The 61503-nt window shown below is 36.3% G+C and overlaps 3 protein-coding genes and 1 pseudogene across 3 annotated transcripts; 3 read left to right on the forward strand and 1 right to left on the reverse strand.

Moving 5' to 3' along the window:
* The first annotated feature begins 21623 nt into the window (after nucleotides 1-21623).
* LOC101042408 (olfactory receptor 4S2) lies at nucleotides 21624-22550 on the forward strand. The gene has a single exon (XM_003920436.4). It carries the CDS (start codon nucleotides 21624-21626, stop codon nucleotides 22548-22550), a length of 927 nt encoding a protein of 308 aa, XP_003920485.3.
* A 7683-nt stretch (nucleotides 22551-30233) lies between these two features.
* LOC101042716 (olfactory receptor 4C16-like) lies at nucleotides 30234-31164 on the reverse strand. Its single transcript, XM_010337492.2, is given in 2 exon segments — nucleotides 30234-30725; nucleotides 30727-31164. Coding segments are annotated over 2 exon segments (930 nt in total).
* Nucleotides 31165-41708: 10544 nt separating this feature from the next.
* On the forward strand, nucleotides 41709-46255 carry OR4C6 (olfactory receptor family 4 subfamily C member 6). Its single transcript, XM_003920084.4, has 2 exons — nucleotides 41709-41756; nucleotides 45285-46255. The coding sequence occupies exon 2, from the start codon at nucleotides 45326-45328 to the stop codon at nucleotides 46253-46255; it is 930 nt and encodes a 309-aa protein (XP_003920133.2). The 5' UTR covers nucleotides 41709-41756; nucleotides 45285-45325.
* Nucleotides 46256-53661: 7406 nt separating this feature from the next.
* LOC104651178 (olfactory receptor 5D13-like) lies at nucleotides 53662-55246 on the forward strand (annotated as a pseudogene).
* The last annotated feature ends 6257 nt before the right edge of the window (nucleotides 55247-61503 follow it).

Consider the following 61503-nt stretch of genomic DNA (forward strand, 5'->3'; position numbering starts at 1 on the left):
GCAACAAAGATCAAAAGAGACAAAGAAGGACATTACATAATGGTAAAAGGATCACTGCAACAAGAAGAGCTAACGATCCTAAATATATATGCACCCAATACAGGAGCACCCAGATACATAAGGCAAGTTCTTAATGACTTACAAAGAGACTTAGACTCCCACACAATAATAGTGGGAGACTTTAACACCCCATTGTCAATATTAGACAGATCAACCAGACAGAAAATCAACAAGGATATCCAGGACCTGAACACAGACCTGGAATGAGCAAACCTAATAGACATTTACAGAACTCTCCACCCCAAATCCACAGAATATACATTCTTCTCAGCACCACATCACACCTACTCTAAAATTGACCACATAATTGGCAATAAATCACTCCTCAGCAAATGCAAAAGAACAGAAATCATAACAAACAGTCTCTCAGACCACAGTGCAATCGAGTTAGAACTCAGAATGCAAAAACTAACTCAGAACCGCACAGCTTCATGGAAACTGAACAACTTGCTCTTGAATGTTGACTGGATAAACAATGAAATGAAGGCAGAAATAAAGATGTTCTTCGAAACCAACGAGAACGAAGACACAACATACCAGAATCTCTGGGACACATTTAAAGCAGTCTCTAGAGGAAAATATATAGCAATGAGTGCCCACATGAGAAGAAAGGAGAGATCTAAAATTGACACCCTATCATCAAAATTGAAAGAGCTAGAGGAGCAAGATCAAAGAAACTCAAAACCTAGAAGAAGACAGGAAATAACTAAGATCAGAGCAGAACTGAAGGAAATAGAGACACAAAAAACTCTTCAAAAAATCAATAAATCCAGGAGCTGGTTTTTTGAAAAGATCAACAAAATAGACAGACCACTAGCCAGATTAATAAAAAAGAAAAGAGAGAATAACCAAATTGATGCAATAAAAAACGATAAAGGGGATATCACCACAGATTCCACAGAAATCCAAACCATCATCAGAGATTATTACAAACAACTCTATGCACATAAACTAGTAAACCTGGAAGAAATGGATAAATTCCTGGACACCTGCAACCTCCCAAGCCTAAACCTGGAAGAAGCCGAAACCCTGAATAGACCAATAACATGGTCTGAAGTCGAGGCAGCAATAAAGAGCCTACCACCCCAAAAAAGCCCAGGTCCAGATGGGTTCACAGCTGAATTCTACCAGACATACAAGGAGGAGCTGATACCATTCCTTCTGAAACTATTCCAGACAATCCAAAAAGAGGGAATCCTTCCCAAATCATTTTACGAGACAAACATCATCCTGATACCAAAACCCGGCAGAGACTCAACAAGAAAAGAAAATTTCAGGCCAATATCCATGATGAACATAGATGCAAAAATCTTCAATAAAATACTGGCAAACCGATTGCAACAGCATATCAAAAAGCTCATCCACCATGATCAAGTAGGATTCATCCCGGGGATGCAAGGCTGGTTCAACATACGCAAGTCCATAAACGTAATTCACCACATAAACAGAACCAAAGACAAAAACCACATGATTATCTCGATTGATGCAGAGAAGGCTTTTGACAAAATTCAACAACCCTTTATGCTAAAAACCCTCAATAAACTAGGTATTGACGGAACGTATCTCAAAACAATAAAAGCTATTTACGACAAACCAACAGCCAATATCATACTGAATGGGCAAAAACTGGAAGCATTCCCTTTGAAATCTGGCACTAGACAAGGATGCCCTCTCTCACCACTCCTATTCAATATAGTACTGGAAGTTCTAGCCAGAGCAATCAGGCAAGAAAAAGAAATAAAGGGTATCCAAATTGGAAAGGAGGAAATCAAATTGTCTCTATTTGCAGATGACATGATTGTATATCTGGAAGACCCCATCATCTCAGCCCAAAATCTCCTGAAACTGATAAACAACTTCAGCAAAGTCTCAGGATACAAAATCAACGTGCAAAAATCACAAGCATTCCTATACACCAGTAATAGACTTCAAGAGAGCCAAATCAAGAACGAACTGCCATTCACAATTGCTACAAAGAGAATAAAGTACCTAGGAATACAACTAACAAGGAACGTAAAGGACCTCTTCAAGGAGAACTACAAGCCATTGCTCAACGAAATAAGAGAGGATACAAACAGATGGAGAAACATTCCATGTTCATGGTTAGGAAGAATCAACATCGTGAAAATGGCCATACTGCCCAAAGTAATTTACAGATTCAACGCTATTCCCATCAAGCTACCAATGACCTTCTTCACAGAACTGGAAAAAAACACCTTAAACTTCATATGGAACCAAAAGAGAGCCTGCATAGCCAAGTCAATTCTAAGCAAAAAGAACAAAGCGGGAGGCATCACACTACCGAACTTCAAACTATACTACAAGGCTACAGTAATCAAAACAGCATGGTACTGGTACCAAAACAGAGATATAGACCAATGGAACAGAACAGAGGCCTCACAGGAAATACAACACACCCACAACCATCTGATCTTCGACAAACCTGACAAAAACAAGCAATGGGGAAAGGACTCCCTGTTTAATAAATGGTGTTGGGAAAACTGGCTAGCCATGTGCAGAAAGCAGAAACAGGACCCCTTCCTAACACCTTACACCAAAATTAACTCCAGATGGATTAAAGACTTAAACATCAGACCTAATACCATAAAAACCTTAGAAGAAAATCTAGGCAAAACCATTCAGGACATAGGTGTAGGCAAGGACTTCATGACCAAAACGCCAAAAGCAATGGCAACAAAAGCCAAAATAGACAAATGGGACCTAATCAAACTCCACAGCTTCTGCACGGCAAAAGAAACAGTCAGTAGAGTGAATCGGCAACCAACAGAATGGGAAAAAATTTTTGCAGTCTACCCATCTGACAAGGGGCTGATATCCAGAATTTACAAAGAACTAAAGCAGATCTACAAGAAAAAAACAAACAAGCCCATTCAAAAATGGGCAAAGGATATGAACAGATACTTTACAAAAGAAGACATACAGGAGGCCAACAAACATATGAAAAAATGCTCATCATCACTGGTCATCAGAGAAATGCAAATCAAAACCACATTGAGATACCATCTCACACCAGTTAGAATGGCGATCATTAAAAAATCGGGAAACAACAGATGCTGGAGAGGATGTGGAGAAATAGGAACACTTTTACACTGTTGGTGGGAATGTAAATTAATTCAACCATTGTGGAAGACAGTGTGGCGATTCCTCAAGGACCTAAAAATAGAAATTCCATTTGACCCAGCAATCCCATTACTGGGTATATACCCAAAGGATTATAAATCATTCTACTACAAGGACACGTGCACACGAATGTTCATTGCAGCACTGTTTACAATAGCAAAGACCTGGAACCAACCCAAATGCCCAACGATGATAGACTGGATAGGGAAAATGTGGTACATATACACCATGGAATATTATGCAGCCATCAAAAACGATGAGTTCACGTCCTTTATAGGGACATGGATGAACCTGGAAACCATCATTCTCAGCAAACTGACACAAGAGCAGAAAATCAAACACCGTATATTCTCGCTCATAGGCGGGTGTTGAACAATGAGAACACATGGACACAGGGAGGGGAGCACTACACACTGGGGTCTGTTGGGGGGAAATGCGGGAGGGGCGGGGGGTGGGGAGGTGGGAAGAGATAGCATGGGGAGAAATGACAGATACAGGTGAGGGGACGGAAGGCAGCAAAGCACACTGCCATGTGTGTACCTATGCAACAATCTTGCATGTTCATCACATGTACCCCAAAACCTAAAATGCAATTAAAAAAAAAAAAAAAAAAAAAAAAAAAAAAGAAAATACAGGTAACCTGAAAAAAAAAAAAAAAAAAAAAAGAATACAAAAAAAAAAAAAAAAAAATCCTAGATACAAGCCCTTTGTTGATTATAAGTGGCAAATATCTTCTCATATTCTATGGTTTACCTTTGTCCTCTTTTAGTTATATCTTTTTTTTTTAAGGCAGGGTCTCACTCTGTTGCCCAGGTTGGAGTAAAGTGATGCAAGCATGAATCGCTGCAGCCTCAACCTCTCCATGCTCAAGAGATCCTTCTACCTCAGCCTCCTGAGTAACTGGGACCAAAGGCATTTGCTGCCACACTTGGCTAATTTTTGTATTTTTTGCAGAGAGAGTGTTTCACCACATTGCCCAGGCTGGTCTCAAACTCCTGGGCTCATGCAATTCACCCACCTCAGCCTTCCAAACTGCTGGGATTATAGGTGTAAGCCACCACAACTGGCCTAGTTACATCTTTTAATGAACAGATGTTCTTCCTTGTAACATAGATAAATTAACCTTTTTATGATTTGTGCTTTTTGTATCCTTTCCCCTAACATAGGAAATGATTTATTGGCCCCTTCAAATACTGCCATTGGATATACATTATTTAATCAGATGGATAGATAGATAGATAGACAGACAGGTACCTACAGCCTTTTTTCCCCAATTAATTTTTAAAAAGAAAGATGCAGTGGATATATACTTTTTCCAAATGGCAAACAATACATTTTCTATTTGAATAAAATAAAGCTAATTCAGAACACTTAAAATCAATATATTCAGAGAAATTATTCTGAGGCCTTTATATTTCTTGATTTTTCAAGGTTAAAAAATAGTTATCAAAAAATTACAGTAAACTTCCATTTACCTAGAATCCAAATAATTAGATAATACTGTTTCATTTTTAATTTTTGAAACAGAGTTTCACTCTGTTGCCCAGCCTGCAGTGCAGTGGCACTATCTTAGCTCACTGCAACCTCCACCTCCTGGGTTCCAGCAAGTCTCTTGCCTCAAACTTCCAAGTAGCTGGGATTATAGGCATGTGCCATGATGCCTGGCTATTTTTTGTATTTCTAGTAGAGATGGGGTTTCGCCATGTAGGCCAGGCTGGTCTCAAACTCTTGACTTCAAATGATCCGCCTGCCTTGGCCTCCCAAAGTCTGAGATTATAGGTGTGAGCCACTGTGCCTGGCCTATAGTTACTATTTTAAAATAATATTGTATAGCACTCATGTCCAAAATTACATGCTTAAGAAACTGTAAGAATTCTCAAAGATTATATTACATTCAAAATATCTGTAGTAGTATACAAATAATAAAGCTTTGAAGATTAGTAATTAATTATGGTAGCTGTGATGATTCTTAGTTACTCAGATTATTCAAGTAACCAGAACATTTCCAATCTAGGCAAATGGGGCTTGACTCTAGAAGAATGCATATATCCTCATCACTTGGTCCCAGATCCATCTGTACTAATTATACATATTTTTCCTTTCTCACTCCCCAGCAAGCTTTTGTTTTGTTATAGAAGAGCACTGTTGCATACTGTTTCATATACATTTAATTTATAAAGTCAATTTGTATGTAATTGTTTGTATTAACTTGTAGATTCTATAGGAGCAAGTATTAATCGGCACTTTCCATAGCGCCTAGCATATGGTAGACACACAAATGTTTATGAACAAACTGAATGGCAAAAATCTAATCTGCAAAAATAAAATGCTCCATCTGTTAACACACACACACAAAAAAAAAAAAAAAGAAGAAATACAATAAAATAAAATAAAATAAAATGAACAACCCAATGGAAAAACAAGTAAACATTTTGAACAGACAGTTTCTCAAGGAAAAATACAGGTTGCAAATAGATATATGAAAAGATGCTAAAATATCATCAATTATTAGTTAAATGTAAATTAGAACCACATGATACCGCTTCATACTCACTACAAGGAGTAAATGCAAAGACTGACTATACTAAGTGTCTGCATTACAACCCAAGGAACTGGGGATATAAAATGGCACAACGATGCTAAAAACTTTTTGAAAATTTCGTCAAAATATTAAACATATTCTTCCTCTGTAACTAGAGATTCTGATCCACATTTACTCAAGATAAATATGGCATTTGTCCATAAAAATATGTGTACCTGAAATGCTATAGCAGGTAATAAATATTAGCCAAAATATGGACACAATCAATATCTTAAATTTGAGAAACAGATAAGAATTTGTGGAATTTTCGTGTAGTAAAATAACCTCAGAATTAAAGAGGAATGTACTATTAATATACACAAAGACATGGCTGATTGTCAGAATACACAAATTGAGTGAAATAAGCCAGTTGCCTTCACCTAAAAACAGCATATACTATATTCTTCCATTTTATAAGATTCTACTAAATGAATATTAATCTACTGTTCAAGAAATGGATCAATCTTTTGTTGGACATAAGAAAGAAGTTTAAAGACAGAATTACAAAAGGACACAGGAAAACTTTTGGGGGTAATATATTCATTGTCTGGATAATGGTGATGGTAACATAGGTATAATTGTAGGTCAAATATTTCATGTGGATTGTATACATGGTACTTCAATTATATTTCAACATAGATTTTAAAAACCTATATTCTTGGAATTGATCTTTTATTTTTTCCCTGGCCATTCTGAGATTTCTAAAATTAGAAGAAAATCCAGTGATTAGTCTCACATTTATTTGCTGAAGAATGTATATAATACTTATAGATATCATGCAAATTTACCACCTTCAATCATTTAAAAAAGTATAAAGAAATCTCGTTTTTGGAAACAAGTTCACATAGTTTATAATAAAAATTTTTTTTAAATGGATTCTAGAAGGGGAAAATGAGGAGAATGAAATCAACTATAAGCAGAGCAAGTTAAGATGACCTGTGACAGACGAATAAAGAAAATGTGGTATATATACATAATGGAATACTATTCAGCCATAAAAAAGGAACCCCGTAATTTGCAACATAGTGCATGAAACCGGAGGACATTATGTTAAGTAAAATAAGGCAGGCACAGAAAGACAAACGCCACATGATCTTACTCATACATGTATTCTCAACAAATTGATCTCATAGAAGTAGAGAGTGGAATGGTGGTTCCCAGGGTCTGGTGTGGCTGGAAGGTGGGGACCGGGGACATGGTGGTCAAAAGATACCAAATTTCAGTTAGATAGGGGAAATAGGTTCAAGAGATCCATTGTACAGCATGGTGACTATAGTTAATAATGATATATCCTTGAAACATTCTTTTTTTTTTTTTTTTTATCCTTGAAACATTCTAAGAGAGTGGATGTTGTTTTCACCAATAAAATGATAACTATGTGAGGTAATGCATATGTTATCTATATAAATTTAGTCATTAGATAATGTATATATACTTCAAAAATCACACTATATATGATAAATACATATAATTTTATGTCAATTAAAATAATATAAAATAAGTTTAAAAAGAGAAAATAAAAAGATGGCTTGAGATGGAGTCTATAATTGGAGGGTTAAATGAGCCAATTGAACACATCTTTAAGGAGTATATTAGTGTGTGTGTATGTGTGTGTGTGTGTTGGGGGGGCATGTTTGTATGAACTCATGTACTGATGGTTAGAGACATGACCAGATTGCCCCTTCTGTGAATCGACATACAAAATAGATTAGGCATTATATTTTAATGGCCAACCAGTTAAACAATTGGTTCTGATAGCTTTCATTCCGAAGGGGTAGATTTTTTTTCCCTAGGGTTACTTAACTTTCAAAGCTTGAAAGTAAGCAATAAATTTAGGAATACTAATTTCTTTTACTCCCTGAAGATAGAGTTCTAAGGCCTGTTTCTGCTGTTTAGGAGTGTTTTGAGCTAGTCACAGAAATTCTAGATGCTTGTGTTCTTATCTGTATAATAAAGCTAATAATAATTTTGTCAAAATATGCACTATTGTGAAAATTAAATAACATAATGAACTTAAAGCACTCAATAGTCTCTCAATACGTTGTTATTTTTATTATTTTGCAATAGAGAAAATACTATAAAGTTGATTTCCTGAACTTTTACAGGCTTGAAGGAAACTTTTCATGTATAAATATATAAGATAGAGAGTGCTACAATTTGAATGTGTCCCCCTATCTTCCTTATGGAAAGCAGGTGTTGGAAAAACAAATATTTCTGATTATATTTCTTAATTATGTTATAACATCTCAATCTTATACATGCAGAACAAGAAACTTAGGTTAGAAATTATCTCAAGTTTCACAAATGATATGAAAGGAGAGAAAGTTAATTTTGTTTACTGAATTCCTTGTTAAGAGTTTTTGACATATAAGAAAGCGAGAGGCTTCATAAATTGGTGATAATAAGGTTTGGACAACATCTATGTTTCTACTGGGTGACTGATTTCTCCTAGAATATTGTCAAGATTTCTCAGATTTGAATTTTGACATTTAAAATACATAACTACAATTAAAGTGAAAATAAGGTAATTTTAAGGGTAACTTTCACTTAATATAAAATTTCTGAATATTTCATTGATTGTATACCTCACAATTTTACTACTTTGTTGTTATTATTCCAGCCACTTGTAGGGTGGGTGTATAATACATTGTCCTTTCCTCATTTATGATTTGAACTAATGACAAATTGAGAAAATATATCCAACAAAATATGTTTTTTGTTTTGTTTTCATTTTTTATTATTCTCTAAGCAAAATAATACAATATGTGTTTTAATGACAACCATTGTCCCCACCTGACTGTGTTTACATGTAGCTTTTATCTCTGCTAACAGAAGTGACCATTTGTAGCATATTCCCTCAGAATGCAGGATGGGATTTTTAAAATGTATTATGGATTAAACATCTATGATGATCTGGAAAACAAGTCAGAATCCTGACTTAAAGAACGCACATTTTGCTAAAACAGAAGAGAAACTTTGCAAAGTGATTTGAAATCAAGGATGCTAGACAATTAGCATTAGACCAGTAGAAATGCTACACATTTCTATTAACTATAAAAAATATCCACATAAATATTCAATGAAACAACTTGGGTTGTCTGGTAACCTGTCACTTTGCATTTCTTTTTCTTAGAAACAAGGACTCAAAATACTTCCTCTTATGGCTGTTCTACATGACACTCCATTTTGCTTTGCTCTCAAGCCTGTGATGCAAAAGAGAAAACGTAATTTGATGGAGGAAGAATAGTCTTTTTAGCAAATAATATTAGAAAAGATGAATGTTCATATGCAAAAAAAGAGCCTGGATCCATGCCTTATAGCTTATACAATAAATAAACATGCATTAAAGACCTAAAAGTACTCTTTAAAGTTCTTTTAAAGAACTTGGGAAGATATACTTAGATGCTTTCTGTTAAGGGGGAAGACAATCCCTGGAGTAGCGAAGTGTTTTGAGTAACCAAGTATAGCTAGGAAAATGAGTGGGCACAAATGTCTGCAAGAAAAGACAAGAGGTACACTGGAAACCGCACGGAGAAAATGCTAAGATCTGAAAACAGTGTGAAACACTGACTAAATCGAGGGTGGGGGAAGACATATAACAAGCAAAAATTTAAAAAAATGTTGAAAAGGAAGTTTAATTGGCTTGTAAGAATCGACTGATCATAAGTAGATCTTTCAGAATCATTTGGCAGTAGTACTTTAAGAGCAAAGCAAACTTGCAGGTTGAATTAATTTTTTAATACCTTAGGTTATTTTTTATACTTTTATTATTTTAACCTTCTAATTATTAAATAAGACAGAAAAATTGATGTACAGAATACTGAATAATTATAAAGAGAGCTCGCATATCACTCCCACTCAAGGCAAGAAAGGACATTCCTTTTATTTCAGTCGCATCCTCTTTCTCTCCCTATGTGTAATCTCTATTCCAGGAGCATCACTTCCTTGCCTTATAACTATTTTATGCCCTAGGTTCTTCACCTCTGAAATGCAATTGGTAATGGTATCTGTCCTGTAATGTTGTTACAAAGTTAAAAAAGATAAATGTCATCAATTTATTCATGTACGACATAGAGTAAATGTTTACTAAATATTTGCTCTTATTAGTGGTGTTCACAAAGAAGCAAGCACTAGCTTTGAATATAGATGCAAAAAATGAGACGCTTGTTGAAAATGATATGACTAATGCAAAATTACAGAATGTTTAAGTGTATTTTTGACAAATATTAAAATGAATATTTTATGAACTCAAAAATGTTATACTTTTCCTGACAAGTCACCTTAAATGAAAATAAAGTATATAAGAACACATATTTCTTCCCCAGAGAACATGATACAAACACTGCATGGGAATTGATGAAGATCACTTCTTACACAGGAACCAGAACTATAGTTTCCCTCTGAGATTATAGAGAATGGAAAAAGAAACTCAAATTGTATACATGACAGATCTCAGCCATCCAGAACTTTGTAATAAATAGGATTCAAGTGACATGCTCTGGTAATTTGGGTCTAAGAGGATGGTAATTGGTCAGTTAATTATGTGGGTGACATGTAAATAATTGACTGTAAGTAATAAGCAATGTCTTGGGAAGAAATAAAAATGTACCTTCAGAATATAGCCTGAGCTTGAACACCTTCGTAAATCATCTGGTTCTATTTGGACCATGATTTGAGTAGTTTTTGAAAACAAGGCAAGTATTCCTTTTGCCTTCAAACTTTTTTCTATGGAGTGGCCTTCCATCATTTATTTGATATGGTGATATGACAGGTAATAGTAGTTACTAACATGGTATAAAGCAGCTGGCTTTTTGAAAAGATCAACAAAATAGGGAGACCACTAGCCAGATTAGTAAAAAACAAAAGAGAGAAGAATCAAACAGTTGCAATAAAAAACGATAAAGGGGATATCACCACAGATTCCACAGAAATACAAACTGCAATCAGAGATTACTACAAACAACTCTATGCATATAAACCAGTAAATCAGGAAGAAATGGATAAATTCCTGGACACATTCACCCTCCCAAGCCTAAACCAGGAAGAAGTCAAAACCCTGAATAGACCAATAAAAAGGTCTGAAGTCGAGGCAGCAATAAAGAGCCTACCACCCCAAAAGAGGCCCAGGTCCACTAGGGTTCACAGTAGAATTCTACCAGACATACAAAGAGGAGCTAGCACCACTCCTTCTGAAACTATTCCAAACAATCCAAAAGGAGGGAATCCTTCCCAAATCATTTTATGAGACCAACACCATCCCGATACCAAAACCTGGCAGAGATTCAACAGGAAAAGAAAACTTCAGGCCAATATCAATGATGAACATTGATGCAAAAATCTTCAATAAAATATTGCAAGCCGATTGCAACAGCACATCAAAAAGCTTATTCATCGTGATCAAGTAGGCTTCATCCCAGGGATGCAAGGCTGGTTCAACATACTCAAGTCTATAAACATAATTCACCACATAAACAGAACCAAAGACAAAAACCACATGATTATCTCAATAGATGCAGAGAAGGCCTTCGACAAAATTCAACAGCCCTTTATGCTAAAAACTTTCAAGAAACTAGGTATCAGTGGAATGTATCTCAAAATGATAAAAGCTATTTACAACAAACCAATAGCCAATATCATACTGAATGTGCAAAAACTGGAAGCATTCCCTTTGAAATCTGGCAGTAGACAAGGATACCCTCTCTCACCACTCCTATTCAATATAGTGTTGGAAGGTCTAGCCAGAGCAATCAGGCAAGAAAAAGAAATAAAACGTATTCAACTGGGAAAGGAGGAAGTCAAATTGTCTCTATTTGCAGACAACATGATTGTATATTTAGAAGACCCCATTGTTTCATCCCCAAATCTCCTGAAACTGATAAGCAACTTCAGCAAAGTCTCAGTATACAAAGTCAATGTGCAAAAATCACAAGCATTCCTATACATTAATAACAGACTTAAAGAGAGCTAAATCAAGAACGAACTGCCATTCACAATTGAGACAAAGAATAGAATACCTAGGAATACAATTAACAAAGGATGTAAATGACTTCTTCAAGGAGAACTACAAACCACTGCTCAAGGAAGTAAGAGAGGACACAGATGGAGAAACATTCCATACTCATGGTTAGGAAGAATCAATAATGTGAAAATGTCCATAGTGCCCAAAGTAATTTATATATTCAATGCTATCCCCATCGAGCTACCTATGACTCTTCACAGAACTGGAAAAAAACACCTTAAACTTCATATGGAACCAAAAGAGAGCTCGTGTAGACAATTCAATTCTAAGCAAAAAGAACAAAGCTGGAGACATCACAATACCTGATTTCAAACTATACTAGAAGGCTACAGTAATCAAAACAGCATGATACTGGTACCAAAACAGAGATATAGACCAATGAAACAGAACAGAGGCCTCGGAGGCAATGCCACACATCTGCATCCATCTGATCTTTGACAAACCTGACAAAAGCAAGCAATGAGGAAAGGATTCCCTGTTTAATAAATGATGTTGGGAAAACTGGGTGGCAATGTGCAGAAAAGCAGAAACTGTACCCCTTCCTGACACCTTACAAATAAAATCAACTCCAGATAGATTAAAGATTTAAATATAAGTCCTAACACCATAAAAACCCTAGGAGAGCCGGGCGCGGTGGCTCAAGCCTGTAATCCCAGCACTTTGGGAGGCCGAGGCGGGTGGATCACGAGGTCAAGAGATCGAGACCATCCTGGTCAACATGGTGAAACCCCGTCTCTACTAAAAATACAAAAAATTAGCTGGGCGTGGTGGCGCGTGCCTGTAATCCCAGCTACTCAGGAGGCTGAGGCAGGAGAATTGCCTGAACCCAGGAGGCGGAGGTTGCGGTGAGCCGAGATCGCACCATTGCACTCCAGCCTGGGTAACAAGGGTGAAACTCCGTCTCAAAAAAAAAAAAAAAAAAAACCCACAAAAAACAAAACAAACAAACAAACAAAAACAAACAAACAAACAAAAAACCCTAGGAGAAAACCTGGGCAAAACCATTCAGGACAAAGGCATAGGCTAGGGCTTCATGACTAAAACACCAAAAGCATTGACAACAAAAGCCAAAATAGACAAATAGGATCTAATTAAACTCCAGAGCTTCTGTACAGCAAATGAAACAGTTATTAGTGTGAACCAGCAACCAACATAATGGGAAAAATTTTTGCATTCTACCCATCTGACAAAGGGCTAATATCCAGAATCTACAAAGAACTAAAGCAGATTTAAGCAGATTTACAAGAAATCAAACAAACAAACCCATTCAAAAGTGGGGTGAAGATATGAATAGACACTTTTCAAAAGACATGTATGAGGCCAACAAACATATGAAACAATGCTCTTTATCACTGGTCATTAGAGAAATGCAAATCAAAACTACATTGAGATACCACCTCACTCCAGTTAGAATGGTGATTATTAAAAAATCTGGAGACAACAGATGCTGGAGAGGATGTGGAGAAATAGGAACACTTTTACACTGTTGGTGGGAGTGTAAATTAGTTCAACCATTGTGGAAGACAGTGTGGCAATTCCTCAAGGACCTAGAAATAGAAATTCCATTTGACCCTGCAATCCCATTACTAGGTATATATCCAAAGGATTATAAATCATTCTATTATAAAGACACATGCACACGTATGTTCATTGAGGCACTGTTTACAATAGCAAAGACCTGGAAGCAACCCAAATGCCCACTGATGATAGACTGGACAAGGAAAATGTGGCACATATACATCATGGAATACTATGCAGCCATAAAAAACTATGAGTTCGTATCCTTTGTAGGGACATGGATGAATCTGGAAACCATCATTCTCAGCAAACTGCCACAAGAACAGAAAATCAAACACTGCATGTTCTCACTCATAGGTGGGAGTTGAACAATGAGAACACATGGGCACAGGGAAGGGAACATCACACACTGGGGTCTCTTTCAGGGGACTAGGGGACTGACAGCAGGAGTAGGGAGTTGAGGAGGGATAACATGGAGAGAAATGCCAGATATAGGTGACGGGGATGGAGGCAGCAAACCACACTGCCACGTATGTACCTATGCAACAATCCTGCATGTTCTTCACATGTACCCCAAAAACTAAAATGCAATAATAAAAAAAAAAAAGAATGCACCTAAACCATCAATTACAGTTTCATCCAAAGTGAAACTGAAAGGATGACAAGAATAAGGCAGGCAAATATATTAAGATTGAAGCAATATTATTTATTATGTCTTTAAATAATTAAATATTAATAGAATTTGCAATCTAGAGACCTTTATGAATTCTACCTTTGCATGGATGGAGAAGGATATGGAGGATTTTATCCAAAACAATAAGCAGCATTAATGGACATACAGAAAACAGTAGAGTCAACAAATACATTGAAGCAATTTATCATATTTTGTGATTTATTCTTCCACAGAATAATTAATCATAATTAATCTGCCACAAATTAATTCTTCACCAATGTCAAATAATCCACATCCTGATCTATATCTGGGTTTTATACCCTTTCAAAAATCATCTTAAAAATCATAGGCCTAAATCTAAAATATAAAACTAAAAAGTTCTTACGTGGTAACATTACAGAAAATCTATATGACCTTTACTTTGATGATGACTTTTTAGATAAAACCTCAGAAGTATCATCCTTGAAAGGAAGAGTTGATGAACTAGATTTTGTAAAATTAAACATTTCTTTGCTGTGATAGGTAAAATCAAAAGAATAAAAAGAAAAGCCACAGATTTGCAGAAAAGATTGACCAACAATATCTGATAAAGGACTGTTATCTAAAACATACAAAGAACAAACTGACAAGAAGAAAACAAACAATAAGGAATAAACTAAATGCCTATCAATGATAGATTGGACAAAGAAAATTTGTTTTACATATATGCCATGGAATACTATGCAGTCATATAAAAGAATAAGATTATCTCTTTTGTGGGAACATGGATGGAGCTGGAGGCCATTATCCTTGGCAAACTAATGCATGAACAGAAAACCAAATACTGCATGTTCTCATTTATAAGTAAGAGCTAAATGATAAGAACACATGGGCACAGAGGGAAGCAACATACACATAGAGGAAAACAACACACACAACAACAATACAACTTTTGGGGATTGGAGGGTGGGAGGAGGGAGAGGAGCACAAAAAATGACTATTGGGTACTAGGCTTAGTACATGGGTGACAAAATAATCTGTACAGCAAACCCCCATAACAAGAGTTATATATATATATATATGTGTGTGTGTGTGTGTGTGTGTGTGTGTGTGTGTGTGTATGGAAAAAATGGAAAACAACCAGACTAAAGAAATAGGCTAAAGTCCTTAATGGACATCTCACCAAAGAAGACATACAGATGACATGTAAGCCTATGAAAAGGTGTCATATCACGGGTCACCAGAAGAATACAAATTAAAGCAACAATAATATATCACTGCCTATCTATTAAAATGACCAGATCCATAACACCAATAATACCAAATGCTGATGAGGGTTGTAGAGCAAAGGGAACACTCATTCATTGTTGCTGGGAATGAAAAATGGCACAGCCACCATAGATGGCAGTTTGGCAGTTTCTCAAGTACTAAACATAATTTTACCATTTGATACAGCAATTATAACACTTGATATTTACGCAAAGGAGTAAAAAACTTATGTCCATGCAAAATCCTGCATTCAGATTTTTATGTTGTGTTTCTCTGCATCACAAAAGTTGGAAACAACCAAGATGTCTATGGATAAATAAACTGTGGTATATTCAGACAATTGGATATTGCTCAGCACTAAAAAGAAATAAGCTATCAACCCATGAAAAGACATGGAGGAGGCTTAAATGCATATTATTAAGTGAAAGAAGCCAATCTGAAAATACTAATAATGCATGATTACAAGAAAGGCAAAGTTATTGAGATAGTAAAAATGTGTTAGGAGCGTGGGAAGGATGAATAGGTAGAGGGCAGGCAATATTAGGGCAATGAAACTATTCTATATGATATTATAAGAGTGCAGAGATGTCTTTATACATTGTACAAACCCACAGAATATACAATACCAAGAATGAAATCCAGTTGAATCTCATTATAAAATCCTGTTGTATAACAAGAATAAACTCTATGTACTTTGAATGATAATGATGTGTCAGTGCAGATTCATCAGTTGTAAAGAATGAAACACTCTGGTGGGACAATGTTAATAATAGAGGAAGTTAGGCATGATTGGGGCAGAGGCTATATTGGAAATGTTTATGCCTTCTGTTCAGTTTTGCTGTTTGAGAAACTAAGAGTGCCCTGTAGATAGTCTGATTTAAAAAAAAAATCCAAAAAAGAGGATAGAATTTAATACTACACACAAAAAACTTCTTGATTAGGTCAAAATAATACAGAAAATTGAGAAGAAAGTTATAGAGGAGACCAAGTAAACTGCAGTAGTATTAACTTAAATTCAAAGCTCTTAATAATATTAAATATAATTACACTGCATTTAAAAGACAAAAGTTCTTACCATAAACATAGGATGCTTTTCAGCAAACACTGTGCTGCAAAGGAAAGTAATGAACTAATGATATACAAAACAACATGATAAATCTCAAAACAGAGTCCAGACACAAATTAATAATTACTTTGATCTATCATAATAAAGTTCTAGATTGGAAAAACTAAAATTGAATCATAAAAATAAGAAAAATAGTTGTATCTGGGAGAATGAACTGAAAAGGCATGACAAAACTTCTGGATTGTTGAGTTTTCTACATCTTGAATTTGTTAGTGGTTACATGTATCAAAACTCATCAAAGCATATATTTAAAAACATTGCATTTCACTGCATGTAAATTTTATCTAGAGAAAACAATGTATAACAAAAAATGTTCATATATCTTGGTCTCAAGAAAAATCTACCTTTCAAATCCCACTTATAAATGAGAACATGCCTTATTTAGTTTTCTGTTCCGGTGTTCATTTGCTAAAGATAATGGCCTTCAGCTCCATCCATGTTCCAGCAAAGAACATGATATCATTCATTTTTACAGCTGCATAGTATTCCATTGTGTATATGTATTGTATTTTGTTTATCCAGTCTCATCATTGATGGATATTTAGGGTGATTGCACTATTCACTATTGTGAATAGTATTGCAATAAATATATGTGTGCATGTGTCTTGATAATAGAATGATTTATATTCCTTTGGGTATATACTCAATAATGGGATTGCAGGGTGGAATAGTATTTCTGCCTTTAGGTCTTTGAGGAATCTCCACATTGTCTTCCACGATGGCTGAACTAATTTACATTCCTCTGAATGGAATTATCTTTAAGATCCCTGTGGTAAGTGAAAGAAGCAAGTTACAAAAGGCTACATATTGTATGATTTTTTTTTTGTAAAGAAGCCCAGAAATGCAATCTATAAATGCTAATATATAGAATATAGATTAGTTTTTGCCTAGAGCTGGGGGTGACGGTGGGAGAGAGGAATGAGGAGTGATTGCTGATTGGAATGGGATTTTGTTCTGAGGGGATACAGATGTAGTAAACTCAGATTGTGTTGATGACTGCACAACTGTGTGTATGAAACACTGGTTAAATTGTGCACTATAAATTGATGAATTACATAGCATGTGAATTATATTTTAATAAACCTATTATAATAAATGAATGTTAAATCTATTGATCATTTCTGTGTATGTACTATTCTTATAATATCTTTTATTAATTTGTTGTCATTCTCCTTGCACATGACATGTAGCTGTCTTTGTTATCTAAGAGATTATTCTCATCAGATATCCTTCCTTTGCACACATTTCTGTTATAAAATATGGACATTAATATTCCATTATTTATGTATAATATTTAGCATTTGTTCCAAAACATGTTTTTAAACATCTCTTAGATCCCAAAGTGCATTTTGCAACTTAGGAATAGAAGATAGGCTGACTTTCCCCACTTCTCATCTAAATAACTGAGTAGAAGAATAGAGATCCCCAATGATGTTCACATTTTAGTCCCCAGAACTTATCAATATATTTTGTTACATGATAAGGTGATTAAGATTGTAGATAAAAATTAGTTTTGCTAATCAGTTGACCTTAAATTGCACTGTCCATGTGGACTCAATATATTCTCAAGGTTTATTTAAAATGGAAAAGTGAAGCAGAAGAAGTTAAATTTGAAGATGTTACACTGTGTGCTTTTGAGATGATGGAAAGGGGTCATAAAGAAGCTGATCGATTCTAGAAGCTGGAAGAATTAAGGGAATGAGTTTTCCCCTACAGACTTCAGAAGGATTAATCCATTCCAATGCTTTGAGTTTAGCCCACTGAGCTCCAGAACTGTGAAATACTAACTTTGTACTGATTTAAGCCACTAAGTTTGTGGTAATTTGTTACAGCAGCAATAGGAAACTAACACACAAGCTTAATCATGATGATTGTTTCCACAAACCTAGGCATAATTGCTCTTTTACTTCCTGCTCTTTATTTTTCACTTACTTTTTCTGCTAATTCCAGATAGTGAAAATATAAGTAGGATCTCTTTGACATTTTGGATGTTGTTGGAAATTTTAAAAAAGGTGAGATAAGGTAAGAAGGATAAAGTAAAAAAGTCAAACATGGGGGAAATGAACTAGTAGGAACAGGAAAAGAAAAAGCAAGATTAATATTAGTGGTCAAGTGTCAAACTTAAGGATTTACAATAAAAAAATAAATACATTAAATCCAACACTATACTTATTCCAAGCATAGTCCAGACATGAACCTCATCCCACCTCTTTCTCCATAAGTCAGCACAGTATCAATTAAGAAGAAAAGCAATGTTCCCAAATTGCACAATCATATATGCTGTTTTGTATTCAAATAGAGCTTTCAAGAAAGAACAATTACAATTCAATAAATAACATAAAACAGATACCTTAATATGTTACAACAAATATAGACTAATACATATAATGAAGCATATTAATTAAAAAAAGAAGGTTTAGAATGATAAAATTATTACTTCTCTTTGCTGAGTTGCTTTGGATTAGGGTTACAGTCATTAATGTGAGAATTGATCTGTTTTTGTATTTAACAATAATTTTTAAAATTTAATTTTAAAAAATTGCACAGATACTAGAAATTAAAGTTCATTGATAGGTATGCAATTTGGTTTTGACTATGGCAGAAGACTTTGGGGAAAAGTTGTCTCCAAGGTCATTTATCATTTTGCATCTTCCTCTTTAAATAGACCTATAAGAACAGAGAAAAGAGCATTATTATCTGTGAAATGGCAGATATCATTAGGTGAGAAAACCAGGAAGAGCAAAGACTCATTTCCACCGTCCTTTCAGTTTAGGGGGTAAGGTATTTTCTGGTACTAATTATTTACAAAGCAACTTCTCTAGAATCATGGCTACTTTACTTTGGGGGGCTGCATTCAAATTAACTCAAGAAGAGATTAAAACATAAAGTGAACTCAAGCTCTGGAAAATGCTGGTGAGATTTTTTTTTCTCTTAAAACTAATACAGAATACTTGTGGGAAAAGATAATTAAATGGTTAGATTTTGAACATTTTAAATATCATTGAAAAATATTGTTCTTGAAATACAAAGAGAATGAAATTATTAAAATGATGATAATAAGGTAATAATAGTACCTAAACATGACTATGAGATAGGGTAGGATGGGTACGAATAAGAAAATGTCAATGATTTCAAAGGAAAGTGAGTCTTTATGCCCAAAATGCTCAGAAGAGGGAGGATGGCATCCTTGTGATGGATATTGGGTTAAGGAGAGAAACAGCACGATGTTACCGCATCAATTGGATTTAAGGAAGGCAATAATTCAGAAGGTTAACAGCCTTTACTAGGATGTAAATTCTGATAAATGCAACTTTAGATTTCAATCCTCCAATTAAGATAAATTAATACCTGAATAAAACACCTTGATGAATAAAAAAAAAATTCATCTAGAACCTTAGGATGTGGACAGTAGGGAAAAAATCCCCAGGCTTGTGTGTAACAGTCCAGTTTCTTCTAAATGAGAGCCAAATAACATAAATAATTGCTGCCCAAAATGGCTATGATGTGAGCTTCCTTAAGTTGAGGGCGTTTCTTAGTGAAGGACAGTATTTTTCTTTTAACTTAGCAGGAAAACTGAAGGGGAATGAGGATATAAAAGCAGGCCCTGTGCTTGAGTCTGTATCGAAATCATATTGTTACTATTACTCTTACAATCATTATTTTGTAATGCACAAGAGATCCCACACTTGTAATGACTACTGTGTCAACTCTAACAGAAATACCTGGAGAAACACAGCCCTGTAGTTTCCCAAACACTGGAAGTGTTAGGCACAATGTCACTGCACAGGGATCACTGAGAACACAGTTCAGTAGGAGTTGTCAGAATTCAGCTGGATGGATCTTGAGAGGATCTTCAGGTCTCTGTTAGACAACCTGTAATTGGAGGAATCATTTACATCTATGGTTGATTTGAGAAACAATCCTAAAAGCTTCTTTAATCAAAACTATTTCGCATGCCCTTTTCCATCCAAACATGCCAATGACCCCATTGTAGTGCCTGAAATTTCACCATTGAACATTTATTCATTTAAATAAATGTTGCCATTTTCCTGAACCCTTTAAAATTATCATTCAGTGATGATCTCTTCCAGCAATATTTAATTCAACCAAACTGGGAGAACGAATATAGCCAGAATTAAACTAGAAAGATTAGAAAGATGTATGAAGAAATGTGGACATGAAGGGACAGTCTTCTCTTTTTAATGCCCATTTTCTTTGTTTCAGTTAATAGACAAATGCTTAAAATACAAAGCAAAGTCAGTCCTGGAAAATCCTAAAGTACTCTGAGTTTGCACATGGAGAAATTACATAAGACGTCACTTCCCCTCCTTTCAAATCAATCAGGTCTTGCTTTGTTTCTAGATCTTTCTTTTATTGCTTTACCTCCTTTCTGTCTTCCTATCAGGGTTTTACTAATATTTCATGGAGTAATTTAATTTCATGGTTGAAATAACTATTAATATGATATGTAATAATGAAATCGAAACTCTGTCATTTAACAAAGGGGATAAGGGAATTTCCATCAACCTGTGGTTACAGCACTATCATTTTAGAATCAAGTTTGTGTAATTTTGCTCCTCTTTTTATTACACCACACTACATCTTGACTATCAGGATCTGAGACCACATTGGTGGAGGTGCATACATCATATGCAGAAAAATAGAGTTTCATGAGAAGAACTTGCAAAGCCCATGAGTGGATAAAGTTGCAGAGAAATTGCAGAGTATTTATGAGTGGTTGTGATAATCAGGTATGGCAATATTCATAAGGTGAAATGTGGGCATATGTTTTCATTTATAGGTTGAAAATAAAGCAAACATTTCAAGATGTTTGCTGGTAGATAACATAAATGTAACCATATCACAAAACACAGAAGTTCTTTCAAAACTGATCGTCTTACACAAAATAAAAACTAAGTAAGTTTAGAAGCATCTAAATAAAACTTAAAAAAATGAGAGAAGTGAGGCACATGGTAATATATATGTGAGATTGAGGGGACTTACTTTATCTCTCTGAATTTTGCTCTCTCAACTGAAGTGAATAAATGTGATCTTACCTTGAGGTAAGATGATCAAAATAGATGCACTTCAATTTCTTTAAGTATGCATGCCAATCAGCATCTTCCCCATTTTCAGCTAATGGGATTATATATTGGTTCCATGTTAGAAATAAAAACTATAGTCCTTTTAATGTTTTCTTTTTTTCAGGTAGTTTAATTGCCTCCTGAGAACTTGACCCATTCATTCCATTGAAAAAATGAACAATGTAACTGAATTCATTTTCTGGGGCCTGTCTCAGAGCCCAGAGATGGAGGAAGTTTGTTTCATGGTGTTTTCTTTCTTCTACATAATCATTCTTCTGGGAAATCTCCTCATTGTGCTGACAGTTTGCCTGAGCAACCTGTTTAAGTCACCTATGTATTTCTTCCTCAGCTTCTTGTCCTTTGTGGACATTTGCTACTCCTCAGTCACAGCTCCCAAGATGATTGTTGACCTGCTAGCAAATAACAAATCCATCTCCTATGTGGGGTGCATGTTGCAGCTCTTTGGAGTACATTTCTTTGGTTGCACTGAGATCTTCATCCTCACTGTAATGGCCTATGATCGTTATGTGGCTATCTGTAAACCCCTTCATTATATGACCATCATGGACCGGGAGAGATGCAATAAAATGTTATTAGGGACATGGGTAGGTGGGTTCTTACACTCCATTATCCAAGTGGCTCTGGTAGTCCAACTACCCTTTTGTGGACCCAATGAGATAGATCACTACTTTTGTGATGTTCACCCTGTGTTGAAACTTGCCTGCACAGACACATACATTGTTGGTGTTGTTGTGACAGCCAACAGTGGTACCATTGCTCTGGGGAGCTTTGTTATCTTGCTAATCTCCTATAGCATCATCCTGGTTTCCCTGAGAAAGCAGTCAGCAGAAGGCAGGCGCAAAGCTCTCTCCACCTGTGGCTCCCACATTGCCGTGGTTGTTATCTTTTTCGGCCCGTGTACTTTTATGTACATGCGCCCTGATACGACCTTTTCAGAGGACAAGATGGTGGCTGTATTTTACACCATTATCACTCCCATGTTAAATCCTCTGATTTATACACTGAGAAATGCAGAAGTAAAGAATTCAATGAAGAAACTGTGGGGCAGAAATGTTTTCTTAGAGGCTAAAGGGAAATAATTGGACTTAATAAGTTAAGCTACATGACCTTAAAAATTCTCAGCCTTGGTGAACTCATCTGTGCAATGAAGACAATCATAACAACCTCATAGGGTTTAGAGTGGACAAAGGGGAGAATAACACATTCAAAAGAGTAAGGTATTATTTTTATTGTTATTGTATTTATTCTAATATCTCATAATTAGATAAATTCCTGAAATATCTATGGTAGAGAAATATTATTAAACATAGAATCACGAATGTGCAGCAGAGCAATTCTCTTGGCTTTCATTTGAGGACTGGTTTCTTTTACCCTGTCTTGCTATTCACTGGTCTTGCCATCATACCTGAAAGCAGAAACTCTCTATATGTTTAAAGTGGAGGAAATACATTTTAAAAATTTAGAATTTCCAAATGTGTGGACAGTGCTTGTATATTTTGGGGCTTAAGTTATGAGCTGTCAGGCACTATAGTATCAGTCGGATATTTCCTCCTAAAAAAAACAATCCTCTACCCTGCTGCTTAGTCTATGTATATAGCAGTGGGGAATTGAGAAGGTTGTAATGTGTGCGGGCTGCTGAAAACCTGGGAACAGCGAGAGGAAAGGGTCCTATAGTTCACAGTGTAGATTTCGCTTATCCTTATATATGCTGCTGAGTGATTCATCACTGTCCTTTACATTAATACCAGGAATTATTTAGCTCAGTCATCCTTTTTCTTTCTTTTTTTAAAAAATTATTATACTTTAAGTTCTGAGATACATGTGTGGAGCCTGCAGGTTTGTTACACAGTCATACATATGTCATGGTGGTTTGCTGCACCCATCAACCGATCATCTACATTAGGTTTTTCTCCTAATGCCATCCCTCCTCTAGCCCCCCCATCTCCCAATAGGCCCCAGTGTGTGATGTTCCCCTCCATGGATTCTCATTGTTGAACACCCCCTTGTGAGTGAGAACATGCGGTGTTTGATTTTCTATTCTTGTGTTAGTTTGTTGAGATGATGGTTTCCAGCTTCATCCATGTCCCTGCAAAGGACATGAACTCATCCTTTTTAATGGCTGCATAGTATTCCATGGTGAATATATGGCACAGTTTCTTTATCCAGTCTACCATTGATGGGCATTTGGGCTGGTTCCAAGTCTTTGCTATTGTGAACAGTGCTGTATATAAACATATGTGTGAATGTGTTTTTATAGTAGAAAGATTTATAATCCTTTGGGTATATACCCAGCAATGGGATTGCTGGGTCAAATACTATTTCTGGTTCTAGTTTCTTAAGGAATTGCCACAGTCTTCCACGATGGTTGAACTAATTTACACTCCTACCAACAGCGTAAAAGCATTCTTATTTCTCCACATCCTCTCCAGAATCTGTTGTCTCCTAATTTTTTAATGATTGCCATTCTAACTGGTATGAGATGGTATCTCATTGTGGTTTTGATTTGCATTTCTGTAATGATCAGTGATGATGAGCTTTTTTTCATATGTTTGTTCACTGCATAAATGTCTCCTTCTGAGAAGTGTTTGTTAATGTCCTTCACCCACTTTTTGATGAGGTTGTTTGCTTTTTTCTTGTAATCATTTAAGTTCCTTGCAGATTCTAGATATTAGTCCTTTGTCAGATGGATAGATTGCAAAAAAGTTTCCCATTCTGTAGGTTGCCTGTTCACTCTGATATTTTCTTTTGCTGTGCAGAAGCTCTTTAGTTTAATTAGATCCCATTTGCCAATTTTGGCTTTTGTTGCTATTGCTTTTGGTGTTTTAGTCATGAACTTTGCAGAGCTTCCAAAGAATATACCTCCAATATTTTGTAAAATAATATAGAGGAATTCTTACCTGGCTGTGTAGAAAATGAACTATGGAAATAAAATAATTTTAATGTATACAATGTATGTTTCACTCCCACATTCTGTAGAATTATATGCTACAAGCATTTAACATCTCAGGCGTTTTGCAGGTGAAATAACTTGCTAGTTTTGTCTGTCCTTGCTCAGATGGCTGTAAGGTCCCCCACAATGCTAAGTCCACCACCTAGTAACACTGTTCTCAATCTTTCAAAAAATGTGTGAAAATCTTTTACCAGCTGGTATTTCCTGTCTACATGTTTTGTCATTGTGGATTAACATTTAATTTCTCTTATTTTAGCGACAATTCAGATGGCAAAGGAAATATATTTTTGTAGATAGTTTACTATGTGTAACATAAATTCTATTTTTAAAGTATCTATTAGTTTTTGTCCTAATACAATGACATAAAAAGAAGAAAATCAAAAGTTACATAATATTGCCATACGGAAGTCTTATTTATATGAAAATATAAAGGAACACATGCATATTGAACTGTTTGAAAACTCAAAGAGTTCGATAATGTAAAAAATGAAAGAAAAAACCTAATCACTTTACTATGTTTTCTCAGAAACATACCAGTGTTAGCAGTTTTTTATGATTCATTTCATTAAAAATAATCTTATACCTGTATTCATTTATAATTTCTATTTTATATTATGTTTGTAGTCACAGAAAGGAATAGTATAAACCTTGACATATAATTTTTTCCTTTAGGGAGTAATATACTCTGACTGTCTCTTCATGACAGCACTTACAAATGAAACCTTGGGGTCTAGTCAGATTGGACGTGGTGTTCTCACACAGCAGGTACACTGGAGACCATGCCAGAAAACAGTCCTCTCCCAGGGAAGGTCAAAGTAGCCGGCAGTGTGGGAGGGTGAGGTGAACGAAGTAACAGTGCTTGCAATTGAGCATGTGGCCAGAGTCTGGGAGGTAGTCTGAGAGTGTCCTTAGGATTGTGACCGGTCCTGTTTTCCAAACTAGACCTAAAGAAAAACACAACTGAGATATCTTCCTTAATGTTGCAGCAATTCCCAGGACCATAGCTAATAGAGAACATCTTCCTCTTTCATCATCCATTTTCTCACCCCTGATTTCTTTCACCCTTGGCCAGCACTTGGTTGGTTTGGGTTGTCTGCCTTGTGGTGACTGAAAACATTATCCATAAGAGTTTGATCCCTGGTTGCCCTGTTCTTATTTACTGTAGTTGCTGCAATTGTGCAGTTAAAGTTATCCCTGGGTGTGCAAGTGCTAAGATTCCACTACATTCTCTGTGTTCTGGATATAATTATCTCTGTGTCCTTAACCATAAAAACAACACTAGCTACTCATTGTAACCAGAATCAAGTACCCCAGCCAAAATAGTAACTATTTTTTTTTTTTTTTTGCCTGCTGGTTTATTTGTACAAGGAGCACAAAAGAGTGATTCCTGCTATGTTCCTGGAAAATATGTTTTTCTCTCTAGAAACCACAACTTCTATCCTCATGAAAATGAAGACTAAGGAAGTAGTTCCTGGGAGTATAAAAAACAGAAAAACCTACTTTCACCCCTTGAATCTCAGAATAATATATTGCAGGCAAATGGTGACTCCACACCACATAGAGACCATCCGTTTAGCATTCAATGCATACACTGAATCTGGAAAACAGCATCTTTTCTCCTCCAGAACTGACATCTAGCTAGTCCCTTGACTGAGCTCTTAACAGGTCTTTCCCCTCTTCCACAAAGCTGGATGCTTACAGGTGATGGGCTCTATGGGAAGATCAGTGAATTCTGAGATCACGAGAACATTTTATATCTCCTTTGCTCCAAAATAGGTACCAGGTCCTAGGCAATCTTTAAGGGATATTATGTCCATGTATCAATTTGTCTGCAAGCTGTCAAATGTTGTAGATGAAGGCACTGTGGTTATGGAAGACAAATCTACATCTACAGTGTCTATTATTTCTGATTAGGACCAATTGCTTTTACTTTCAGGGTGGAAGAGGTCTTATGTAATCATCTCGCTATGAGGCACAAGAATATTTTCCCAGGAACTGACATCGCATTGAGTGCTCAGGCATGGAATCTGCTACTGGCATGTTGGGCACTCAGAGGTGGCAGAACGCAGAACAGCATTTATGGTAGGGAGCTCGTGTCACTGAACTCAGGCATAATTCACATCCTTGCCGGTATAGATGCTCTGTTCATGTGTTTAATGTGCTATCATTGGAATAGCTTTAGGCCAGATCATGTCAGAGCACAGCCCATCCTCATCGTCTGGATAGTGAAAGTCTGCTGTCTTGTACATGCTTTCTATTAGTTCCAACTTCAATAGGTCTATTCACATAACTTTTCCAGATCACTTGGTCCAGTCCTCTGACCTTCCAGACACTTGATCAACAAACCAGGCCTTTAGTCCTGCCTCAATTCTATGTATATTTATTATCTGCGACTCTTCCCCTTCTATACAGAGTTGAAAACAAGAATATTGTTCAGGGTTTTGTCCACTGGCAGAAATTCTCTATACTACATACCTTTAAGGCCACCATTTAGGGCCATGATGTCATTTTGGGTTAATGCTAACATACTGTGGTGACTTGTATGTGAATCTGACCAGAACCCTTTCCTCCTCTGTCAGATGATCACAGGGCACTTCCTGTGAGACCATATGTGTGACTTGAGGAAGAGGCATTGATTTAACGGAGATGAATAATATGAGAGTCAGAACCATCCACTTGTTCCTGAACCACTCTTGTCTTCTGATCTGCTCAGGCCTAGCTTTTACCATTTCAGGCTTGTGTGCCCTTCAGAAATTAAGACTTGTTGAGCCATCTGATATCTAGTTCATAGTGGGCAGTTCAGGTTGCAAGGTCTCCTGGCATCCCTGGTCAGTCACTCATTATCTTTTGCACTCGTTATGTAAAAGTGAAATGATTTTATCCTTCTTATTTGTGAGGATCAAGAAGTATTCATTCATCTAGTGCTAAAATTTCTGTGACCATACTAAATGTAAAGTTTTCAGATTACAAAGCTATGATTGAGACTCCGTCATTACTGTGGTACGCATTATTCTATTCAATTTTATCACTTAGAGATGGAAACCTGGCCTTCTCCAGAAGCTTTGCGAGGGTCACTAGTCTATATTAAGCTTTTCTGTAATTTTTTTTGTGATGTAATGTTTTCAAAATTTCTAGCACCTATAGCTCTCAGTGAGGGCTGACCTTGCCCAGTGACTTTAAGAAAAGCATCTGTGGCCCAGCAGCAGTGTCTCGTACCTGTAATCTAAGCACTTTGGGAGGTCAAGGTGGGCAGATCACTTGAGGTCAGGAGAAGGAGGCCAGCCTGACCAACATGGCAAACTATCTCTGCTAAAAATACAAAAGTTACCTGGGCATGGTGGCACATCCCTGTAGTCCCAGTTACTCCAGAGGCTGAGGCAGGAGAATCACTCAAACTTGGCAGGCAGAGGCTGCAGTGAGCCAAGATCGCACCACTACACTCCAGTCTAGGTGATGAAGTGAGACCCCATCTCAAACAAAACAAAAAAAAAAAAAAAAAAAAAGAAAAGAAAAAAGAAAATAAAAGAGAAAAGCATTTGTGAATTTTATTCATTTTGCTATGTCAAGAAATTGTGACCAGCCTTAAGACATGGGAGGCATCCTCTTTTTCTCACACAATGGTGACTTCACATACCTGAAACTCATAAGGCATTTGTTGAGTTCAAAAGGTTGTTTTATTCCAAATATTATATTTTATTATATTTATTTCATATATTAATCTTAAACCTTGAAAATATTTGATGATGTATTTTTTCCTGTTCCTTTCTTGGAGTATGTGAGAGCAGTATAGTCACTAGTCATATGGCGAGATATTATTATAAAAACAATGTCACATTAAACTGTAATGATACCTCTCTAAGCTTGCAAAGATGATGATAATATGTCACTTGCCTATTAGAAGACTCTAAATTAATATCAAGTCTATCTCCTTTTGAAAGCAGCCTTCCCATATAATATTGAAAAAAATTTCTGCATTTCAGAGGGAATATTTTAAGGTGTGATAAAAGATATTAGCATCCTAGACAATATTATTCCCTGAAGATTCCCTTATTTTGTGAATTGAAAACAATTCCAATATTGTAATAAACAAGTTTGTAATCAAGGACTTTGTTCACTAGCATAACTTCCCTATGCCACGTACCTTTGAGACCACCTTCGAATTAAGCTGTGTTGGGCAGCTGTTCTTTAAAGGTTAATGCATATGTGTGGAGATGACTTGTCTGAAAACGCAACCAAAATTCTTTCCTCCTCTGTCTGTTCGTCATAGAGTACTCCCAGTGAGGCCATATACATGAGCTTGGAAAGAGGCATTGATTTAACAGAAGTGAGTGATGTGAGAATTAGAATCATTCATTTGTTCATAAATTACTCTTGCCTTTTAACCTGCTCAGGTCAACCTCTTACCAGTTTAGGCTGCATATCCGTCAGAACTTAAGATGTGTTGAATCCTATAATATCCAGTACATAATGTACAGTTGACATTGTAAAGTTTTTTGGTATTCCTTAGTATCTTTTGTATGTGCTATTTAAAAATGAGCTGATTTTGTCATCTGTATTTGTAAGAATAGAGAAGTATGCATTCACCTGTTGCCAAAATTTCTGTGATCAATCCAAAGGTAAAGTACTCAGGAAAAGGAGCTGTTATTGAGAAACCATCATTATCCACATATAATCCATTTGGTTTTAGCACAGATCAGACAAGTTACTAAAAGAGACAGAAGGTGATATCCATCTCCATTGCAGAAATATAGTTTTCATACAAACATCTCCATTGTTCTATCCAAGTTCCTTTCTTCTGCATTATTTAGAAATGTCACAGAAATAATTTGTATCTGTGATGTAATTATTTCTTTTTCAAATCCTAAAAATATTTCTCTGGGTTATCACATTCCTTGTTTAATCTGGTAATATTATCAAAGTTTCTACCATTAACTTGTTGCACTCTTTATTTCTAGCCTGCATAAATACCTCTACCTTAACTTGAGCTGTCTATATTGTAGTCATAATAGCCCTCTCCTATAAACAAATTACTATCATTGTTATGATTCAAGAGAAACGTTAATGCTTCCCCAAATTAGAAGAGATTCCATTAAAAGTAAAAAGTAGATTTTATAAAAGGAATAATTACATGACTACAACTCCAGCCATAAGAACCTTCCTAATACCAAGAACTCTTTAAGATGGGTGAATTTCCTCTCTTGGTTTCATCACTGTTGTAGAAAAATTAGGTACGCTTATGAAAACTTATGCTAAGATTTCAGCATATCACTCAAGGAATTGAAAGGGAGATTTACTTAGGTTATATATACCGTCCCTTACAACATGAAACTTCTACACTTATTTAAATCTAGCACTTTCTGCTGAGTCAGGTAGAACAACTAAGTTGATCATCAAACATGACAAAACCAAAGTGTCTAATAAAGAAAACTATTTGGAAGAGGGAAAACCTGTCAGACTGTGAGTATATTGATGGGTAACTATTAGCGGGGAACTCCAGAAGAAGTCAACATGGAGAAGAACAGACAAATGTCAGACCAAAGCCATAAATGACATTCAGCAGTCAAGAGCCAGAAACACGTCAGTGAAGGCAATGAACTTTATGTATCTCTTTGTACCTCATGCAGTCTCTTCCTCCACATAAAACTGACTCAACATTAATCAATGATATTTATCCATAGTGTCTTTTTTTCTGAAGAAACTAACATTCATGCTCAAAGATAGAGTTCTATTAAATCAGCAATAAAGAGACAGTATTCTTTATTGACTTCTTCCAGGCCACTCCAAACTATAATGAAGGATTTGAGATCTCCATTCATGTTTTTATATCTGAGATCAGTTTCTTGCTCCACAGCTTCCTCATGGCACTTTTCACTTCTGCGTTCCTCAGAGTATAAATCAGAGGGTTGAGCAAAGGTGTTCCAAGTGTATAAAACACAGCTATCATCTTATCCATGGGGAAGGTAGTGGCAGGCCGTGTGTATATAAATATGCAAGGTCCAAAGAACAAGATGACCACAATGATGTGGGAAACACAGGTGGAAAGGGCTTTCTTTCTCCCTTCAGCACTGTGGTTTCTCAGAGAATGCAAGATGACGCCATAGGAGAATATTAGCATAACAAAACTCACTGTACAAATGGCCCCACTGTTGGAAACCAGGAGTAGGTTGACCACATAGGTGTCTGAACAGGCAAGTTTCAACAAGGGCTGCAAGTCACAGAAATAGTGATCGATCACATTGGGGCCACAGAAAGGCAAACTCAGGGCAAGAAAAATCTGAGCTAAAGAATGCACACAAGATCCCCCCCCAGGCCAGAGCCATCAACACACCACAGACCCGGTGACTCATGATGGTCATGTAGTGCAGGGGCTTACAGATGGCCACATAGCGGTCAACAGCCATAAGGATAAGGATGAAGATCTCCAGACAGCCAAAGAAATGGAATGTAAAGACTTGGATCATGCACTCACTGAAAGAGATAGTGCTCTTTGAAAGGGCATCCGCAATCATTCTAGGGGCTATGGAAGTAGAGAAGCAGGTATCAGATAAGGATAAGTAGAAAAGAAAGAAGTACATTGGGCTCTGAAGTGCCCGGCTGGTCTTGATGGTAGTAATAATCAACAAGTTACCCAACAATGTCCCCAAGTAGAAGAAAAATATAATAACAAACACGATTTTCTTCCAAAAAGGATCCTGTGTCAATCCCAGCAGAATGAACTCAGTCACGTTGTTATTCAGTTGCATGGCTTTTATGGATGAGAGGAAGAGGCAAATATGAAACTGTTTACCTGAAAAAAAAAAGGAATTAACTTATGGTATACTACGTAATGTTATTAAGTATTTTATGCAAAATTGAGCATTTCTCATCAGAGACATTGTTAGCGGTTTCTTAATAAGTCACTTCAATACTTTGTTTCTCAATTTTGACGATCGTTTCTTAGGGTTTTTAAGAGTCTCAAATATGCTACTTTGCTGTAGCATTCTTCACAAACCCTTGTTAGCTTTGGCATCATTCTGATTAATTTTGCCAATTTAGTGAATGTAAAAAGCTATTAATCTATTGTAAATTAACTTCCTTTTTCATTTTCAGTAAATATTAGTGTCTATATTTTGCATGGTTTATCACTCAGCATTTAGGATATACTAAACTGCCCTTGAAGATCCATGATATAAAGTCCCACACCACCATCACCCCATGCAGAACGTCTTATTTATACATAGCATATAATTACAGATTCATATAGATATATATATATGTTATTCATAAATACATAATAATCTCAACTTCTATGCAAAATTTTCACCAGATATTCCAGGTTTAAAAGTGGCAAAGTCAACACCTACAGCTTCTAATTAATATGCTCCTGCCTTGAAGTGTCATTATGATCGTACTGACTTGAACCCATAAATACAAATAAATATTCTTTGATAGTTGGTAATATCCTTAAATGCCATTTCTAATTTTCTCTTTCTAATTCATTAAAGCACCTCTTGGAACTCTCAGAAGTCCTGAGTTTATATTTATATAAAAAGAAATGAGGATGGGGTATTATTACTCACCAGTTTATGATTTCACAATTTAAGTTTTCAGCTTGAGCATTTTGTAACTGGGGTGGTTTGGAGGAATATCAACAGAAAGTTGATGTAGGCCCAGATCATAGTTGTAATCCCCAGTAGAAGTTTTATTATCCACATATCTGAAAACCCCACGTTCCTGAAGCAGAGCAGAGATTCAGAAGAGGGAGGAAAATGGCGAAAAGGGAGATTATAGTCAGTAGTTGACTTCTTCAATTTTTTTCTTTTACAGAAAAGTCAGTGATTATTCAACTTTGAAATGTTACTTCTTTCAATGAAGATTTGTTTATTTTAATGTTACTATAATATTATCACAAGTCTTTACTTTCAAGAACAAAATCTGTAGATCTTTCTTGTTAAGATAATATTGGAAGGTTCATATATAAACATCAAAATACAACTGGAAGTGTAATTTATTTAAATATAATCTAGTGGACATGCTTAGCCTACTGTATTTCACCCCAATCCCATCCTTACCTTCAAAACATCATGTTGAAAATTGTGAGTTGGCCAAAGCAAACAATATGATAAAACAGACACAGAATTCCCCTAATATGTATTTCTTCCTCTCCCTGGATAAATTTTCTTCTCCTGAACAGATTTCAAATATATCTTATTTTCCTCCAAAACAAACAAATGAAAAACCTCTTAAGAAAATGATGAAATTATTCACTTTGGAGTGCTCAAATATATGTATCTTTGGATTCTATAACCTCTGAAAAGTGTCCAAACTATATGGGAAGTGAGTTGGTATGTTAATCATTACAATAGGCTATATTTTCCCTTATTCATTTAAAATAGTGATCCATCATAAAGTGTTTGTACTTGAGAAAATGTAGTAGACTTTGGAGGCAATGGTCACTTTCGCCTCTAATTTTCCGTGATTTTGAGCATTCCTTTGAGTGTACAGCTGTTGGTCTGCATATTAGCAATCCCATCAGGCTATTTCCAGAACAAGCTTACTTACACTACATATTTAGACATAGTTTTTGTAGGTAAATTAAAATTACATATATATATATATATACATAATTTTATTAACTTAGTAATAATTATAAATCCTCATCAAATATTTATTCAATAGTTTAATCAATGGTCAGTATCTGTCTTCCTCTCTGGAATTTCTTTCCATTTCTAGCTACTTCAACCATCTTGAAACTTCAAGACAACTTTGAAGAAACTTCCTCTAAGTAGCCTTCAACAATTGTGTTGCAATAAAGAAAATTATCTCTCCTGTTCCTTAAGGTTTTCCCTTATATTTTTTCTTATACCATTACACATAATTGCGTAAAGGCAATTATTTGTGTGCTTCTTTTAGCTTCCTTCCTGGAATAAGAATACTGGAAAGCTAGGGGTTCTCTGGATATTATTTTCCACTGTACTGATCCCAATGTCCAGTAGCTGGGCGTTTCTGACTTGAACATTCTCTCACCTCTAAAAATGTAATGGTAGTATCTGCTTATTTTAATATTATTCTGATTGCAAAACACATTCACGTCATTAATTTACTTGAGCTATTAAGAATAGTAGATCGACAAATATGATCCTCACTTCAAAGGCCAAAAAAAAAAGTCTGAGATCAATTTTTGTTGGTTTGTTTGAGAGATGAAATCTCTCTCTGTCACCCAGGCTGCAGTGCAGTGGCATGATCTTGGCTCACTGCACCCTCCGCCTCCCAGGTTTAAGCGATTCTCCTGCCTCAGCCTCCCAAATAGCTGGAACTACAGGCACATGCCGCCACACTTGGCTAATATTTTTTTTGTATTTTAGGAGTGATGGGGTTTCACCATGTTGCTCGGGCTGGTCTTGAACACCTGATCTCAGGTGATCTGCTTACCTCAGCTTCCCAAAGTGCTAGGATTATAGGCATGAGCCACCATGCCTGGTGAGATCAATTTTCAATAACTCGGTGAATTAGCTCCATGACCTGGAGTAGAAGATGTACTCTGCACAGTACCACACAGTCACAAAAGGCTTTGGGATTCTGACTCCCATAAAAATGATAATCTCGATAATTTTTTTCTTTATATGAATCCTTGGCTCTTAAGAGATGCAAGGAGAGCCTTTACATTTTTCATAGCATCTTGACAGTAATGAACACTTTTGCGCATGTCTGTGTGTATGACTCTACATTCATTTTTTTTTCCAGAGGAGTATTAATAGCTTTCATCAAGTTCTCAAAGGAATCAGACACAAAAGTGGGTTACAATGGTCTGGAGACAAAGTGGCACCAGTGATGCCACATTTGCTTCAGTTTCTCAGATAAGATTAGCTAACTTTAAGATGACTGGCTGCACTGGTCAAACAACAGTAAACAGTGTTACAGACGATGCATTGGTGTTGGAGGTAATAGAGAAGAGCTGAAAGAAAAGCAACCAGGAAACGGTGGAGGACAGATGAAGGTAGAATCCAGGGTTAGGAGGCGCCTCCTATGCTTCTATGTAGCATTGCAGAGGCCACAGCGAGAAGCAATGTCTTCCTTAAGTATTCTCTTAAACTACCCAGCCCTCTCTAAATCAGTTATACTAGACCTCTATATTTGAGAGAATCCCTATTCCTATTTATTTCTGTGCATAATTTACCATTCTCTGCGGTAAGGAAAACATATTGTCCCAAGGTGCTGTATCCTTTAAAATACCAAATTCAAGCCTGATGTAATCCACCCTCCTTGGGCTCCTCACTGTATGTCAGTGAATCCCATGATTCCTGCCCTTCAGCCATGGGATACCCTGAAAAACAACCCGGCCTGAGAATCAAAAAGTTTTCATATAAGTCAATACTGATTACCTATGCTTCCTTCCTATATTGGGTTGTTGTTCCAAATGTCATATAATTAGTATGTAGTTATCTCTCTTTCCAAATCTTACTAAATAGAGAGAAGGAGAATAATGGAGTTATGAGGGCGTTTAACATGACTCGTGGACAAAGGTTGGGTGGGGACAAATATTGAACGAGAGGGAATACATCTTTAACTCAAAATATTCCCAGCAACATTCCTACCACATATATAGCATATTATCTTTCATCTTCAAAGTTTAACATTAGTCTCCACATTATCAGATTTGCTCTAAACATTTTCTGAGAATTAGTTATTTAACTTTTCATATGAAGTCTCAAATGTGTATTAATTACCAATTATATTTTACAACACCTTCTAAGAAACGAGGAAGGAGCAATAATTCTATGCTGTGGTATACAATATGCTTTTCAAAATTTTCACTGTGATGAAAATCTGGCATTCTCCAGAAACGTTGTTAAAGTCACTATTCCCTAATAGTCTTTTCTTTAATTGTTGAATAGGAATAATATTTTCTAAGTCTCTAGTACTCATCAATTTTTAGTGAGTAGTTATCTTCCCCAGGTAGCTTACATTTTTTTAAATAGTGAACTTTTATTCACTCTGCCATCTCAAGAAACTGTACTAAACCTTAAGACATGGAAAGTTTCCTTTTTCCCCATCACAAAAATGGTGACTTTTCATATGCCTGGTGCTCATAAACTGCTTTTTGAGTTCAAAAGAACATTTTGTTCCAAAGATGATGTTTCATTCCACATTAATAGTACACCTTTAAACTTTGTTATTTTTTTTTCCTGTCCTTTTGTTCTTAGAGAATGTAAGAACTGTACAGTCACAAGACGTATGGAAATATATTATAAAATTATTTTGAATTAAAATGTGATGATAACTCTCTGAGTTCACAAAGCTGGAAATAACCTGTCACTTACGTGTCAGAAGAGTCTCCAAATTAGTGTTGCCTGTACATTGTACATCCCTTTTTGAAAGCAGCCTTCCCATAGAAGAGTTTTAAAAATGTTTCTTTCTACATCTTGAGCGAATAGTAAAACACATAATGACGTAAGAGATGAATTATTCCCTAAAGTTTTCCTTCATTTTGCTAATCAGAAACTTCTCAGATGTCATGATGAATTTAGCTTTTGCTTTGTGTATTTAGTCAAGGCAAAAATTAAGTTAATACAAGTTAACCCTTCTCATATCCAGTAACCAGGTAAATACAAGGATGAGGAGCTTTTAGGTGCCTGAGGCACACCAAAGGTACCAGTGAAACAGAGGAGAAATACAAATGGGTGATGGAGAGGGTAAGAGAAAACAAGAAGAAGAAAAAATAGTGTTACTAGTTAAGCAGAAAAAGTGGTTCACCAAGAAATAACTCTGCACCCACCCAGTGCCCCAACTTGTCACTCCATGCATTAGAAAACAAACTTTTTTAGCTCCTGTAACACATTTGTAATATACTTGCAAGTACAATATAGAGAAGGCAGATCGGTGTTCTGAAACTGGAGATCCTATTCTGTGGGCTAAAGACAAACTCCCACCAATGAATCACAGATTTATAATAAGTCACCTGAGCATTGATATATCTGATCAACACTGAATCTCATACTTTTTTTCCAAATTTATTTCCATTTTATTTACTAACTCATGTTAGTAAAAAAAATTAAGGAATAAATTTTGTTGGTTCACCAATTTTTATTGAATGTCTTTTATATACTTGTCTCCATACTTGTCACTGTACATAAGTTGCATCTTTGAATTCACATAAGTATCCCTACCTAAACACCCTTTGACTAATTTACTTCCCACAAGGTGGTGCTCAAGTTAAGTAGCAAGACAAGTCGCAGCTCCTTGAACTTCACCAAACTCAAGTTTAATTTAATCCTGGATGACTTCGTAGATTTATGTATGTCTTCAGAAAACATTAATGAATTGAGTGAATTTTTTAGCAAGTTGTGCCTCACCCTATGAGTGTTACTTTGAGACCACACTCACCGGTCTCACTTTAAATTCATGACCTAGATCTCAAGTAAGCTTGTGAAGTGGATAGTTTATCACCCTGGAGGTCCACGGTCCATTTATTCTCTCCCTGTCCTAAAGGACGATTTCACACCCCTCCCTTTATCTTTAATAGCGCCTTCCTTTTCCTCAGTCTCAACCGATGACTCTACTCTCTACTTCACAGAGAAATGGTAAATCGATCGGGAAACTATTTCTGTAAACGCATATCATCTTATCACTCCCACCCTCCAGTACTTGTGCCCACATAGGGCCCGGTCATTATAGAATCCTACTACCCGTAACCTATCTGTGTTACTATCTAAAGGCAGTACCCTCCACAAATGCACCGGACCACATTCTTCTGTGGAATATAACAGCAATGGTCTAATAATTCACTGCTCTACCTTCTTAGCAACTTTTTCTCTCTACAGGATCATTGCCATCATCATGAAAACATCCCATTGTGTCTTCTGTCTTGCAAATTCCTTTCCCTTAGTAGAATATCCTCCAGATTTACTCATGTTGACACAAATGATAGAATTTCCTTTTTCGTGGCTGTATAATATTACATTGTGTATATACCATATATATTTTTTCTATTCATCCACTAACAAACACTTACATTGTTTCCTATCTTGCCTATTATAATTAATAAGAATGTTGAAATAAACATGGGGATGCAGACATCTCTTTGACTGATTTATTTCTGCCAGGACAGCCACTCTCTGTGGAAGCTTTGACAGGAGAGGGTGTGTGTGTGTGTGTGTGTGTGTGTGTGTGTGTGTGTGAGTTAGATGAAACACAATGAAGAAGTGAAACCAAAATGCATGAAACAGAAGAAAGTTATGACTCAAAGGTTTCAGAGAGGTGAAGGGTGCCCACAAGAGGCTGACCGAAATCCAGAGGAAGTAGGGGGCTAAACCAGGGGAAGCAAGAAAGAGAGGATCTTTAATAAAATGCCTTTATTAAAGTCCATGGACATTATTCTTTAGGTTTTCCAGCAGGAGTTGTGAAGTGGCTAAAGAAAACTGGTAAGTAAAGGGAGAACGAACTTACAGAACTCTGACACTGACTGTTAGGTTTTATCATAGTCAGCAGTTGTAGGGTGTGCTGGGTTGTGGGTCAACAAGATGAGAAACAAACAAGACATATCACAAAGAGCCAGGCCAAAGGTGGCAAAGTGTGACTGGGGTTCAGGCAATTTATGTTGGCCCTAAAAAGAAATGCCGAGGCAGCAACCCCGTTAAACACACTCATCACAGGAAGGAATGCAAGCAATAAGCTATTACTTCCAAAATGGTAGAGTATCACCTAAAAATGTCAGTTTTGAAGGAATTGGAAATAATTTAAATAAACATTTTTGCTTAGATGCGTATTATCTGATTGCGGTGGCAACTTCCTGGGCTCATGTATGACTTCTGTGTAGGCAATGGAATCCAGAGATGAGATTTGACTGAGATTTCTGCCAGTTTGTATGTTCTAGTTACTGTAAGATTGTGGCCCTTCTGCAATCCAGGTACAGATCACTGTGGAGAAACATGATTTAATGGTTAATACTGTGATCTACATTTCTGCTTGTAGAGCAACATGTGGGTCTGGCCCCAGGGATGTTCTTGCCCCTGAGAACACCCTACTATTAAAGAAAATAGTTGGAAATTCTCTAGATTATGGATCAGCATCTCCATCAGTGGAGAACCAGCCTCAAGGGATACAACTAGAATGATATGTTTGTGACCTATCACAGCAGCTCAGATGGGCAAAACACACTCATATAACCCAGGTTACTCACTCACTCAGTGGAGTTCACATATTCATGATGTACCTACTCAGAAACAGACCCCAAACTTCTCCCACATTCATCTGAAAGTACAGTCAACTGGAATTCAAAAAGAAACATGAAATGATTTGGTAAATGCTGTACTTAACCACCTTTTTAGCAGTTGTTCTTAATGGGAGATTGTTCTTAGTTATAAATTCCTTGGTCTCTCAGAAAAGTTATTTCTTCATTAGGCTTACAGATTCTTATTACTTCTGCTTTAAAACTCTCTTTGAAAACACTGGGAATCCTAGTTCTATAAATCTGACGAAGATTTAATAACTGAATGACTTTTCCCCGATTTATAGCTGGAAACTTTACTTCCACAGTCAGGAACATCAACTTGAAATAAATTCACCTGATATTTGACCTGAAGAAGTAACTTCATGTGAATTAATTTTGGATGTGATAAGATCTTTCTTTATAACTCAGATGACCTTAGAATCTTTTACAACTCCCAATTTTTAAATGGCTATAAAAACTAAGCTCTAAAATTCATATTATTTGGTTAAATATTTAGCATGTAGATTTTAGTTGTTGCATATAATTATAGCACAGAAATTACTTTAAAATTATTAGTTAAATTAATTTCATTAAGTTTATACATCTCTAAAATTATGTCTTTTATATAGTATGCCAATAATTCACACTCAATACCTGTTTGCTCTAACTTTAAGCAATATTTATTCCTCAATAAGAAAATTCAAGTTATAAACTTGGGTTCATAGTAGATCTATAAATTAAGGTAGAACACATTATTTTGTTTGATCTACTTTTGTACTCCTTTTAGCAAATTTTTAAAAAATGAAATGAACTGGACTCGAAGAAATAAAAATTGGTAAGTGAAATTATATGTGTTGGTTTCCAAAGAGTGCTCATAGTAAGCAAGGAAAGGAGTGCAACTTTTATATTTCTCTATGTGTTGAAAGATAACCACTAAATTTAGTTATAAATGTATCTACCTACAGAAATGGCTTTACAGTTGGTGATGTGCTGGTGATGGTAGTGGTATTGATAATACAGGTAATTCAGGAACATTTTGAGAAGGCACTAACAACTTATTATAAACTCCAATTTCAAAATTTACATTATTTCCACTTCTACCCTGTAAAATGTAGAGTTAGCTACATTGCCACTAACTAGTCCCTAGTTTTATGAAAAGAGAAAGGAACTGGGAAGTTACGTGCAACAAGTAATTGTTTTGAAGTCCTCCAGTGATAAATCCTAATTGGCTGGTTGAATAGTCACAGAGCTTCATGGTCTATCTAGGTACTCAAGCATTCATTTGGAAAAAAAAAATTACACCTATATATATAATGTATATTTGTGTGTGTGTGTGTGTGTGAGTGTGTGTGTGTGTGTCTGTGTCTGTGTATTTATCCAAACAGAATTGAGAAAGAAAGATCAGCCACAGAAACAGGTTTTCTGGAATTCAAATTCAAGCTACATCACTCATTAACTCTATTAGTTTGAGGAAGTGACAAATTCACCATGATAAATTCTAATTATTGTTATTAATGTTGTTTTTAAAATGAGCATATTTGTGAATCTACTTAGACCAAAATAATTATCACTGTATTTTATCTAGTAGTATGTGTTTGCTAAAAAAAAATCTGAATTATTTTGTTATATACAATGCATACCTATTAGATACTAAAAATGAAAATAATAAGATTGAAAAGTAAGAAATGTAAAAAAAGCAAATGAAATTATAGAAAGGAAAAATGTCTTTACTACATTATTGATAGGAATAAACATTTTGGAAGCAAAGTTTAGCAATGCCTATTCATGCTTTAAAATGTTCATATTCTTTGATTCTGAAATTATATTGTTGAAAATTATCTTACAGAAATACAATTTATTCAATATGTATATATATACATGCATACATATTGCATATATACACATGTGTATACATATATACATGAATACATATGCATATATATACAATGTATGTGTGTATATATATATCCACATGTACACATACCATATATGCAAACTTATGAAGATTTTCAATGCAGCATAGCTAAAGTAACCGAAAATAGAAATAACACAGATCTTCATATAGCAACAAGTTGTGCTGCCAATGATATTTATTAAAATTAGAGTATAACCATTAATTGTGGTTTTCCTTCCTTCTATATTAACCTCTTTAGTCTCAAATCAGGTGTAATTTGATTTTCAAAACTATCATTCTGTACCAGTTCTGGGTTTTTCCTATCTCGACCACTTTTGATTCTTTCAGTTCTTTTCCATTCTTAGCTTTGAATTTAGTTTCATTGTTTACTTTTTCTCTATTGAGTCCCTCAAATGTATTTAAAGGGAACTTAAAGAACAAAGATAAATTGTTATTAAATTGGTGCTTCTAATTCAGATTTATTGATGCAGGTGTTAGCAAGCATTAACTCAGTTGCTGCTGTGCCATCCTAGATGTGAAAGAACGAGAAGCAAAGGAGTAGAGCAGATGAAAAAGGAACCAAGTGACCTATAGATTCCCTAGGATGCAAAAAAAAAAAAAAATTACAGTATATGTTTGTATGCATTGGGACCTATTGCTGTATAATTACTAAGCTGCATATACAAATATACTAATTTAGTATTTCTAAGTACAAATGCCTATATGAAAGAATAAGTCATCCTTAGTAAGTTGAAAAGTATTCCAGAAGTCAAAATTAGAACTTGGTATATGTGACTTGCAGCCCCTGCTCTGTGTCTTACACTGCACAATGTCACTTTGTCCCTCCTCTGGGGCTTTATACAGCTGATCCACCCCCTGGGAATAGCCCCTGGTCCTCCTTTATCATAGCCACAGTCTACCTTTAAGACTTAAATAATTTCCTTTCTTTCATTTCTTTATGAAAACAGTTCAGTTATTTCTATTCAACAGTTATTTCTATTGTCATTATTTTACCCGCCCTTTATTTAAGAAAATGGTTCACTTTTGAAAATTTTTTGGAGTATCTGTTCTCTACTTAAATTAGTAGGGAAAGTGAAGTAGACTTGGAAACAAATAAAGAAAGCATTAGTTATAATTTCCCCTGTCTTTCCTAGAACAACTCTTTCAAAAAAGAATCCCTTACTACCCACTGTGAAAAGATATGCCATGAAGGTGGCTGACGGTGTGATTCAACATTGAACTGGAAGTTCAAGGTACAGTTTAATTCTTGATGTAGGCTGAGGTGTCTGGGAATACACAGGGTAAAGGATGACAGAAAATCATTCTCAGTAAACTGACACAGGAACAGAAAATCAAACACAGCATGTTCTTACTCATAGGCGGATGTTGAACAATGAGAACAAGGGTCACAGGGAGGGGACCATCACACACTGGGGACTATTGGGGTGGGCTAAGGGAGGTACAGTGCGGGGTGGGAAGGTTGGGGAGGAATAACATGAGGAGAAATGACAGATATAGGTGATGGGGGGATGGAAGCAACAAACCACATTGCCATGTATGTACCTATGCAACAATTCTGCATGATCTGCACATGTACCCCAGAATCTAAAGTACAATTAAAAATAAAGAAAATATCATCATTGAGCTTATTGTACAGGGACATAGCAACCAGGCTCTAGAACAGATTTGCTTTCACACGTGGAGGATGGGCTGGCACCAGCATTATCGACGTCCCACTGCTCACCGCAGTTTCCTTCCTGTTGATAAATAAGATTGATGCCCATTGCATCCTCAGTATTCTCAGGGACTTTTAGAAATATGAAAGAAGTAGTAATTTTTAAGCATCTGCTTACGGAAGTCAGAGAAACATGGAATAAACATGAAATAATGATACACAGAAAAAACATCTTTTGAGTAGGTAGAATAAATATTCAGGCTGGTGAAAGTGGAGGTGGGCAGTGGGGAGAACTGGTTAGCTAAGGGCATAGGCAAAGGCACTAGGGAAGTCTGGACTTTACAGACATGTGACATAATCAGGAAAACTAACACAAATACTGCACCCCCAACCTTTATGGATATTACCTCCATTCACCTTCACAGCAGTTCCGTGAGCCAAGAGGTGAAATACTGGGGGGCTGTGAAGCAGAGCAGTGGTTAGCCTGTGCATTAGAGTTAGTCAGATGCCTGCAGGAAACTGTGAGGCAGCTACACCATTTCTCTAAGCTTCAGTTGCTGCTTTGAAAAAATTCAGTCATAATACTTACTTCATATGGCTGTTCACGACAATCAAATGAGAAAAAGCCCTTTAGTCATTGCCCGTAATTAGTAAACAATACAAACGTGGTAGCTATGGCTTGTCTTTTACCAATTGTGCTGCTGCAGAAATTGAGGATTGGGGAAATTGAGATTACAAAGTCAGGACACAGCCTGCCTAGGACTTATAGGTAGGTTTGCTGTGTCTGACTTCAGGAACATATGCTTTGAACAGAAAATCAAGTATGAAAAAAAATATCAGGGTGTGAGTCTGGCAGGAAGTGAGTGGGGCTGGCAGTGGAATAAATGTAGTGAATCACATGAGGGCATGTATATTCTGGAGTAGTGGCTTTCATTTCTTCGAACATGAAATGAACCACCCCTCTAAGGAAATCTTACACAGAGACATGAACAATCAATACGAATAACAACTGAGTGTTTGTGTTTGAAGAGGACACTCATCTGGGGAACCATCCTTATACCGCAGACGGGAAAACTGAGGTTCAGATTTGCCAGCAGCATGCCCAAATACCGATTAAGTCAGTGATGCAAACCGGAATAAAATCTACTTGTCATTTCTTGACTCCCAAGCCAGCGTTCGTTTTACTTTACAAGGATTGTTGCAAAAAAAGAACTCAGTCCTTAGGCTAAAAAGGAGAGGCTGAGGTTAAGTAATACATGGCACTTCCACAGTTTCTTGTGGTTGTTCCTCACCCAGTGTAAGGGATGGGGGTGGAGCGGGTTACTGAAAAGCAAGAGTTACTTCTCAGCATTCAGAGAGGTATAATCCAAATATCAATGTGAAGCTTTGCTTTGTGCAAAATTTCTTAGCTGTGGTTTCTAGGGTCTGCTTTATGGTCCCTAGTAATATGAGGTATGCTTCACGGCAGTTTTTTTTTTCGTTTGCAATAGTAACTCTCCTGCAATACAGTCTATTCTTCTTTTATCAAGTGGTGATACATACTAGGTATGAATCTGAGCTGTGTGATCAAAATGGCAGCTCCAGCACAAACTAGTTATATAATCTGGTGCGAGATATTTAACTCCCAAGGGCTTCAGTCTCTCTTTACGATGGGAGTAGTACAGGCACCTACCTCATGTGATAGCATGAAGTTTCAATAAAATAATACAGCTAACATAGCCGGCATAGTTCCCAGCAGCATCGTTAGCCTAAAAGCTAATTGCTTAGCTGTCATTATGCTGAGAAATCCTTTGTTCCATTTAGGAACTGAAAGGAATGACTTAGGCTAATTCAAGGTTCAAGTCACTTATACGGGGGATCTGGAGTTTTGCTGAACCCCATGATGGCTTATCATCTTCGTTACTGAACAATATATTAGTCAGGGATTATAGAGTAACTACTTTTAGGTGTATGATGATCATTTAAAATTTAGAAGGAAAGCAAAAAATTACCAAAGAATTAACATTTGTTCATTGCAGCACTGTTTACAATAGCAAAGACCTGGAACCAACCCAAATGCCCATCGATGATAGACTGGATAGGGAAAATGTGGTACATATACACCATGGAACATTACGCAGCCATCAAAAAACGATGAGTTCGTGTCCTTTGTAGGGACATGGATGAAACTGGAAACCATCATTCTCAGCAAACTGCCACAAGAGCAGAAAATCAAACACCACATGTTCTCACTCATAGGCAGGTGTTGAACAATGAGAACACATGGACACAGGGAGGGGAGCACTACACACTGGGGTCCATTGGGGGGAAATGGGGGAGGGGCAGGGGGGTGGGGAGGTGGGAAGAGATAGCATGGGGAGAAATGACAGATACAGGTGAGGGGACGGAAGGCAGAAAACCACACTGCCATGTGTGTACCTATGCAACAATCTTGTATGTTCTTCACATGTACCCCCAAAACCTAAAATGCAATAAAAATAAATAAATAAATAAATAAAAATAAAAAAGCACAAGGATAACCTACTTCATCACATTATTTTTAAGATAAAACAGGATAATAATTGAAATATATTTAGCATAGTGATTTGTGAATGATAATCTCACAGCATAATTACTAGAGAAGCTGTAATGATATTTGAGGGTAACTGATTCTGACATCCGAAAATGTGGTCCCTATTCTGTATTCACTATTGAATAGCTATGTGACCTTACTTAAATTCACTAAACTCTATGGGAGTAGATTCTTATTTCTGTAAAACAAAACTAACCATAGAATTTTTCTAGTGCCTGGAATAAGGAATTGCCCCCAAAGTAAGGTAGGTGCTAAAAAAGTTATCTATTGATAATAATCATTATAAAGGTAGGAGAAGAAGGAAAAATCTTATTTCACATGAAAACACAGTCTAGAAAGGGAGGAGAAAAGGCATAGGGAAACCTTGCATAAATAAAGCGCTTATCTTTTAAATTATTTATTTAGCACATTCTTAGAAGTCAAATGCCTGAATGGAGAATAAATGAATAAAAACCAAGAACAAATTCCCTGAGGTCTTGGAAATACAGGAAGCCAAATTAGTCACTAATTATAAATCATACCTTGTTTATTTAGGATTTTTGACTCTCAGCTGGATTCATATCAACGCCTGATAAATGGAAAATCAAAACAATGTGACTGAATTCATTCTTTTGGGTGTCACAGAGAACCCAGAGCTGCGGAGAATATTTTCTGCTGTGTTTCTCATCATGTATGCAGTCACAGTGTTGGGGAATCTGCTCATTGTGGTAACTGTGATCACGAGTCAGAGTCTGAGGTCACCTATGTATTTTTTTCTTACCTTCTTGTCCCTTTCGGATGTCATGTTCTCATCTGTCATTGCCCCCAAGGTGATTGCAGACTCCCTCTCCAAGAGCACTACCATCTCTCTCAAAGGCTGCCTGACCCAGTTCTTGGTGGAGCATTTATTTGGCGGTATGGGGATCATCCTCCTCACTGTGATGGCCTATGACCGCTACGTGGCCATCTGTAGACCCCTGCACTACACAACCATCATGAGCCCAAGGGTGTGCTGTCTGATGGTAGGAGGGGCTTGGGTGGGGGGATTTCTGCACGCAATGATACAACTTCTCTTCATGTATCAAATACCCTTTTGTGGTCCTAATATCATAGATCACTTTATATGTGATTTGTTTCAGTTGTTGACACTTGCCTGCATGGACACCCACAACCTGGGGCTCTTAGTCACCCTCAACAGTGGGATGATGTGTGTGGTCATCTTCCTTATCTTAATCGCATCCTACACGGTCATCCTATGCTCCCTGAAGTCTTGCAGCTCTGAGGGGCGGCACAAAGCCCTCTCTACTTGCAGCTCCCACCTCACAGTGGTTGTGTTGTTCTTTGTCCCCTGTGTTTTCTTGTACGTGAGGCCTGTGGTCACTTACCCCATAGATAAGGCAATGACTGTGTCAGAGTCGATCATCACACCCATGTTAAATCCCTTGATCTACACGCTGAGGAATGCAGAGGTGAAAAATGCCATGAAGAAACTCTGGATGAAATGGGAGGCTTTGGCTGGGAAATGACTGCAATGCTGAGAACGTTATGTGTTTCCCACAAGGAGAAGTCATTCTTTCAGAAATGTGTAGGAGCTAAAACTGTCAATTCTTCACTGGCTGTCAAAGAAAGCTTTTTTTTTTTTTTTTTTTTTTTTTTTTTTTTTTTTTTTTTTTTGAGACGGAGGCTCTCTGAGTCACCCAGGCTGGCGTGCAGTGGCACGAACTCAGCTCTGCAGTCTCCACTTCCTGGGTGATTCTCCTGCCTCAGCCTCCCCAGTAGCTAGGACTACAGGCACGTGCCATGACACCTGGCTAATTTTTGTAATTTCAGTTGGATGGAGTTTCACCCTGTTGCACAGGCTGGTCTCAAACTTCTGAGCTCAAGTGATTCCCCTGCCTCTGCCTCCCAAACTGCTGGGATTACAGGCATGAGCCACCGTGCTGGCAGAGAGGAAGCTTTTAAAACTGTAAAATCAGGTTTATGATTCAGATTCTGTGCAGTTTAGAGATTATGATGCTCTCCTGCTGTATACCATTCCCTAGCTTCCCTCGTCTTGGAAACTCTTCGCCTTGTCCTAGGATCCTCTTACCTTGCTTCTGTTTCCACCTCCAAATACATTTGAGTCCCTTGCCTTTTCCCTCACTGTGCATCATCCATATCTTTTTTTTTTTTCATCTGTCCTTAAACCTACGTAAGCCTTTGCTCACCTCTGTGCTTTTGCTATTATATACTTTAAGTTCTGGGGTACATGTGCAGAACGTGCAGGTTTGTTACATAGGTATACACATGCCATGGTGGTTTGCTGCATCCATCCCATCATCTACATTAGGCATTTCTCCTAATGTTATCCCTCCCCAAACCCCCTCCCCCTGCTACCCTTCCCCTAGTCCCCCCAACACCCAACAGGCCCTGGTGTGTAATGTTCCCCTCCCTGTGTCCATGTGTTCTAATTGTTCAACACCCACTTATGAGTGAGAACATGTGGTGTTTGGTTTTCTGTTCCTGTGTTAGTTTGCTGAGAATGATGGTTTCCTGCTTCATCCATGTCCCTGCAGAGAATATGAACTCATCCTTTTTTATGGCTGCATAGTATTCCATGGTATTTATATGACACATTTTCTTTATCCAGTCTATCATTGATGAGCATTTGGGTTGGTTCCAAGGCTTTGCTATTGTAAACAGTGCCACAATAAACATATGTGTACATGTGACTTTACAATTGCATGTTTTATAATCCTTTGGGTGTATACCCATTAATAGGATTGCTGGGTCAAATGGCATTTCTAGTTCTAGATCCTTGAGGAATCACCACACTGTCTTCCACAATGATTGAACTAATTTACACTCCCACCAACAGTGTAAAAGTGTTCCTATTTCTCCACATCCTCTCCAGCATCTGTTTTCTCCCGATTTTTTTAATGATCGCCATTCTAACTGGCATGAGGTGGTATCTCAATGTGGTTCTGATTTGCATTTCACTAATGATCAGTCATGATGAGCATTTTTTAATATGTTTGTTGGCTGCATAAATGTCTTCTTTTGAGAAGTGTCTATTCATTTCCTCTGCCCACTTTTTGTTTGGGTTGTTTGTTTTTTTTTCTTGTAAATTTGTATGTTCTTTGTAGCTTCTGGTTATTAGCCATTTGTCAAATGGGTAGATTGCAAAAATTGTTTCCCATTCTGTTGGTTGCTGGTTCACTCTAATGATAGTTTATTTTGCTTGCAGAAGCTCTTAAGTTTAATTAGATCTCATTTGTCTGTTTGTTGCCATTGCTTTTAATGTTTTAATCATGAAGTCCTTGCCTATGACTGTGTCCTGAATGGCATTGCCTAGGTTTTCTTCTAGGGTTTTCACAGTGGTAGGTCTTATGTTTAAATCTTTAATCCATCTGGAGTTAATTTTTGTATAAGGTTTAAGGATGGGATCCAGTTTCAGCTTTCTGAATATGGCTAGCTAGTTTTCCCAACACCATTTATTAAACAGGGAATCTTTCCGCCATTGCTTGTTTTTGTCAGGTTTATCAAAGATCAGATGGTTTTAGATGTGTGGCATTACTTCTGAGGCCTCTGTTCTGTTCCATTGGTCTATATCTCTGATTTAAAAATAGTACCATGCTGTTTTGATTTCTGTAGTTCTGTAGTATAATTTGAAGTCAGGTAGCATAATGATTCCAGCTTTGTTCCTTTTGCTAAGGATTGTCTGGGCTATGTGGACTCTCTTTTGATTTCATATGAAGTTTAAGGTGTTTTTTTGTTTTGTTTTGTTTTGTTTTCCCAGTTCTGTGAAGAAAGTCAATAGTAGCTTGATGGTGACAGAATTGAATCTATAAATTACTTTGGTCAGTATGGCCATTTTGATGATGTTGATTTCCCCTAACCATTAGCATGAAATGTTTTCTCATCTGTTTGTGTCCTCTCTTATGTCATTGAGTAGTGGTTTGTAGTTCTCCTTGAAGAGGTCCTTCACATCCCTTGTTAGTTGTATTCCTAAGTATTTTATTCTCTTTGTAGCAATTGTGAATGGGAGTTCACTCATGATTTGGCTCTCTGTTTGTCAGTTATTGGTGTGTAGGAATGCTTGTGATTTTTGTACATTGATTTTGTATCCTGAGATTTTGCTGAAGTTGCTTATCATCGTAAGGAGATTTTGGGCTTAGATGATGGGTTCTTCTAAATATACAATCATGTTGTCTGCAAATAGAAACAATTTGACTTCTTCTTCTCCTAATTGAATACTCTTTATTTCTTTTTGTTGCCTGACTGCCCTGGTGAGTACTTCAAATACTATGTTGAATATGAATGGTGAAGGGGAGCATCCTTTTCTTGTGCCAGTTTTTTCAGGGAATGCTTCCAGTTTTTGCCCATTCAGTATGATATCGACTGTGGGTTTGTTGTAAATAGCTTTTATTACTTTGAGATACATTCCATCAATACCTAGTTTATTGAGAGTTTTTAGCATAAAGAATTTTGTCAAAGGCCTTCTCTGCATCTATTGAGATAATCATGTGATTTTTGTCTTTGGATTTGTCTATGTGATGGATTACATTTATAGATTTCTATATGTTGAACCAGTCTTGCATCCCAGGGATGAAGCTGACATGATAAATAAGCTTTTTGATGTGCTGTTGAATTCAGTTTGCCAGTATTTTATTGAAGATTTTTGCATCTATGTTCATCATGGATATTGGCCTGAAATTTTATATTTTAGTTGTGTCTCTGCCAGGTTTTGGTATTAGGATGATGTTGGTTTCATAAAATGAGTTAGGGAAGATTCTCTCTTTTTGTATTATTTGGAATAATTTCAGAAGGCATGGTACCAGCTCCTTTTTGTACCTCTGGTAGAATTCGGCTGTGAACCCATCTGGCCCTGGACTTTTTTTTTTGATTGGTAGGCTATTAACTGCTTCCTTAACTTTAGACCTTGTAATTGGTCTATTCAAGGATTCAACTTCTTCCTGGTTTAGTCTTGGGAAGGTGTAAATGTCCAGGAATTCATCTATTTCTTCTTGATTTACTGGTTTTTGTGCATAGAAGTGTTTGTAGTAATTTCTGATGATAGTTTGTATTTCTGTGGAATCAGTGGTAATATCCCCTTTATCATTTTTTATTGAATCTATTTGATTCTTTTCTCTCCTCTTTTTTGTTAGTCTGGTTAGCAGTCTACCTATTTTGTTGATCTTTTAAAAAAACCATCTCCTGGATTTATTGATTTTTTTTGAAGGGGTTTTTGTGTCTCTATCTCCTTCGGTTCTGCTTTGATCTTAGTTATTTCTTGTCTTCTGCTAGCTTTTGAGTTTGTTTAATCTTACTCCTCTAGTTCTTTTCGTTGTGATGTTAGGGTGTTAATTTTAGATCTTTCCTTGCTTCATATGTGGGCATTTAGTGCTATAAATTTGCTGCTAGACACTGCTTTAAATGTATGCCAAAGATTCTGGTATGTTGTGTCTTCATTCTCATTTGTTTCAAATAATATCTTTATTTCTGCCTCCACTTCATTAGTTATCTAGTAGTCATTCAGAAGCAGGTTGTTCAGTTTCCATGTAGTTGTGTGGTTCTGAGTTAGTTTCTTAATCCTGAGTTCCAATTTGATTGTACTTTAGTCTGAGAGAGGTTTGTTATGATTTCCATTCTTTTGCATTTGCTGAGGAGTGATTTACTTCCAATTATGTGGTCAATTATAGAGTAAGTGTTAGGTGGCACTGAGAAGAATATATATTCTGTGGATTTGGGTTGGAGAGTTCTGTAGATGTCTATTAGGTCCACTTTGTCTAAATCTGAGTTCAAGTCCTCGATATCCTTGTTAATTTTCTGTTTCGTTGATCTAATATTGATAGTGGTGTGTTAAGGTCTCCCACTATTTTGTGTGGAAGTCTAAGTCTCTTTGTAGGTCATCAAAAACTCGCTTTATGCATTTGGGTGTTCCTGTATTGGGTGCATATATATTTTTGTTAGTTAGCTCTTCTGTTGCATTGATCCCTTTACCATTATGTTATGCCCTTCTTTGTCTCTTTTGATCTTTGTTAGTTTAAAGTCTGTTTTATCAGAGACTAGGATTGCAATTCCTGATTTTTTTGCTCTCCATTTGCTTGGTAAATCTTCCTCCATCTCTTTATTTTAAGCTTATGTGTGTCTTTGCACATGAGACGGATCTCTTGAATACAGCACACTGATGGGTCTTGACTCTTTATCTAATTTGCCAGTCTGTTTCTTTTGATTGGGACATTTAGCCCATTACATTTAAGGTTAATATTGTTATGTGTGAAATTGATTGTGTCATTTTGATGTTAGCTAGTTTTGCCCATTGGTTGATACAGTTTCTTCACAGTGTCAATGGTTTTTACAATTTGATATGCTTTTTGAGTGGCTGGTACTGCTTGTCTCTTTCTTTGTTTAGTACTTCTTTCAGGAGCTGTAGTAAGGCAGGTCTGGTGGTGACAAAATCTCTCAGCAATTGCTTTTTCATGAAGGATTTTATTTCTCCTTTACTTATGAAGCTTAGTTTAGCTGGATATGAAATTCTGGTTTTTAAATTCTTTTCTTTACAGATGTTGAATAGTGGCCCCCACTCTCTTCTGGCTTGTAGAGTTTCTGCCAAGAGTGAGTCTGATGGGCTTCCCTTTGTGAGTAACCCGACCTTTCTCTCTGGCTATCTTTAGCATTTTTTCCTTTATTTCAACCCTGGTGAGTCTGGTAATTATGTGCCTTGGGGTTGCTCTTCTTGAGGAATATCTTTGTGGTGTTCTCTGTATTTTCTGAATTTGAATGTTGGCCTGTCTTCTGAGGTTGAGGAAGTTATCCTGAATAATATCCTGAGCAGTGTTTTCCATCTTGGTTTCATTCTCCCTGTCACATTCAGGTACACCAATCAAACATAGTTTTGGTCTTTTCACATAATCCCGTGTTTCTTGGAGGCTTCGTTCATTTCTTTTCACTCCTTTTTCTCTAATCTTGCCTGCTCATTTTATTTCATTGAGTTGATCTTCAATTTCTGATATCCTTTCTTCTGCTTGTTCGATTTGGCTGTTGAAACTTGCATATACTTCATGAAGTTCTCATGTTGTGTTTTTCAGTCCCATCAAGTCATTTATGTTCTTCCCTAGGCTAGTTATTCTAGTTAACATTTCTTCTAACATTTTTTTCAAGGTTCTTAGCTTCCTTGCATTGGGTTAAAACATGCCCCTTTAGCTTTGTGAAGTTTTTATTACCCACCTTCTGAAGCCTGCTTCTGTCAATTTGTCAAATTCATTCTCTATCCCGTTTTGTTCCAATGCACAGGGAAATATTTGTAACATTAATTAAAAATTAAGGAATAAGAAATTCCTTATATGAAATTATAAAACACATACAATATACAAATTTGAAAAAATATGAAGGTCAAATATTATATTAAAACTTTCTAAAATATTGGATGTAATTATTATTGGAAAGAGGAAAAGATACATTTCTTTTTTGTTTGTATTTTTCAAGAATAACACTACTGTGATAACTAGAAAAGTAGCTTAAAAATGCACAAACAATATAAGCCAATTTTGTTTTATCAATGTGCACACATACAGCTTAATAATGTTTGCATCAAGCTAGAGGACCAATATATTTTATACATATGTTTTTCTTTTCTTTTCTTTTCTTTTGGAAATAGCTAGGAGAGAAAGATCAATGTAGACATTTTTTTTTCAAAAAAAGGAGAATTCCTTTGAGCAAATGAACGAGGAAGAAGGGCTACAAAGTCACTAAGCAAGAAACTCAATCAGAACTTCAAGAATATCTGTAGGGCTAGAGAAGGGAAGCTCAGAGGAGATCTCATGGAAAAACTTCTGTGTGTAAAGAAGAGAAGTAATTGTGAGAATGCTGCATAGACTGGAGGAGACATCTAGGGAAAAAAAGTATAATGTTTGGAAAAATATTTCTTTAGAAGTGTTGAAAATAGACTAGACAAAAATAAAATGCCTAGAATGACTTTCACATTAATTCTTTGGATGAAAATCAAACCTCATAACCTGCTCCGGGCAGCTTCAGTGCCTTGGATATGGTTTTAGAATGGCCTGACATGTTTTTCACGTCTATAAATTATTAAATATCTCACATAAAGACTTCAGAAGAGAATAGAAGAGACAGAATGACAATGAAAATATCCCTGTAACTGTCACATGAATCAAGAAGCAGACTGCTGCCATGATCTCCACCGCCACTCTGTGTCCTTTCTGGCCTCACTCCTTTGCTTCTCTGGGAATTAACAAGTTGCCTGACATTTACAATCTCTTTCTTATCTTGCAGCTTTAGGCAGAGTATGTATCTTATCTGCGATGGGGTCTTTCTCATGGTAAAGTGACATTCTTAGAACCCATCTCATTAGGTCATTGGGAGGATTAAACTAGAGCACTTATGATATGGTGTCTAATAAACACTCAACATGCACTGGCAGTGCTTTCTTCTGCTCATACAGCACATGGAAACCTGCTTTAATGTTGTATACAGAGTTAGAATAAGAAAGAAAGGAAAGAAAGAAATATGAAAATGATATAAAGGGCTTGGGAAAACATTAAAACATGTTCCATTAAACAATTACAATATGTTCTATTTTTTCCAAGTTACTTTAATGGAGGTTTTATATATCCATACAAAATAATACTAAAGTTTATTTGCTTATATATTTCTGAAATTCTACCTAGCAATTGAAATTCTACCTAACAAACTAAAACCTATTATAGTTCTCTCAGAGAACACTATATGTATGTTTTTTGAGGGAGGATGAAGACCACTATCTGTCATAAAAGTCAGAGATGTTCATCTCCCTTTAGTCAATTTATAGAGATTATGGAAATAACAAATTCTTCACTTAAAAAATGTTCCTAAATATCCTAATAATTCTAAATATCAGATAACATATCAAGAAATGGTAACAGATATTGACAATTTTCAGTAATTAAAAAAAATGTGGCTGATCAAGTGCACGATTCGCATTGTACAGGAAGGATCTAAAATATGTGGAGAGAAATGTGTGATTAAATGTAGGGAGGGCATTGGAAAGGGAAATTCAGAAAGAGCTGTAGAAACCACTGTTACCAAAATGTAATGATCATTTTTCTGAGTCATTAATTTTCTTTACTGTGTTCCAAGGTCTCATCATTCAATAGATGAAGAGGTGAAAAAATCACTGAAACTCAAAAGAAGCATTTTATTGAAATGAAATAAAATGGCAATGCTTATCTTCCACCAAGATAAGCATTTTCACTAAACTCTTAAGTCATGCGAAATGCAGACTGGTCTTTCTCATGAAGCCAGTTGCCTCCGTTGCTAGTGAACCAGATCATTTGAAATATACCGGAGCCAACTGCACTTTTGTTTTTGCCCTCTCAATTCCCCTATTTTATTATTACACTGACACACAGTCTATATGTATTGTATATTTGTGATGTTAGTAAATTATAGCTTGTGAAATAACGTAATGGTTGAAACTAAGCATTTCCATAACACTCTTTACAGATAATCTCTGAGCCTCACAACATTTCCTCATTTTACTTGGCCTTGTCCAAAAATTACTGTTGCGACTTTGAATCAACTTTCCTGTTTTGTCCCAGGGACCAAGAAAATCAGACTTCTGATGTCACCTTCATCCTCTTGGGCTTCTCAGAATATCCAGACATTCAGGTGCCCCTGTTCCTGGTCTTCCTGATCATCTACACAGTCACTGTGCTGCGGAACCTGGGCATGATCATGGTCATCTGGATCAACCCCAAACTCCACACCCCCATGTACTTTTTCCTCAGCCATTTGTCCTTTGTCGATTTCTGTTATTCCACCACCGTTATACCCAAACTGCTGGAGAACTTGGTTGTGGAAGACAGAAGCATCTCCTTCACAGGATGCGTCATGCAATTCTTTTTTGCCAGCATATTTGTGGTGACAGAAATATTCATGCTGGCAGTGATGGCCTATGACAGATTTGTGGTGGTGTGTTACCCTCTGCTCTACACAGTTGCAATGTCCCAGAGGCTTTTCTTTTTGTTAGTGGCTACATCATACTCCAGGGTGACAGTCTGTTTCTTGACAATTACCTTCTTTCTCCTGGAATTATCCTTCAGAGGAAATAATATCATTAATAACTTTGTGTGTGAGCCTGCTGCCATTGTTGCTGTGCCATGCTTTGACCCCTACATGAGCCAGAAAATCATTTTCATTTCTGCCACATTCAATGAAACAAGCAGCCTGATGATCATTCTCACCTCCTAAGATTTCGTTTTTATCAATGTCATGATGATGCCTTCCACTGGGGGGCGCATAAAAGCATGCGCGACCTGTTCCTCCCAGCTGACCGCCATTATCATTTTCCATGGGACCATCTCTTTTCTCTATTGTGTTCCTAACTCCAAAAGTTCATGGCTCATGGTCAAGGTGGGCTCTATCTTTTACACAGTGGTCATCCCCATGCTGAACCCCTTGATCTATAGCCTCGGGAACAAAGACGTCAAAGAGACAGGAGGTTAGTCTTTACCAAATTATTATGTCTCATATTATAAAGTCTAGAGAAGATGAACTTATTTCTACTCAAGAATATTGTGCAGAACTGCCCAGAAGTTCTAGAATTGCTAACAATCCAAATTCCTTTTTCAAAGAGCAAAGCAGTGGATGTGTTTCATATAACCCCTAGTTAATGGTTATTTGACATCTGTTTAAATTCTAGTCGATTAGCTAGCAAGTAACACAGCAATATAATCTCTAATGATGTAACTTGTCATTAAACTCAAAATTTGTCATGTTAAGTTTTCTGAGTTAATATACATTACTCTTTTGCTGCCCAGATAAACCTTCCATTCTTTTTCAGTTGTTGGAAAATGGTCTTGTAGATTTGTTCTGAAAATTTATAGCTTACCACGAAGGTGGATATAGCAAAGGAAGAGAGGTTCAGCATTCAGGCACTACGTTTAAAAGAAATATTTATTGCATTCCACATAGGGTGCACTGGTGTATTCTAAGTGTGTATAAGGCATAAGTCTGCCCACAAAGTCCAGAATGTTGTTTAGTAAAATTTTACTGGTTAACACAAAATTTTATTTGGCTATTTTACACAATACATAAAAAAATGAAAATAGCCACATATTTCAGCAATGGCTATTTTGAAATCTGAATTTGTCCTTTCAGACAATCTTGATTTGTATATAAGTTATATATTGATCCATAAAAAATATCATAAATGTCAGTGATATATAACATTAGGTAATTATTATTACTTTGTCAATTGGTTCGGTAGTCCTGCTAATATCAGCTGGTGCATTGTGGCTAATATTATCTAGCCTAACATGTTTAATGGGAACTCACAGACCTGCATAATGATTGGATAGCCCTGCCTCTATGTGTCTGTGATCCTTTATAGGGTCATCTCCCTTACAGTGATGAACGTATGTGTGATTTATTTATTTACTTTCTTTGATCTGAATGGTTTTGGGATGGATAGATAGAAAGAGTAACTTTTAATGCTGTTATTAGTTTCAAGCCTTTTTCTATGTCTTTTCTATGGAATGTTTTATTTATCATCATTTCATTGATATAGATATGAAATACCGTAAAATGTATTTTAGTAATTGTCCTTTGTGCTTCTTCTATAATAATTTTGCAATTGTGGTCTGCATTATTCCAGTATTATTATTATTATTTTTTTAAATTTTCAAGATATTTTATTTAAAGTTTCCTTCTTCAGACATCATAAATTATAAGCATTAAAATTTAGTAAATAATTTTAACTCATGGCATGAATAACTTATTACAAATATGATGTTATCAAGAGTAAAGTAAAATTTTTATAAACATCCTGAGGACTCAAAGCCCATTTTTAGAGATTAAAATACCATGATTTAGTTCTTTTTTTTTTTTAATTGCATTTTAGGTTTTGGGGTACATGTGAAGAACATGCAAGATTGTTGCATAGGTACACACATGGCAGTGTGGTTTGCTGTCTTCCGTCCCCTCACCTGTATCTGTCTTTTCTCCCAATGCTATCTCTTCCCAAATCCCCCCCCCCCCGTCCCTCCCCCTCCAGTATTATTTTTAACGGCAAGCTTTTATTTTTAAATAAAATGTCTTATTAATTATTAATATTGTTATTAATTTATGCTTTTTTCCATCTTCATGGAATTCTATTTGCATATTTTTTGATTTGTGTTGACTTTATAGTTTTTAATATGTTAAAATATAGTCATGTTTTATGACTGCTCATACGTATGTAAACCAACTGTATTCTTATTACTGGTTTCACTCTGCCCTCTAGTGGGCATTCTATTTTTGCCACTTGTAAGAAAAATTTATTCTCTCAGCCACTATTTAGGAGATGAATTTTGTACAATTAGACTATATGAAAACAAATTCTATGAATGACAATTGGATTAGAATGATACAACAATTAGACAAGAGTCGACCTGGTAATATTAATGAAAAGTGAAATGTTTTGTTCTCATTAAATCAAACTAGGATAAAATTTTTAAAAAAACATTTCTTCGTGCAAGAAAGAATATTGGACCAAGATTTGTCAACCTTTTATATAATTTGGTAGTTTTCCAGGAAAAATCATTAAAATATTCAATTTTTGGTTAACCATTTGTAATATTTTTGAAAACCTTATGAATACATTCAGAAATTCTTGGAGAGCTAAATGGTATAAAAGTTTGATTTGTAAACATAGTTTTGCAAATGTAAAGGAAAATGCAAAACACAAAGAGTATGTGATATATAGGCATACCTAACATATGTATATGTGGTTTGTGCATAATATATGTATACGTTTCTGTATTGCTTGATTCTTCCTTTTATGTATCTATGTCTGTTAATCTATCTTCTATCTATCTTCCTATCCATCATCCATCACCTATCTGTATTGAAATTAGTGCTTCCCTTAAGCCTTCTGTTTCAAACATCAGGCATGAAGAGGATTTTGTTGTGCAGAGCCAATAACTCTGCATTTATTTATCCTGGTGTCCCTGGTAAGCAGTGTTTTTTTATTTTTATTTTTATTTTTGGTCTCTATAATTTGATGTGTCTAGGTACCAAATACACATGGTATCCTACAATATTTGCCTTTTATACCTGGCTTATTTCACTTAGCTTCATGTTTTCATGGCTCATGCATGTTGAATCATCTCATGGATGTTTGGGTTGTTTCTACCTTTGAGCTATTATGAATAATACTGCTAAGAACATTGGTGTACAAATATCTGTTTGAATCTCTGCTTTCAACTATTTTGGTATATATCGGAAGTGGCATTGCTAGGTTATGTGTATTTTAATTTCTAATTATTTGAGGAACTACCATAGGTTTTTCCAGAGCAGCTTCACCATTTTACATTCTCACCAGTAATGTTCAAGGGGTCCCATCCATTTCATCTCCCTAAAGTTTGTTATTTTCTACTTGTTTCTTGTTTTTCTTTGCTTTTTCTTTTTCATACTTGCTGTCCTAATGGGTGTGAAGCAGTAGCTGTTTTGTTTGTTTATTTATTTTATTTTTTTTGTTATTATTGTATAAGACCAAAAATATGAGCTCAACCCTCAACAGAATTTTAATTGTATACAGTATGGTAAAAATAATTAAAAGCACAATGTTGTACAGCAGAACTCTAGAATCTGTTCATTTTGAATAAATGAGATGCTGTTCATTGTGGTTTTGAATCGCAGTTCTCTCATTATTGCAAATAATGATGATGGGCATCGTTCCACATGCTTATCAGCATGTATATATCTTCTCTGAAGCCATGTGTATTCAAGTTATTTAACTATTTTTGAATTGGGCTGTTTTTGTTTTGTTGATTTATAGGAATTTAAAAAATACATATTCTGTGTATTAATCTCTTAGAAATATGTTTCAAAAGATTTTCTCCTATATATTGGGTTACCACTTCACTCTGCTGGGAGTGTTCTTCGAAGTTTTTAATTTTGATGAAGTCGGTTTTATGTATATATTTATAGGTAAATACTTTTGGTGTGATATACAATAAATAATTCACAAATTCAATGTCATGAAGTTTTTATTCTAGGTCTTCTCTGAAAAGTTTTGAATTTGTATTTTCATAAAATCTCATGTAGTCCCTAGTGTTGGGTGTGGGACCTGGTGGTAGGTGATTGAATCGTGGGGGTGGTTTCTCATGAATGGTTCAGTGGGTTCTTTCTTTTGTTTTTTTGCATTTTAGGTTTTGGGGTACATGTGAAGAACATGCAAGATTGTTGCATAGGTACACTCATGGCAGTGTGGTTTGCTGCCTTCCTTCCCCTCACCTGTATCTGTCATTTCTCCTCATGCTATCTCTTCCCACCTCCCCACACCCCCATCCCTCCCCCGTTACCCCCCAACGGACCCCAGTGTGTAGTGCTCCCCTCCCTGTGTCCATGTGTTCTCATTGTTCAACACCCGCCTATGAGTGAGAACATGTGGGTTTGATTTTCTGTTCTTGTGTCAGTTTGCTGAGAATGATGGTTTCCACGTTCATCCATTTCCCTACAAAGGACCCAAACTCATCGTTTTTGATGGCTGTGTAATATTCCATGGTGTATATGTACCACATTTCCCCTATCCAGTCTATCATTGATGGGCATTTGGGTTGGTTCCAGGTCTTTGCTATTGTAAACAGTGCTGCAATGAACATTCGTGTGCATGTGTCCTTATAGTAGAATGATTTATAATCCTTTGGATATATACCCAGTAATGGGATTGCTGGGTCAAATGGGATTTCTATTTTTAGGTCATTGAGGAATCACCGCACTGTCTTCCACAATGGTTGAATTAATTTGCACTCCCACCAACAGTGTAAAAGTGTTCCTATTTCTCCACATCCTCTCCAGCATCTGTTGTCTCCAGATTTTTTAATGATCGCCATTCTAACTGGTGTGAGATGGTATCTCAATGTGGTTTTGATTTGCATTTCTCTAATGACCAGTGATGATGAGCATTTTTTCATATGTTTGTTGGCCTCCTGTATGTCTTCTTTTCTAAAGTGTCTGTTCATATCCTTCACCCATTTTTGAATGGGCTTGTTTGTTTTTTTCTTGTAGATCCGTTTTAGTTCTTTGTAAATTCTGGATATCAGCCCCTTGTCAGATGGGTAGACTGCAAAAATTTTTTCCCATTCCGTTGGTTGCCGATTCACTCTACTGTCTGTTTCTTTTGTCATGAAGAAGCTGTGGAGTTTGATTAGGTCCCATTTGTCTATTTTGGCTTTTGTTGCCATTGCTTTTCATGTTTTGATCATGAGTCCTTGCCTACGCCTATGTCCTGAATGGTTTTGCCTAGATTTTCTTCTAGGGTTTTTATGGTGTTAGCTGAGACCATTCCTTCTGAAACTATTCCAGATAATCCAAAAAGAGGGAATCCTTCCCAAATCGTTTTATGAGACAAACATCATCCTAATACCAAAACCTGGCAGAGACTCAACAAGAAAAGAAAACTTCAGCCCAATATCCATGATGAACATAGATGCAAAAATCTTCAATAAAATACTGGCAAGCCGATTGCAGCAGCATATCAAAAAGCTCATCCACCATGATCAAGTAGGATTCATCCCAGGGATGCAAGGCTGGTTCAACATACACAAGTCCACAAATGTAATTCACCACATAAACAGAACCAAAGACAAAAATCACATGATTATCTAAATTGATCCAGAGAAGGCCTTTGACAAAATTCAACAGCCCTTTATGCTAAAAACCCTCAATAAACTAGGTATTGACGAAACATATCTCAAAATAATAAAAGCTATTTACGACAAACCAACAGCCAATATCATACTGAATGGGCAAAAACTGGAAGCATTCCCTTTGAAATCTGGCACTAGACAAGGATGCCTTCTCTCACCGCTCCTATTCAATATAGTACTGGAAGTTCTAGCCAGAGAAATCAGGCAAGAAAAAGAAATAAAGGATATTCAAATAGGAAAGGAGGAAATCAAACTGTCTCTATTTGCAGATGACATGATTGTATATCTAGAAGACCCCATTATCTCAGCCCAAAATCTCCTGAAACTGATAAACAACTTCAGCAAAGTCTCAGGATACAAAATCAACGTGCAAAAATCACAAGCATTCCTATACACCAGTAACAGACTTAAAGAGAGTCAAGTCAAGAAAGAACTGCCATTTGCAATTGCCACAAAGATAATAAAATACCTAGGAATACAACTAACAAGGAATGTAAAGGACCTCTTCAAGGAGAACTAGAAGCCACTGCTCGATGAAATAAGAGAGGACACAAACAGATGGAGAAACATTCCATGTTCATGGTTAGGAAGAATCAACATGGTGAAAATGGCCATACTGCCCAAAGTAATTTACAAATTCAACGCTATTCCCATCAAGCTACAATGACCTTCTTCACAGAACTGGAAAAAAACACCTTAAACTTCATATGGAACCAAAAGAGAGCCCACATAGCCAAGTCAATTCTAAGCAAAAAGAACAAAGCAGGAGGCATCACACTACCGAACTTCAAACTATACTACAAGGCTACAGTAATCAAAACAGCATGGTACTGGTACCAAAACAGAGATATAGACCAATGGAACAGAACAGAGGCCTCAGAGGAAATACAACATATCTACAACCATCCAATCTTCGACAAACCTGACAAAAACAAGCAATGGGGAAAGGATTCCCTGTTTAATAAATGGTGTTGGGAAAACTGGCTAGCCATGTATAGAAAGCAGAAACAGGACCCCTTCCTGACACCCTACTCCAAAATTAACTCCAGAAGGATTAAAGACTTAAACATCAGACCTAACACCATAAAAACCCTAGAAGAAAA

The sequence above is a fragment of the Saimiri boliviensis genome, chromosome 6, assembly GCF_048565385.1.
Source record: "Saimiri boliviensis isolate mSaiBol1 chromosome 6, mSaiBol1.pri, whole genome shotgun sequence".
Classification (NCBI taxonomy): domain Eukaryota; kingdom Metazoa; phylum Chordata; class Mammalia; order Primates; family Cebidae; genus Saimiri; species Saimiri boliviensis.

Excerpts from the sequence above, each read along its gene's own strand:
- LOC101042408 (XM_003920436.4), top strand. The coding sequence starts at position 21,624 with ATGAACAATGTAACTGAATTCATTTTCTGGGGCCTGTCTCAGAGCCCA.
- OR4C6 (XM_003920084.4), top strand. The coding sequence starts at position 45,326 with ATGGAAAATCAAAACAATGTGACTGAATTCATTCTTTTGGGTGTCACA.